We start from the raw sequence: 60,948 nt of genomic DNA on the forward strand, positions 1-60,948 counted from the left end.
TTTCATTTCTTTAAAAAAAGAAAATATATTTTTCTAATATTAATAAATACAAAGTGTAATTTTGGTTTTTCAATGTCAAAATAAGAGTGTTTTCGAAACATTTTAGTCAAATTTAATTTTTCATCTAACATAACGGTCAACTGACGAATGTAGCTAAATAAAAACATATTTGCAGTTTTAAGGGCTACTTCATAACACTTTGTGGTACTTAATAAAAAAATAATTATTAGTTTAAGAGACTAAATAATATTTAACCTAAACATAAAAAATAAAAAAATAAAAAAATAAAAAAAATGAAAAAAGAGAAATGTAAAACTCAATTTAAGTCAAAACAAAAAAAGGAATATTTCATAAATTATTTTAAATACTCAATAAAATCTTAAAAGTGTAGGACTAAACCTAACACGAATGATGTCCATCTCTTGGGTGTTTATAGGGAGTAATGCTATATATATCTTTGTGTTTTTTTTTTGTCCCTAAAAAATTAATGTGATTTTAAAATTATCATTGAATTTATGATAGATTACTATTTGATTTTGATTCAATTATGATTTTAAGAACCACATCAATTTTAGGGTCCGTTTGGGTTTGCGATTTCAAAAAGTGCGATTTAAAATAACGATTTTAAAATGTGCGATTTGAAAAAAGTGATTTTTAAAAACGCAGTTAAGCGTTTGGCAAAATCGCAGTTTAGCCTTTAAAATCGCGAATTTACCTTTAAAATTCTGCGTTTTCAAAAAAGCACCATCTTATCTGCGATTTGAAAAAGTAGATTTTCTGTGTTTTCAAATCGCAATTTTTAAAAACGCAGTTCCCAAACGATCTATGTTCTGCGATTTGGTTTAAAATCGCACTTATTGTCTACGAAATCGCAATCCCAAACGCACCCTTAGAGGGATAAAAAGAAGACACATGAGTAATATGTGGCATTACTCGTATATGTGTCAGGATAGCGTGAATAAACAATGATATTTCTATATTTTGCTTAGAAAAAAATATTCATATTCATATATCTATATCGTTGTTGGAATAGGTAATTGAAATCTAATTTTGGGTCAATTTATACAACAACACGTGAACAATGTTGCGAAATTGTTCTTTGGATTCCCCTAGTTTGTTTTTTTTCGTGTCTTGTTAGGGGAATCTTTTAGTGCTAGTTCTTATACCGATGGCCCATTTCTATATGAACTTTAGTGTTCAAAATCCCAACTTTCATAAAGCCCATCCATGATCGATCAATTTTAGAGGGTTTAAAAAGTTTTATTTCTCTTTATATCTGTTTTCATCGCGATCTATGAAATGAAGGTTTGTCAGATGTGAAAGGTTATCTTTTAGTTCGGTGTGAGAAGTAATCTCTTACAGCCGGTTTAAATAAATTTTTTTAGGATATTTGGCTATCATTGTCTTAGATCTAGTCTGCTCAGAACAGATCTGTTCTTTTAACTATTTTTGTACATGGGTTAGCGAAAAATAAAAGTCATAGATATAACTTTATTATAAAAAAATTATTTGTATCTATGACTAATGACTATATAACCTCATAACATGTGACTATGATTTTTCAGAACTTTATGTTTTGTGATTTAAGAGCTTTATGCTCGTGATCTTCAATCAATAAAATATTCAAATCTTTCGTTAAAAAAAAAAAAAAAAAAAAAACTACATCCTCGTGAATTACCTTTAAAAACAAGGAGAGAGTAAATGGAATTTGCTTATTTTTAGACGGCTAAGAATATATTTGAGATTACGTTAAAAATTTTAAAAAAGTACTTTTTTTTTTTTTTTTTGAGAAGTGATATTTCTTTTATTCATACAACGAACCTCAAAGGTCCAATTACACCATTTAAGGAATACATGACTCCCTAAATAGAAAACTAGAACTAAATTCTGATTTAGGAGCAAACTACCTAAAAAACACCCAAATATTACAAAAACATACATTGGAAGCCCCTCTAAACAAATAAGCACCACTACTAAAAATAATAAAGGGCTGATCTACGCTATAAAGCGAAGAAGAACAAGTCCAATAATATCCAAGCATCTACAAGGCATTCTGCAGATCTTAACTGACAAAGAAACAGAAAAATTACATCTAAAGAACAAAACCAAAAAAACCAACTGAAAAACCACCAAACAGAGACCTAGTGAGGGGAGGGGGAGCCGCCAGCCGGAAACACCAGATTCTTCGAAAAATCGCCGTCAGACGTGGGAGAGGGAGGCGGGAGAGTGGCTCGTGGCCATCACGCACCGGGGAGAACCCAGGCACGTGAACGCCACACGCCGATGAAGAGGAGGCGATGAGAGACACGCCGAACGTCGGAGGACTCGGAGAACGCCGGTGAAACCAATGGTGAGGCCTGTTCTGTGCAATAATAGCGAGAGAAACGTAGATCTAAATCCAAAAATTTCGACCCAAAATCGTTCCAAACATCAAACAAAACACGATGAAATCAGCCCCAAAACCAAAAGAACTCTGCCTGCACAAAGAGAACAACTGAAAAAAAAAAAAAAAAAAAAAAAAAAAAAAAAAAAAAAACAAACAAACAAACAAACCAACAACCTCCACCGGCTCAAAAAACCAGGAAGAACAAAACCTCCAAAAGCCCAAAAAGCTTGGAGAAAACGACCATTCACCCCTGGAAACAAGCCTACGGGAGAACAAAAGCCACCCTAGCCTTAAAGACTAAGGGGAGTCACGAGCACCCAGAGAGGAAGAAAAGAAACCTCCCCCTCCGGGCGAAACAACACTCACCGGAGGGTCTCTCTCTTTGTTGGGGAGTTGGGGGAGAGAGAATATTATAAAAAGATAATCATTTAAAAAAAAAAAAAAAAAAAAAAGAAGCACTTTTAATACTTAAAAAAATCTACGCCAAAAAAAAAATGGTATATTTGGTAAAAAACATTAAAAATTACTTCTTTAAATTTTATACTCTAAAAATGGCAAAAATAAACTTTTAAAAAAGGTTTAAAACTTTTTCTAAAAATATCTTTTTGGCTTTAAAATTTTTATGAGAGGCCATAAAATAAGACAACCACCAACTCAATTTGGGTTGTCATAATTTCGGGCCTAAATATTTGATTAACACGCAAGACAACACCCTCTATCATTAGTAATTGAAAAATGATATTTGTACACACATTTACAATAAGTGATGGGTTTTACATGTATAGATCTTATGCAGCTATGCTTATTGTGAGTGTGTGTACAATATAAGTATGAGCAAATAACATAAATATTAGTAATTACCCACCAAAGATTTTTTTGCCTCGAGGTAATGGATACTGTATATGAAAATTAATAATTTTTTTTTTTTAAAAAATAAATATTAGAACGTAATACCTTGAAAATTATAAGGAAAAAATTAAAACTAGTTCCCAAGTTTTCTTGTAATTTTAATTTAGTCCACAAATTTTTAATTTTGATAATTAACTCTTTAAATTTTATCTTTATTTTAATTTGATCATTATGTCAATCTGCCATTCAAATTATTAATTATCAATATATCACGTTCAAAATTCACCACATCACAGCCGCCAATACAATGCTATGTCATGCATGTTTGCCACATGTACACCATGTCATCCACAAAAAAAAAAAAAAAAAACTAGGAGGGTGGACAGCTGACCACTTCCTCCCCTCCATCCCTAACCACCCTCTTACATGAGGTAGTACTCGAACCAACCTCTATTTTAGGAGATAGAAAAAGCTACCAAAAAGACATTTTGGGTGGCATGATCACTTCAAAATCAGCATATCCAAAGACTCTAGCTGTGCTGTTCCACATTGTCTGAAAATGTGGATGTGCTTATATGTATAAAAATATCATTTTTAAAGCCATGATATCCATTAACCTATCAGAACTTTGCAGTTAAGCGTGCTTCTGCAAAGTAGTACCAGGATGAGTGACCTCCTAGAAAGTCTGATTTGGGGGAGTAAAAAACAGACAATATTGTGTCATTGATGGTGGGTTGTTACAAATGGTATCAAAGCCATTGCCCAGCCTGAGACAGGGGAGCGTGTACAAGCCCATAATGGTCACCAACGGGGACGCTGGGTCCTAAGAGGGAGTGATTGTGACGTCCCACATCGCTTGAAAATAGGGATGTGCTTATATGTATAAACACACCCTTCTTAACACAATGCGTTTTAAAACCGTAATGATTATGAACCTATTAGAATTCTGCAATTAAGCATGTTTATGTGAGAGTAGTACTAGGATGAGCGACCTACTGGAAAGTCTGGTTTGAGAGAGTTAAAAGTGAACAACATTATGTCATTGGGGGTGAGTCGTTACACCAGCCACTATCCCTATCCCCCAAACTGGACCAGTCTCACCTTATTGTTATGATTATTATTATTACTAAAGATTATGTGATGTATATGTGGTAGATCCGTAGATAGGCATGATTAGGGGCGGAGGTTGCAAGGGGTTTGGGAGGCTTGGTGCGTTTGGGTATTGAATTTTTAGAATTAGAATTGAATTCTAATTCTATTTACAAATATCGAGGTAAAAAATTGTGTTTGGGTGTTGAATTTTGAGATTGAAAAATATTATATTTTAATAGTAAGAAATGATTGGAAGTTTAAAAAGTTGTGTATAATGATTGGTATTTTGAAAAGTTGTGTGAAATAATAATAATTTATTATATATTGATTATTTAATTTAAAAAATAATTGAAATCAAAAAAAAAAAAAATGAAGGAAGGGGTGGCTGCCGGTTGGCAGCCACCCTTTTGGGGGTGGCCCGGCCACCCCCATGGAGGTCGGGGTGGCCGCGCGGCCAGCCCCAGTGGTCGGGGGAGGCCGCGCGGCCACCCCCAGTACTCGGGGGAGGCCGCGCGGCCTCCCCAGCCAGCAGCCACCCCTCTGTTTTTTTTTTTTTTTTTTTAATTTTTAATTTTTTTTTAATTTAAATTATTAATATTTTATTATTTAAATGTGGGACCCACGCGTTTTTTTAGTCAACTTTTCCAGCGCATGGGTCCCACCATTAATCTGAAAAACAGCATTGAATTTTCTCAAAACTCGGGTCAAAATCCGGGTTTTATGCGGGTGGGTGGGTTTTAGAAAAAACCCGAGTGGAATAATTATTCCACTCGGTTGCCAAACAGTTCAGTAACCCAACCCCAAAGATTTTTTTTAAATAAATAAATAAAATTTTATCTATAATTTTTTTATTTTTTTAGTTTTGCCCCTTTTTTTATTTTTTTTTTCTTTTTAATTTTGGTCCTTCTAATTTGCAAAAGTTGGCTTCGCTCCTAGGCATGATGTGGCATAGTGTCGGTGCTATTTGATGTGCTAAATTGTCCACGTAATACATGTTATTAACTGGAGAGTGATCCTTACACTCACACAACACAACAATGACACAAAACCAAGGCACAATGAAGTAGAGTCTATGTGTGGGCCCTACTTCATTGTGCCTTGGTATTGTATCATTGTTATATAATGTAAGTGTTTTAATCATTTCTCTTATTAACTAGTTATTGATTTGAAACACTTATTTAAAACATTCTAAATTAAAAATTTAGGGATTAATTTAAACTGTGGATAGAAGTGAACCAAGAATTAATTTTGATTAGTTCTATTATAAGAAGATATGGACGACGACAGACAAAAGCTCTATCCATTTTGCTTACGTGGCAGATCGAACTTCTATCATTGATAGTGTACGGAAACTGACTGCAGTTCCATCCAAAGTTATTATGCCATATCCTCACAATTAAATAATATATATTTATTATGTGAAAAAATATTATATATTATATATTTATTTTATTATGATTTCAAAATATTTATTGAGTTGACAGTTCAATTAATTAATTAATTATTTATATATTTATTTTTATAAAATATTAACTCAATAATTAGTTAAAATTGTCACGTCAACATTATAAAATTTGTAAATCCAAAATATTTTTCTGTATGTATTGAGGGATCTCTATATTGACATTTATGATTACTATACAACCTTACAACTTCTATATTAATAATGAGATACTAAGCTCATTCATCTCCTATCTAAATATATATATTTGAAAATATGAATTAATGAGAAATTACAATTTATCTTCTATTTAACATACATTTTTTAACATATAAATTAATGAGATGGGTCCGATGGGAGATCTCTTCAACTATTTAGTCATTATCTTCAACTTTACAAATTCTATGAATGATTTTTTATTGTTTTCATTGGGATATTTGTCATTAATAGTGTGAGTTAAAACTTTAATAGTCTTTAATATAGAACTTTGCTTCAAGTGAAGTTGTGCTTGAATAGGTATTGTATGATAATTGTAAGATAAAAATACAATTTCTAATATATAGATACATATAAATAGATTAAAAAGAATTGTTGCTGATTTTTTTTTTTTTTAATTATGTTTATAAAATTTGATATGTACCCTTATATGTATCTTTAGCATGTAAAAAATATATTCTTTTCAAATAAAATCCCTTCTCAAATATATATATATATATATATATTTTTTTAAACTATGCAAACATAATTTTTTTTTTTCAATTTAAAAAACGAAGGTTACTTAACATTGAAGAAACCCATAATAATTTTAATAATTTTGTAAATTCCTAAAATACAGTTGGAAAGAAATGGCCTTCCCAAACCGACGCATCCGACGCATCCTTGTACGATAACGATTGACCTCGTGGGCCCATTATAGGGAAATGCTAAAATTACAAGAAATGTGAGTTCCACCGATGCGCCTTGGATCTGTGCACCGATAGTGCGTGTATCACAACCTTTTCCTATATATGGTTATCCTACACTCATTTCTACGGATCAGTGCCAAGTCCAAAACACAGAGAGAGACCAAAGAGAGGGAGAGATTTTTCCGGAAGAATTTCTAGGGTTAGGGTTTACAAAGCCATGGGAGGAGGAGCCGTGAGAGCGGTGGCGAAGGTGACCGGATTCGGAGTCACGAGCGGCGGCATCCGAGGCGTGCCCGCCATGCCGCCTGCCGAGCAGTCTGTGCGCAACGCCTCCCGTCCAGTCTCGGCTATCCTGTCGACTTCGTCATCGGAGCCGGTCAAGGCCGGCTCCGTTGACGCGTCGGCGGCACATATTTCAGCGGCGTGGGACGACTGGGAGTTCGCCGGGGAAGAGCTGTCGATGGCGTCGGAGGAGCCGAAGCCAAGGGTAGTCTTCGGAGGCGCGCCGAGCTTCCAGGAGGCGAAGGAGGCAACCACTGAATTGAAAGACGCTCTTGAAAAGTATAATTTCGATAAAAAGTTTTGGTTTTCGATCCAATTTTTGGGTTTCTCATTGTGTTTGTTTTTTATTTCGACTAATTATTTTCGGTATCTCATTTGGTTTACTTATAGTTTAGGATTTCATTTAATGTTCTTGGTCTTAGAGTCTCTCAAGTGTGGTTTTTGTTTGAGTTTATGCTTTCATGATAATCTTGGTGTGTAAGTTATTTAATTGGGAAATTGGATGAATTGTATGTTAAGGAAAAAAGGCACACTTCTCTCCACATTTTTCGTTACAAACTTAAAAATCTGTGTTTAGTTGGGGTCTGTTACGATTCTAAGTATCCTATATCAGTTAATTGCAATCTTATGATTAGTATGGAAGCTCTTGGGCACTCTCTACTTGCAAGCTGATTTTCAAGGGTGAGATGGACGTTTGTATGATACCAAAGTCACCACGTTGAGTATGCGAAGGGGTTGTGGCTTTGTGCCAAGTCATGGAAGCAGAAGGGGGTGACCTGGGAGGGTTTCTACATGTAGAAGACAGGGTTTGCGGGTTATCAGAGCGTGGTGGTAGGGTACAATCTCAAGTGTCCCACATCAGTTCAATTTAATTTTAACCATTGTTTGCCTCAACTGAGTCAGAAATGTTGGATTAACCTCCGACTTCCTTCTGCTGGAGGTCATTTCCACCTGTTTCCATAGGAAGACGGAGACCTCGTCTTTGCCCAAGAACGTGGCAAAGTGTAACCTTAGGCGTAGGAGAAATCAAACTACTAGTAGATTGAAGATGAAACAGAGTGAAGAGCGAAGGACAAAGGAAGCCGGGGGTGGGTTGTAGGGTTGCTGAAAATGTGAGAGAGTGTTTTATCGGTTTCGAAATGGTGCCGTTTGGTTTGTAAAATCTTGTCGGTTTGATTCAGAAATTCCTACTCTATTCGAAATTCCAACCAAACTTCATCAGAAATTTAAAAAATCTTCCAACATCTGACCTCCCCGTCAAAATCCGACCCATGCGGGTTGGAACCAGGTTGGATGTTGGTTGGGCAGGTATTTGCGCACCCCTAATTTTTCTAGCCTGAAAATTTCTTAAGAAATTCAATTTTGTTTCTCATCATAGCAACTGTCTCGCTCAGACTTTATTTGCCTATCCTTTACTGATGATGGAAACAATCTGATATACAAAGTTTCCAATTTTTGCCTCTATTATCTTCTCATGGTTTGTCCCATGAACTGAGCAGTTATATTTGTCATTGGGATTTAAAATGTATTCATTTTGTTGCTGGGCATCTTGGACTATAACTTCTTCATATGCTTAAGTTTTTTATTTTCTTTTTTTATATTATGATGTGCTGTTTTGTTCAATTCCTATATCGGGGATTGAAATTTATTTGCTTGCTAATTCTTTGCTTTCAATATGAGGAACACCTTTTTTAAAAATATGCTTAAATGTGTTTGTTTGCATTTCCTTCACATTATTACAATTCTTGATAATGTGAGTTTTAATTTGAAGACAGTTAACGGTTACTACGGCTACTATGCTTGCTGTTGATTGAAAACACATGGATGTATTTAATTGGGGTTTGGTTAGAATTTTTGCTTGTCTTTATTTACAAATGTCTTATCTCATGTTCGAATTTTGTTCTCATTATATTAAATATATTATATTTTAGGGTATATCTGTCATCACCTAAATCCACTGGATTTGGTGATCCATTTACTGCTGATGATGTTTCTGGCCTGGCACTACTTTCAAACCCTGAATTAGAGACTAAATCATGCGTCACCCTTGAGGCTACACCAACTCCTCCTCCAAAACCCGTCCTTCAGGCATTCAAGTTACTCAGTGGAAGCACTGAAGTTCAGGTAATGATTGCTTCTCTCCCAGACACGGCTCCTCTTAAGTCAAATTTCTTGTGCAAGATTCAACTGAGAATTCAAAGTAAAGGGTTGTTGAGATTTTCACTATTTTACATTTTGTTCTATTAGAGTTGATAGTTCTTAGTTCGTTTCAGACATTTAATATTTTTCCAGCTTTCATTAATCTGGGTATTTACGATGACTTACCAATCGATTCTTCCTGGCAACTATTTTTGTTTTTAATTTTCTACCCAGAGTGTTGTTGCTTCCATTGCCAGTGACCCAAATGTCTGGAATGCTATGTTTGATAATCCTGTGCTTAAGGATTTCATGCAGTCACAGCAGAGAAGTAAGTGTTTTTTTTCAGTTCTCTTTGTTGCTAGTTAATCAACTTTCTTTAGCATCTTTTATAAGTAGGTGCTCGTTTGGCATGGTTGGTAACCTAAAAAAATCGGTTGCAGATGATGAGATTCAGGAGATTGAAGAGATTCAGGAGATTGAAGAATTATTTGAATCAAGGGAAACTGGGAAGTCAAAGAATGTGTCTTTTGATATTATGGATACGATGCAGAACATTAAAGTTACAGTTGTTGAGATGGTGAGCAACGTGTCCAATTACCTTCAGAACATCTTTGGATTTTCAAAAGCAGATGACAATTCTTCCGAGGCCAATGGAAACAACACCAGCGCGACCTTCATGGATAGGACCCTAGGTGCGTCCTTCATGGGGTTGGTGGCGATGGTTGTTATGGTGGTTGTGTTGAAGCGTGTCTAGACTTTATAGGCATATCCCTTACTGTGAATTTGTCGAACTTACAAATGTAACGTGGTTTTTCTACCAGGATGCCATAAATATAATAATATACATAAATAAGGATTGTGTCTGATGCCAAAATTTTATCGGTTGGTCACTGCAATAGAGTAGTTCGATAGTAGTCGAATTGCTTACCAGGAGTTTCTATGTTCAATTGATAAAATGGGGAGGTTTTGAACTGTTGGTTAATTATATTGGATTTTGCCATGAAATTTGCTCAATGAGTGGGCAGTAAGGTTTAGTCTTATTATAATTACACGGCTTTTTGACACAGGATCCTCAAATTCACTGTGGAAAATATATCCAATATCTCATCACATTACCATGTCCTTTCAGCTTTTTGTATTTTAAAACTCGAATTTCCAAATTCAAAAACGTTGTTAATATTTCTATACATTTTTAGACGATTTTTTTCTTTCTTTTTATTTATACTCTCTGATTTCTACTTCCTTTTCTCTCTCAGCCAAGCAACATGGCTATAGAGGTGGCGGCCTTGGAGGTCAACCTCAATGGCCATGGTTGCGTGATTGAGAGAGAAGACGACATAAAGGTGACGAAAACATTTTTCTGTTAAAAAATAAATAAAAATACTACCAAAAATCTTTGGTCCCCTTTTTTTCAACGTATAATATATATATATATATATATATGTTTCAATTTAGAGCGAGTGCGTAAAATATTTGTCAACCCAAAAATGTTCTCTTTATTATGAAAAATAACTTTTGTCTGGCATAAAATAGTTCATACTTTTTATCTGCGTAAACTATTTTTTCGCCGCTTTTCTACATTGAGAAGACCCCACCCGAGCAAGTTTTAAACTTTGCCTAAACATCTGCTCAAGTAGGTAAACCCACAACAATCTTCTCACAATTGCACTGAATCTCAATCTCTCACCACTGAAAATACCTCTTTTCCCGCAATCTCTTTATTTCTTATGCAGCCCTAGATTGTATTGTTTAATTGGCAAAGATATGATCTACAATGCAAGAAGTCTATAGCAATAACCACAATATCTAGCACATCCAAAGAGTGGTAAATTCATCAATAGCATCAAGAATAACATCAATTTCATGATGTATTTATATTGAAGACAGTTACATCAAGTTATATATGACGTTACAATTAACCAAGAGTTTTCCGGGTAAACAATCCTCATCTTGAGGAAAACTATAAACTTTTATCTTCTAAGGAGCAGCAACACAGATTAATACTATCATTATTATTGTGGATCTACAAAATTGAATAGTTATAGTCTCTCATCGTATAACTTTGAGATAGAGCACTTTGGACACTCAACCACTCCATGAGCCTCCATGCCCTAACAACCTATTGTTGTTATCCTGATTGAAAAGAACAATGGCATTTGGTTGCCTGATTAATCGCCACTAATGGACATAATGTCCTCCTTTGATATTTGCATTTGCCCCCTATCTTTTCTGCTGTTTGCTTGTGTCCGGTCCGGTTGGCCTCGCTGAAAAGAATACCAAATATGCCTTAGTTTCAACTAAGTTATAACATAATATCAACATGATTGTTCACATACACGCTCTCTTTTTTATTTCTCACTCCCTGCATGTGATGCTCACCTTCTTCAAGACAAATGCCAAATATAAATGAGCTACTTCCCATTCATCCTCTGAGAGTGTACCTGCATATCACAAATATAAATAAGCTACTTCACTACTAGGGCAGGTCCAAAGCAGTGTGATGACAGAAATATATGGTAACTGAATGAATGAAATGAAAAATACTTGGCAAATAAGAAGAACAATTGGGGAGGGGGAGGGGGAGGGGGGAAATTAAGTTAAACATAAGAATGAACCAAAGAACAAAAAGGCAAGGTCAAACAATCCTCAACTAAAATAACAATAGGTCTCTCAAATTAAAAAAAAAAAAAGAAAAAAAAGAAAAAAGAAACTTACTCTGATCTTGGTTACCATCACCCAAGGCACCAAGCCTCCGCATGAGCTCTATGTATTCTGGTTTTTTCAAATACTCATGCACAAATTCATGTGAGTTCTTCGCAAAAACTAGCTCCAAATCATACTGAAAAATATGAAAACAAATTAAGTTGTATGGACAGAAATAAGTTTAGTACACAGTGCCTAAAATGTCAACTACATATTTAACCGCAAGAAAAGTTGTAAAAGAAGCAAAAACATTTTGATTAAGGCTTCCATGAAAGTAAGAACGGAGTTTGGCAGGCGTATTATAAAAGTTAGTAACCAGAAAACGAAGTTATACCTCTTCTGCTAATGACTTGAAGACATGAAAGGGGACGATCCATTCAGGGCAATCAACAGCATCCTGCAACAAAGGGTTTTAATTTAAATAAGGCTGTATGTTATCAATTCTATAAACTATGCAATCTGAGCTAGCTCACTCAAAATAATTACAATTGGTAATCAAATGAAAATAGTCCTTAGATACTGCAAAAATTTAATCAATCATGAATGAGATATTATTGTAGTTGACCAAAATAACAAACTGGCAGCTATAGAAGACACACGTGCTGAGATGCAAATCCTTTCACACTAATGCACTAAACTTGCATAGTAGCACATTACCTTGACATGGAGACCTATTATTCAATGTAGAGAAACTACAGCCACTATTGACAATAGACATGATAAAGCAATTGGATAATTAAAGGTACCTCTAGGTGAAACTTGTACTTGATGCCAAAAGGGTTGGAAGATTTGAATTTCTGCACCATATAATGAAGTTTTTGTCAAGTCAGAACTTAGAAGTAATCTCTAGTAGTTAAATAAAGATGTCATCTTCAAGGATCATTCGAGAAAAACAACCAAAAATAAAAACAAACACCATGTAGTTGCAAGAAGTGAAAGTTCTACCTTTTCAGAAAATTCTTCATCAAAACGTATCCAGTAGACACTATTACCAAAGGCCAATCCTTCAGCTGCATATGCACAGTGAAAATAACATCTCCAATCAAGAATGAGAAAATCAACTGCCATACTGAGGAATCTTAATAATGCTTATATAAGCCAGGAAAAGTTTTCAAGCTTCATATCACTATGTCATCTGCTCTAGTTTAGAACTGGTTAATGATGATTTAACTAGAATTAAAACTAATTCAACAGAACTTTTTTGTGATTTAAACATCTACTGTTCTCCAAATCACAACAGGTCTCTTCATCGGTGCCCCATTGCATTTTGCCCTTCTCCTTACCTCTGTAGCCACCATTAACTTTGTCCAGCTTGACGGTTTATTTAGTTGTAAACAAAAAAAAACTGTAGTTCTCATAGAAAGTGAAGTGAAAAGAAACCTTTTTCCCTCCAGTATTTGATTTGTATGGAAAGTTATGGGTAAAACAGTCTCAAATTTCTCATAATGCCCTAATCCAGTTTAAATTCAAGATGAAATTTGTGAGGAAAAACTTCTTGTGTGAAAATAATTAGTTTACTGGTGCCACAACTTTTCTTGATAATAAAATGCACAAAAGTGAGAAAAAAAAACTTCTGTAATTTCCTTATAATAAAATGGGGAAACTTTACTTACCCCCTTGATGATTGAGCATTTTTGCGATCACAGCTCCAAAGTTTAAAAATTTGCGATGTCAGGTAGTCAAGTTTAAAAACTTTGCAATGTCACCCCCCGCTAAGTTTTAACAGAAATTCCTAACACGTAGAAATTATCAAAATACCCGTTCTTTTTTTAAAAAAAATTAATTAACATATGCAACAATGAACCATAAGCAATCATCACCGGGAACTGGCACTTCTCATCAGACGGATCCTCATCAGTCAGCATACCCAAACCAGAAAAATCAGAGTCCCAACTCTGCTGGTTATGGACTTGATAATACATGTTAAAAGCATAAGAAGCATTCCCTCGGACGCTCATATGATTACAAGAAGATCCATAACCCAAAGGAGTGCAATCTGATAGGCTATAGGCATAGTCAATATTTTCTGGCAGGTGCCTTTCAAAGCTCCCAGGAGCAATGCTTTTAGCATTCTCATCGATGAGACTGCACAGATATATGTCAATCGTACCTTTCCTAAGTGGTGTTCCATTTCCGCTCAAACCATGTTGGAAAATAAACGAATCCCAATGACATATCGTTCTGTGACCCATGGCCAAGCCATGGGTAAAGTTTTTTCTTTTTTTAAAAAAAATTAATTAATAATTTAACTGAGGTAATTTTGTAATTTTAAAAAATTTACATAAGGGACATTTTACCCCTTTACTGTCTGATTTAACCCCAAACCTAACGGGAGGAGTGACATTACAAATTTTTAAACTTTGGAGGTGTGATTGGAGAAACTCTGAAACATTAGGGAGGGCAAGAGAAATTTACCCTAATAAAATAAATAGATCATAATTGCAAAAAACTTAAGACCTTAAGGGTGGGGTAAAGGTATAAACCAGTGGTCATTGCACTGCTAATTGGTATAAAGGAAGCAACAAAACCGAGTCTTCTAAAGATCAGGAGGGAAACAAACACTACGAGATGTTTAACACAGAGTTAAGCTAATCAAGACTTCGCTCATTTTTTCTACATCTAGGCCTTGTGGATACCTTGGATGGGGCTTTGCTCATTTTTTCTAGATATAGACGTTGTTGCTACCTAGAATGGTTCTCCTTGACTGTTTACTGCTAAAAATCCAAAGTTTGAACAAGTATCACCACATAGGTGCTTATGCACTCCTTTTACTCTCCATACTCACTCTATAAAATTATTAGTTCCCATACTGAACTCAAAAAAGAAGAAAATTAAGGGAAGAAAGAAAGGACAAAACAATGCAAGGAAAGGAGGACATTGTTAGAATCAAGATTTCAATTTCTTCACATTCCTGTTGAAAAAAGAAAAGATACACATGATGAGGTTCAAGATAATACCATTTCTAAGTTTTTTAATAATCACATTGGCATCTGGCATTGTTCCAATCAAGGTGCCTCCTGGGCGAAGTAAAGCTGATATGTTTGCCAAGGCTCGCCGTGCACGTGCCTCAGTAGACCAGGAGTAATGCAAGGCAAACTGCAAAAATTAGTGTATTCTGAAGGTTCAGAATCTGCAAAGCTAAGCCTTGAATAAAGCTAGAATAAATCCATATACAAGATTTTATAATATACTGGAAAAGCAGCATAAACAATACTATCAGCAGAGAAAAAAATGCTGTGAATTGGGACTCTCTCTCTTGGTCAAGAATTGATAGGTTTTTTGTTTCTTCAGAATGGGGAGCTAAGGTTTCCCCATTTATTTCGAAAAAGGATGCATAGATTGTCCTCAGATTACTTTCCCATTCTTCTGGATTGTGATGGTTTCCAAGGAAGTAAAAAAAGTCATTTAAGTTTGAGAAAATGTGGCTTAAGGCGGAAGGCTTTGTCGACATTGGACAGGGTAAGGCGGTGGTGGTCTTCTTACCAGTGTCAAGGCTCTCCTAGCTTCATTTTGGCTAGAAACTTAAGACATTGAAAAATTATTTAACAACCTAGAATGAGCAAGTGTTTAGCAGCGTGGAGTCCCATAAAAAAATTCTTATGGAGGAGTTGTGTGTTCTCGATGGGTTGGAGGAAGTGAGAGCTTTAATTGTGGAAGAGAAGTTGAGGAAATCCTTGGTTATCAGTGAATTGGAAAAAGTCACCTTAATGGAGGAGATTAGTTGGAGGCAAAAGTCTATGGCTCTTTGGCTCAAAGAGGGTGATAAATGCACAAAGTTCTTCCATCGAGTAGCCAACTCGAATAGGAGAAACAACTCCATTGAAGCTTCGTCTACAAATGGATCAATCTCTTCTGAGCAATCTACTATCAGTGAATACATAGTGCAATATTATGATAGTTTGTTTTCAAACGAGTTCAATTGGTGGCCTAACCTGGATGGCCTTGCTTTTGACTTCATAGATGCGGTGGAAGCCTCTAGGCTAGAGAGCTCGTTTAAGGAGTGTGAGGTTCTTGAGGTGGTGAAAGGTATGAATAGTGACAAGGCGCCTGGGCTTGATGGTTTTTCTATGGCTTTTTTTCAAGCTTCCCTGGATGTATTCAACGCAAACATTATGGGGGTGTTTCGTGAGTTTCACACTTGTAGTAAGTTTGAAAAAAGCCTCCATGCCACCCTCATTGCTCTCGTTCCGAAGAAATACGAGGCTATTGATCTTGAGGACTTTCGGCCTACTAGTCTTGTGAGTGGATTTTATAAAATTATTGCCATAGTCCTTGCCAATAAATTGAGAATGGTTGTGGAGAAGATTATTTCGAAGCCTTAGAATGCGTTTGTCCAAGGTAGCCAAATCCTTGACCCCATTCTCATTGCTAACGAATGCCTGAATAGTAGAATCATATCTAGTTGGTGATTTGCAAATTGGATATTGAGAAGGCTTATGATCATGTGAATGGGTATTTCTTACTTTACTTGTTGAGGAGGTGTGGTTTTAGGGAGAAATGGTGCTCTTAGATAGCACATTGTATATCTTTGGTGTGCTTTTCCGTTTTGGTGAATAGCAATCCGTCTGGTTTCTTCAGTAGCTCTCGCAAATTGAGACAGGGAGATCCTTTGTTGCCTTTTCTCTTTGTTATTGTAATGGAGGCCTTAAGTAGAATCCTTTCTACAGCTGTTAATGGGGGCTTTCTCTCAGGCCTTTCTGTGGGGTGCATTTGGGTGTGGTTAACAATTCACATATGTTGTTTGCGGATAATTCTTTGATTTCCTGTGGGGCTAAGCCTGACCACCTTCGCTACCTACATGCTTTATTTTTATGCTTTGAAACTGCCTCTGACTTGAAGATTAACCTCGCCAAGTAAAAAATGCTCCATGTGGGTAATGTTGAGAATGTGGATGGGTTGGTTGGCATTTTCGGTTGCGGGGTTTCTTCCTTACCTTTGAAATATCTTGGTCTTAAGTTGGAGGCCTCCTTTAAGGCCTAGTCTATTTGGGACGCTGTTATTGAAAAGATAGAACATCGATTGGCTAGTTGAAAAATGATGTATTTGTTTAAGGGTGGTAGGGTTACCCTTATAAAGAGCACACTTTCCAATTTGCCTACTTATCTCTTGTCCCTCCCCCTACGGGTGTTGCAAACCGCATAGAGAAGTTTCATTGTGATTTCTTATGGGGTGGGCTGAAAGATTTTGAACTTCAATGATTTTCATTGATGTATAGAATGGTATAAATAGAGGACTAGATTACATGTAATCCTATCTAAAGTTTGAATTACAAAAACAGAATTCTAATCTATCTAAATTCAAATTCAAAAATATAGAATCCTATCTCTAGATGTTATCCATTAGTTAGAGATCGTTTGAATGAGTCTTCAACTGAATCTGGACGTGATGATAAATCTGGACATGATGACTCTGCACGTGTATTAGATGAGGTGGCAGAGATATTGTTTACATGGGCTAGATGAAAAGTTAAAATTTCACTTGGTAAGCAGGTCCAAGGTTTGCTCTTCGATCTCTGAGGGTTGGGTATTCGGAACGTGTTGAACTTCAATCGTGCACTTTTGGGATAATGACTTCGGTGCTATATGCATGAGAGAGAGGCGTGGTGGAGGACTCTAAATTTTGCAGTTTGTGGGGTGGGTGGTGTTCTAATGAGCATCTTGGTTTGTATGGGGTGGGGGTTTGGAAGAAAATCAGGTGGGGGTTTGGAAGAAAATCAGGTGGGGTTGGGAAATGTTTTCAAGTCATACTAAGTTTGAGGTGGGAGATGGCATCAAGGTTAGATTTTGTGATGATCTGTGGTGTGGGTACAAGGTCCTAAAGGAAGCTTTTCCAAATTTATATGTTATTGCCTATGCAAAGGATGCTTTAGTAGCAGCTCATTTGGAGTTCTTTTGGAGACTCCAATATGTGGAATCTAAGCTTTGTTAGAGCGGCTCATGATTGAGAGGTAGATGTATTTGCCTTGTTCTTCAATTTGTTGTACTCAGAGTGAGACGGGATGGTCAAAACAAGCTGTGGTGGTCCCCCTCCAGAAAAGGGTTGTTCGTTGTTAGCTCCTACAGTGTCCTTGCTTGTAATGATGACACTCCTTTCCCTTGGAAGAGTATTGGGCAGACTAAGGTTCCTTTGAGGGCGGACTATATTGCTTGGTCAACGACTCTAGGAAAGATCTTTATTATGGACAACCTTAGGAAGCGAAATGTCATTATGGTTGACAGGTGTTGGATGTGCGAGAGGAAAAGGGAGTCGGTGGACCATCTTCTCCTCCATTGTGTGGTCGCTTGCGCCTTACAAAATGCCTCTTTAGTCGTGTTCTTGGGTGATGCCTAGTAGAGAAGCTAACTTGTTTGCTTGTTAGTGGGTTGGTGGTAGCACTTGGAGTGCTACTGTGTGAAAGATGATGCCTTCTTGCCTCTTATGGTGTCTTTAGAGTGAAAGAAATGACAAAAGTTTTGAAGACCGTGAAAGGACGTTGGCAGAACTCGAGTCCTTTTTCTTTTTTAACTCTTTATACTTGGACAGCTGCATTTGTGGCTCCCTGGGTGCTTAGTTTTCATAATTTTCTTGTTCTTTTTTCTCCTCCTAGCTAGGTGTTTCTCCTGTATACTCCGTGTGTACCTGAGTAGTGCTTTTCGCTTTTAATGATATTTCGATTACTTACAATAATAAAGAAAAATGTGATTTCATGGCCTGTAGAACTATCAGAGTATGACAACTTTATACATACACTTCGGGAAAAGGACGGTGCCTAGAGATTGTGATTTTACTTTTATAGTTCTACAGACAATGAAATCACAACATAATATGAAATGTGATATCCTGAAAAACAGTCATAGTATACCACTCACCTGGCAACTGCAAATATCAAAAGGTGCATCAGCTGCAAGAACTTTGTCCAAGCGAGTCTGAGTACATAACACAGAAAACAAATCAAAATTATTTATGCTGATGTCTTAACAAAGTACATACACTGCTACTGAAGAAGCTGGTCATAAAGCCATAAGCTAAAAGGCAAATTCAGTTTCGGTGTTCCTCATTTACTGAGTACACCAACTATTTAGTATTGTTCGTGTCAACATCTGCCACTTAAACACAATACTTGTCTGCTCAAGTGATACAAAGACTAAATAAGCCGGATATGAAAGGAGATACATTTTTTGAGTTGACCAGCTAGAGAAATGCAATTACCTCAAAACAGTCTCCACATAAGAGGCGGGCAGGAAATGTGAATTTTTTACGACGCTGATGATGATCAGCATCACCATTATAACGTGTGCGACAGTCTTCTATCTGCAAATAAATGCTGAAAGCAATGATAAGATGGTTGATGACATGATACACAACAATAAGTGGCATTAAAAAGCAGATAACAGAAATACACCATGTATTAATAAGAACTTAAGCATCAACAAATAGCTGATTCATCATCAGGAAGGAGATGACATCTATTTCTTAAGAACAGATAATGGATAACCCCCACGATGTGTTAATCAGAACTTAAGCATACATATAACCGATTCATCATCAGGAAGGAAAAATACATATATGTATAAACTTAAATATTACAAAATAGTGAGGATGGTGTTAAGATGAATAATTAGTTGTTGCATAAGACTTGCTAGTCGCTAGTGTTAAAAAAAAAAAATTGCATTTCAGAAGAACATACTGTGACCACAAATAAAATAATTTTGGCCACGACATAAAACATGAACTGTTTTTTTTTCTTGATAAGTAAGTTATTTTTTACCCCAAGGGAGGAGGAAGTGATGATTCGAACTAGTGACTTTCGCTTCATGAGGCATGGTCCTCAACCGATTGAGCTAACCCTTAGGGTCTAAAACATGCACAGTTACCAGCTATTTTACAAGTCTGTTTCCTTTGAAAGGGAGTTGATATTTGCACAAAAATATCAAGAAAGACAATTTCTGGACAAATCAATTTTGGTCTCTCACCAAGAGATTAGCTACCATGATGAGTCATGAGGCAACCTCACTCGACCACAATTAACCATAACTCAACCTATAACTCCAAAAAAAAAAAAGTGAACAAATGAACTGTAACATGGTGATCTTAAGCACTTACTGAGCCTTCTGCTATATCAACACCAACATAATATCCAATTTTTGCCTTATCCCATTTGATGAGATCCCCGCCCTGGTGAACATTAAGGAAACATAAGTTACTATTTAGTTTGTGTTCGACATTTTTTATTTTGGGGGGGGGGGGGGGGGGTGGTGTTGGGGGGCACAAATGCAAATGCAACAGAATAGAGAACCTATAATACCTTCCCACAGGCAAGATCAAGAGCAGCATCTCCTCGGCGAGCATGGAGCTGAATTAGTACACTTTTTATCTGTTCAATCAAAGAAAGGACTACAGCAAATCAAAACAATTCATACACAACCTGATCACAAACTTATAAAATAATTCATGAGATTACAAAACAAACCCAATTGTTCAGTTTCTTTAAATGAATGATTGGGCTAGCTTCTCTTTCTTCCAAAGTCTGATTTGTCCTTGCACTATAATGGTCGGCCACTTTCCGCGCAAAAATCTTGGTGCTTTCATCCTCTAAAAAGTGTGCATCACCTAACACCACAAAGCAAAACACTTAAAAAATCAAAACAAGAATTTCAACAAAGCTTTCATAACAGTTCAAGAGGAAGGAAAAACTCAAATCAATCTTAAAATTTTCAGTATCTGGGAGGGGGAGTAGAGAAGAAGCAAGCTTAAACAAGACAAACTTTGTCACAACTGTTGAAGTTGATGTGAGCTTTTTATATAAAAAGAAATTGTTTCGCTGAATTGGTCTCGAAACCAAAATAACATGTAATAGAAAGATCCAAATTTTAATTTCGTCCCCTTTCCTCTACTTTGTCAACCAAACAAATGATAAAGCTTTGGAACTACAACCACCCCAGGTCCCAGAATTAACACATTAAGCAAGCAATTAACAAACGTTCCATAAAAGAACCAATCAATATCACGAAACTAAAACACAATATATTCGAACTCTCATTTCTCTGCCTTTCCACCACTTTCCCAGCAACCAAACTAAACCACAAAACCCAGATCCATAAGTTCCCATATTAACCTCAAAACCCATCAACAGCATCACAAACCACAAATCAAAATAAACGGAAAGCACAAAACTTTACCTTCAGGGTTATGCTTGAATCTGGACTGGGGTGGTCCCACAGAGGCGGATGGAGATTCTGAGTACCCTCGTTTCATGGCCAAACGATCTAACACGACAAGGCTGTTTCTATTGCTGGTTGAGAACAAGTCGTGGGTTTTTTTGTGTTGGATGAGGATGGAATGTGGGTTCGCTCCAATAACTGACTGGCTTAAGTTTTCCGAGAACAAAGAAATTGTTTTCCTTTTGTGTTCGGTTTGATCAGAGGGACAAAAGGTTCTTCCTTTTGTGCTTTGGTTTTAGGTGGATATGGTCGGAGGTATATAGTTTGCAGGCTGGATCAAACACCGCCTGATGGGGCGGATTCATACACCACTTTTGCCGTGGGCAGGGAATTTATATACTTCGTAAACAGGAGTTTAGCTTAAATTGAAAACTATTCATACATATCTGTTCATGTTACAGCCTTATAGAGGTTAGTTTTAATTCCATTCATTTAATTAAATAATTAAATTGACATTTGCGTAAATAGCTTCTTCTTTTTTTCTTTTGTTTTTTTAATAGGTCTATTTGCAACTTGAGAAATGCTACAACTACTTAAACTTTTACAAAGAGAGCTTTATAAACTAACATGGAGTCCCATATGAAATAAACACTAAAATAATTCAAAACAAACTCCAATAGATAGAGACAAAAATGTCATTCACCATCTTTGGTTGAACACCAATGAAAGAGAAAAATTCAGTCTTACTCTTCACCATCTTAAGCAGATTCACTGGCAAAGCACTGGGAACCCACGTACGCCGGAAACCCATGCACACCGACCAATCACCTCGTCGCGATGTGGTACCCCGACCCCGACCTCGACCTCGAGCTTTGTTGGTGAATTTGTCGAACAGGAAAGCCTGCCAGAAACTCACGCACACCGGTGCAACCCAGGTGGAAGCCCTACCGACCTGGCTCCCTTCTGCACTCTCTCTCTAGTAGATCTCTTTGGCCGTCCATCTCTCTCTCTCGTTGGCCATCACTTTCTCCCCTCTTGTCAGCCGTCCAATTAGTCCGGCACTATCTCTCCAGTAGACCTCGTGGAGCTTGGCAATCCACCGGATGTGGGGCTTCGGATTCGAGGTGAGGAATAAGCAAGTGTCGCCGGGTAGGTTCGTCTCGTCCAGGGCTCCCTGGAACTCGTTGTGCCAGACGTCGAGCGAGAGCGAGTGAATGGCCGGGTACATTCCCGAAGACCATTTACGGCCGACGACTGAAGCTTGAGAGAGATGGACAGCTGGTGAGAGGGGAGAGAGAGAGAGAGAGAGCGCTAGAGATGAAGATAGAGACAAAGGGGGCCGTAGATGTTTCTTGGGGCTAGTGAAGGGCATTTTCGTCTCTATCTACTAGAGTTTGTTTTGAATTATTTTAGCATTTATTCCATACGGACTCCACTTCAGTTTGTAAGTCTCACTTTGTAAAAGTTTAAATAAATATATCATTTCTCCTGCAACTTATATTAATATATGATTACGAAAAACTAATAGTGGGCCAAAATTAAATAGATTTACATTTAGACATTAATGCAATTGAAATTTAAGCATTTAACTTGAAAGTTGAAACTATGACCAACCTTTGAGATTTGTTAATCTGCGTTATGTTGTTAAATGTTAATTCGATGGGTTTTTTATTTGTCATTTTTGTTTATTTAAGTGGACAAATAAAATATCTATCTTCAAGTGATACCAAATAGCCACTTTCATACAACATACCATACCAAACCCTATTTTTCATAATTCATATCATTTTTATTTTACAACTACTTAAACTTTTACAAAGAGAGCCTTATAAACTAACATGGAGTCCCATATGAAATAAATGCTAAAATAATTCAAAACAAACTCCAATAGATAGAGACAAAAATGCCATTCACCATCTCCGGTTGAACACCAATGAAAGAGAAAAATGCAGTCTTGCTCTTCACCATCTTAAGCAGATTCATCGGCGAAGCACTGGGAACCCACGCACGCTGGAAACCCATGCACACCGACCGACCACCTCGTCGCGATGTGGTACCCCGGCCCCGACCTCGACCTCGAGCTTTGTTGGTGAATCTGTCGAATAGGAAAGCCTGCCAGAAACTCACGCACACCGGTGCAACCCAAGTGGAAGCCCTACCGACCTGGCTCCCTTCTGCACTCTCTCTCTAGTAGATCTCTTTGGCCGTCCATCTCTCCCTCTCGTTGGCCATCACTTTCTCCCCTCTCGTCAGCCGTCCAACTAGTCCGGCACTTTTTCTCCAGTAGATCTCGTGGAGCTTGGCAATCCACTGGATGTGGGGCTTTGGATTCGAGGTGAGGAATAAGCAAGTGTCGTCGGGTAGGTTCGTCCCGTCCAGGGCTCCCTGGAACTCGTTGTGCTAGACGTCGAGCGAGAGCGAGTGAATGGCCGGGTACATTCCCGAAGACCATTTACGGCCGACGACTGAAGCTTGAGAGAGATGGACAGCTGGAGAGAGAGAGAGAGAGAGAGAGAGAGAGAGAGAGAGAGAGAGAGAGAGAGAGAGAGAGAGAGAGAGAGAGAGAGAGAGAGAGAGAGAGAGAGCGCTAGAGATGGAGATAGAGACAAAGGGGGCCGTAGATGTTTCTTGGGGCTGGTGAAGGGCATTTTCGTCTCTATCTACTAGAGTTTGTTTTGAATTATTTTAGCATTTATTCCATATAGACTCCACTTCAGTTTGTAAGTCTCACTTTGTAAAAGTTTAAATACATATATCATTTCTCCTGCAACTTATATTAATATATGATTACGAAAAACTAATTGTGGGCCAAAATTAAATAGATTTACATTTAGACATTAATGCAATTGAAATTTAAGCATTTAAATTGAAAGTTGAAACTATGACCAACCTTTGAGATTTGTTAATCTGCGTTATGTTGTTAAATGTTAATTCGATGGGTTTTTTATTTGTCAATTTTGTTTATTTAAGTGGCCAAATAAAATATCTATCTTCAAGTGATACCAAATAGCCACTTTCATACAACATACCATACCAAACCCTTTTTTTCATAATTCATATCATTTTTCTTTGTGTGAATGACAAGTGTGTATTTTTTATTTTTCCAACGACCCAGTTGAATTTACGAACACCGTTATCAAAAAAAAACTTTTCTTGGTAAAAAAACTGATACAACACAAAAATTTAAGAAGACAACTCTGCAGAGAAAACAAGGATGAGAAAAAGCCCTAAGGTAAATCCAGTGAAACCCTGTTGAGAAAATAAGGATGTGAGAAAACCCTAAGACAAATCTAATGAGAACCATATAGAGAAAACAAGGAAGGGAAACAACCCTCGATTTTCAGGTAACTCTCAATTTTTAGGTAACTCCTAGTTAGCAAGTTTTCAGAAGGTATGGAGCCATCCTGCCCCATGGTCGAAGATATGGAGAAAACCCTAAGAAAAAACAAGAAGGCACGAGAGGTCGGATTTGACCCTCAGGTTTGCAGGTTTGTATCATGTTGGCAGAAACAACAAAGATATCATACAATTCCGTAAGATATTCCCAACAAAACTTACTAAGGCGCATCACCATCGGAACTCGAAAGCAGAGGGTAGGATGATATCTACTAGGACAAAAAGACATGTCTCGAGTGTGATTGCACACCTGGCATCCCTTGAAGGTGCAACAGTTAAACTCAAGACTTTAAAGGATTAGGAGCTAAGGATTGTTCAAACCTCAGAAGAAGCTAAGGTTTGGATTTTTCGAGACACAAAATTCCTATTATCCGAGTATGCTTCAGATAAGGGAATTTTTATTTTATTATTATTATTATTTTTTTTTTTGGGGGGGTGGGGGGGAGGTTAATTGTTGGGAATAAATCCATTTAAATTGACCCAAGGAGAATTGGTGGCCCTAAATCCAAGACATCAAGACTTCTAGGTAGGCATATGCCGAGAAATAGACACCCAAACTAGACATCCCGGCACAAGAGGTATATTTAGATTGAGTCCCGAAAATGCAGACATCCCAGAACAGAGAGTTAACTCATCTAGCCAAGGCTCGGGACAAGAAAGTTCCGAGAACTCAGATATCAGTCTTATCCTAGGAAATCTGGGTTAGGACTCATAATTTGGGTCCAATTACAACCCCTTGAAGAATTCGGTAATAGTCCAACTATAAGTTAAATTAGGATAGGACTCCTGGTTCAAGTCTAATACCTGAAAATCCCGGATTAGAATCATACTTCAAAACGAATTGGGGAAGAATCATAATTCAGGTTTGGTAATGAATCTAAGTCCAAATCAGAATTTGACGGCACATTTAGGTCAAGAAGGTGCAGGAAACCTAATTTAGGTTGACCTCTACCTCTTAGCCTTTAAATAGACCCCTATACTAGATATAAACACAAACATAATATTTTATGCATAGATCATATTTTTCTCTCAGATATTGACTTAGGCATCAAAGTGAGATCCCCGGGGAAGGGTCTCTTGATTTTAGTTGTTTTATAGTGTTCTTAAGAAGCGTGAAGAACATCGAAGAACGTATCATTCATACCATACCGAAAACTGTTCTAACATGGCTCATTATCATAGTTAAGCATGCTCATAATATAATGCAATATGTAAAACATTTGAATGCTAGGTCAGTAAGTTTATACTTATAACTTGGGTTTATTCTCCTAAACTAACCGCTCGTGGTTTGATTCGTACATCCTCTATGTTCACATTGCGTCTATTTATTAGGTTCAAACATCGATAAAATTATAGGACTTCTAACAAAATCTAGTAGCCTCAAAAACCATGAAAATATATGGTAAAGACCATATATAAATGCATTTTCAATATTGGCTGAGCCCAGTCAACTGGGGATCGATCGAGGGTCACTGAAACCTTTCTGCCACAGGCGTGGTTGACCAAGCATCGACTGAGGCATCGACTGAGGCATCTACCAAGACATTCTGGACCTACTGAGCTTATATCTCGGTTGACAAGGGGGGTAATTAATGGTAGCATTTGGGATTTTCCAAACATGTTTAAGATGTGGATTTAGTGAATTAAGTTCCGTCTAATCACACTTTTTCCCATTGACCACTGTTTTGTTCTCGTCGAAAATGGAAGATGGATGGTGCTCCAAAGTCCAAACGATGTTGCCAGATCTCCAACTTATCGATGCACGGCATCGGCCAACTGGAGACGTACGTGGAAAATTGATCCGTAAATTCAGAAATGCCATTGCATTCATCTCTCCATTCTTTTAGGTCCATTTAACATGCGCCATACATTGATTACAATAAATCATTATAGCATAAGTGATAAGCCTAATGAAGTTCATTTCCTAAGACCCCATAACTTCATTTCTATAATTTTATTATCTTATTGGGCTCTATTTGCTACAATTTAATTCTTCCCATGCCTGCGTGTGCATGGACAAAATTTAGATTACATTTAGTCCACTAGAACGAAGATTCTCTTAATTACTAGAAATACAAGAAGCTGAAATAAAATGACAATTTTTATTTGTTCAATCGGGCATACATCACTCGACCGAGCGTGTTGCAAAAAACCCTAAATTTATCGTTTTGGTTCCATTTTTTTTATTCGCTTCATCAAATCTTTCTCGAGGAGGTGATTTGAGCGTAACTCGAGTTACGAGTGTCGGAATCGCGCATAAGACCCAAATTTGGAAAGTTCTTTTACATGCACATGCCTTGGTCAACCGAACATAGCTCTGTGATTGCATTTTCGAGCTCAAAGTTCATCTTTTTTCTCTTTTAAAAACCCCTATTTAAGTTATCCTCAACTATTCTTAAGAAATGTGCTTACGTCTTTTTAGGGGCGGCTAGGATTTCTTGTTTCCTTATTCATGATGAAAATTAATATCTGACCTTTTTAATCTTCCTTCAGGTGACTTTGTCAGAATGGGATCTGTTAGTTAGTTATAAGTTATACTTGAAAGAATAAAATAAGAAATGTGTTTGGTTGCCTTAACCAAACAGACTGTATTGCATTAGAACTTATAGATGATTACAAGTGGTCCTTGACCAGTGTACAAGAGATAGAACCGTAGGCTAATTACAATGCTTAAGAGAGTGAACTAAGTAATCCTAGTCTTATACACTAAGCAGTTTGCAGACTGTTATGGCAGTGAAATAGAAGTATGCTTTGGGGGTTGATGGCTTGCTGCAACACGGTTTGCAGATTGGACAGTTGACATGCTTTTCTGTGTATGGAGCTTCTGCAATGTTGGTATGCTGTACAAACGTGTTGGCAACTGATTACTTGAGAAGGCAGAATGCTTGTGATAACCGAAGGCTTGAACTGAGTGTACTGAGCATGTTCCTCAGCCAACGGCTAGTAGCCGTTAGTATGCTGATTTAGTTTTGAGGTTGCTGTATCCTCTGCATTCTCTGTTTTATCCTTAACACCCCCTTGCAAACTGATGGGTGGACAAACCATCAGTTTGGTACGCAACAAGCAGAATCTATTGGCGGTAAGGCCTTTAGTAAATATGTCAGCTAGTTGGTCCAAGGTGGGCAGGTGTCTGAGAGTGATGTCCTTGTTGGTGACCTTCTCTCGAATGAAGTGGAAGTCCACTTCGATATGTTTAGTCCGGGCATGGAACACTGGATTGGAAGCTAAGGCAAGGGCTCCGGAGTTATCACACCAAAGAGTTGGACAGGATAAGAGTGGTAGGTGTAACTCTCGAAGGAGCATACGGATCCAGTACATTTCAGCGGTGGTGAGGCACATGGAGCGGTATTCTGCTTCGGTACTGGAGCGGGAGACCACACTTTGTTTCTTGGCTGACCAGGATAGAAGATTAGAGCCAAGAAAAATTCCATATCCAGTTGTGGATCGCCTGTCATCCGGGTTGCCTGCCCAATCAGCATCACAAAAGGCATTAAGGAGAAGAGGACTTTTGCAATAATAGAGTCCATAGTCGACTGATCCCTTGAGATATCGGAGTACCCTCTTAGCTGCTGTGAAATGGACGGAAGTGGGGCTGTGCATGTGTTGGCAGAGTTGATTCACTGAGTAGATAATGTCAGGTCTTGTAAGAGTTACATATTGGAGAGCTCCAACAATATGCCGAAATTCAGTTGGATCAGGGAGGACCGTGCCTTCAAATTTAGACATTTTGGTTCCTGCAAGGCATGGAGTTCGATATGGTTTGGAGTCAGCCATATGAACCCGGTTGAGGAGATCTTGAATGTATTTGGACTGTCTGAGATGAAGACCAGTAGGATCACGAAGAACTTGAATACCAAGAAAGTAGCTTAAGGCACCAAGGTCTTTCATTGCAAAGTCCAGCTGCAAAGTGGCTATGAGATGATTAATGGTGTCATGATGGTTTCCTGTAATGATGATATCATCAACATATACTAAGATAAAAATATGAATGCTGTTTTGATGATAGATGAATAGAGAGGTGTCTACTTGAGAAGCAAGGAAACCAAGATTCAAAAGTGCTTGTGCAAGTCGGGTGAACCAAGCCCGGGGGGCTTGTTTGAGTCCATAAATGGACTTGTGCAAACGACATACAAAATTAGGACAAGAAGGATCAATGAACCCAGGGGGTTGTTCCATGTAGACCTCTTCATCTAGGACACCATGAAGAAACGCATTAGACACATCAAGTTGCCGAAGTTCCCAATTGAATTGGACAGCCAGGATGAGAAGCAAGCGAATGGTGGCTGGTTTAATAACTGGACTAAATGTCTCATGATAGTCAATCCCACATTTTTGGTCAAAGCCCTTAGCAACAAGACGAGCTTTGAATCTGTCTACACTCCCATCAGATTTTTGCTTGATTTTGAACACTCACTTGTTCCTTACAACATTGTGATGGAGGGGCCTAGGACATAGAGTCCATGTATGATTGGATATTAAGGCTTGGTATTCATGAGTCATGGCTGCAATCCATTCTGGATGAGCAACAGCCTGTTTGTAGGTGGATGGAGTAGGAGGTAGATCAATGGTGTGAAGACAGAGGAGAGGATATCTTGTGGAGGAGAGCATTTTGAAGCCTGGAAACTGTTTGGGTTTGAGATGACCAGTTTGGGATCTAGTGACCATGCGAGTTGGGGCTGGAGAGGGGGAGCTTGCAGTAATGGAAGAGGGGACAGTGGGAAGTGAAATAGGAGGAATGGTAGGTGAGGATTGGTCCATAAGAGCAGGAGAAGGATTGTGAGCAGGAGAAGTATTGTCAGTGTTACTGGGGAACAAGTCAGTAAGGGGAACTAAAGGGAGGGGCCTGTGCCTAGGTGAGTTGGGGCAATGAGAGGTTGATGGAGACTCAGCTGGAGTAGTAGAGCTCGTGGCCGTGTGTGAAGGGAGAGAAATAGCAATTGTGCTGGGAGCTGGTGATGTTGAGGTAAGTGAGGGAAGAGTGAGGGAATTACCTGGGATAGCCGTGACAGTGCAGGAGCCTTGAGAGAGATTTGTACCCTTGGCTGGAAAATGAGACTCATCAAACACCACATGCCTGGAGATGTAGACTTTCTGAGTTTTAGGATCCAAACATCGATATCCACGGTGGCTGGCTGCATATCCTATGAAAATGCAAGGTCTGCTGCGAAAGGAAAGTTTGTTTTGAGCATAAGGTCGCAGCAAGGGGTAACATAGGCATCCAAAGGATCTGAGTGAAGTGTAATCAGGTGGTTTGGAAAACAATTTGAAGAAAGGTGATTTGTTGTTTAGAACTGGGGTAGGTAACCTGTTTATTAGGAAGATGGCTGTTAAAAAGGATTCAACCCAGAATTTGGAAGGTAATCCGGATTGAGCCAAGAGAGTAAGGCCAAGTTCTACAATGTGTCTATGTTTTCTCTCAGCCACTCCATTTTGCTGAGATGTGTGAGGGCAGGTGAGTCGGTGTAAGATGCCATTTTGAGAGAGAAAATCTTTGAATTGATTGGAGGTGTATTCTCCTCCATTGTCACTTTGAAATTGTTTAATGAGAGTAGAGAATTGTTTTTCAGCCAGCAGTTTGAATTTGACAAAACAGTTGAAAACATCACTTTTATTGATAATAGGATACAACCAGGAGTACCTGCTGTAATCATCGACAAAAACCACATAGAACCGACATCCACTCAGTGAGGAAACAGGGGAAGTCCAAACATCTGAGTGGATGAGTTCTAAGGGTGACTTGGTACATCTAGAAGAGGGAGAAAAGGGTAGTTGCTTGGATTTCCCAAGCTGACATGACTCACATACACTAGGACTCTTAACAGAATTAAACATGGGAAGCTGTTGGATAAGCTTGACTTGATGGAAGACATTGTTGGAGGGATGGCCGAGCCGTTGGTGCCACACCATATCGGTGGTTTTGACTCCAACAGACGCAACAAAGCTCTTCAACTTATTGGATTGTAGACGATGCAGAGGGATAGGGTACAAACCATTCTCACTGGGCCCCTGGAGCAGCACGGTCCCTGTCAGATTGTCCTTCACAGTGTAATGAGATCCGGTTAGTTCAAAAGAGCAATGGTTGTCAAGACAAAATTTATTGATGGAGAGTAAATTTGCAGAAGCAGAAGGGCAGTACAAAATATCTTTGAGAAGAAATCTAGAAGGCTTAGAGAGAGAGGTAGATTGAACCACAGATGAACCAAAGCTTTTGATATCCAAACCTGTTCCATTTCCAACCCCTACTGTTTCTGCTCCTTCAAACGGTTGTGGATTGTTGATGGTTGTGGGATCTGCTGCAACATGAGTGTTGGCGCCAGAATCTGCCAGCCAGTCATGGTTGTCAATGTCAGTGCTGTGAGCAATCATGGCTGTGAGTTGTGATGGGGGGTGCCGACCTTGATATGTGTAATCCATCCTATGATAACAGTCTAAGGCTGTGTGGTTATGTTTCCCACAGATCTGGCAGGTAGGCAGAGGGTTATGATGGTTGTTGTGAGGAGGTCTTGTTGGGAAGGAAGGTAGAAAATTTCTGGCGGGAAAGTGAGGTGGGGGTGGTCTTCTTGGAGGAGCAGAAAACCGAGGAGTTGCAGGTGAGTATCTTGGAGAAGGAGTTGAGAAACGTGGTGGCATTCTGGATGGGAATCTTGGTTTCTTGTTTGAGGGATGAAAGGTGGAAGGATTGGCTTTGTTGGAATAAAAGGCAAAGGTGGCATTTTCGGGTGATTGGAGTTGCTGTTTCTGGTTTTCCAGCAGCATTTCATGACTCAACAGTTCAGTTTGAAAGTCTGCAAAGGTCATTTCAGTGTTGCGAATGGCAAAGGAAAAGGCTGTGATGAAAGAGTTGAAAATAGGATTCAAACCACTTATGAGGTAAGAGATCAAATCATCTTCTGCAACTGGCTTTCCGGCAGCAGCTAGTTGGTTAGCCCATTGTTTGGCTTGACGGATATAGTCTGTGCAAGACTTGCTCCCTTGTTGCAACGTTTGGAGCTGTCTTTTGAGGTAAGAGATGTGAGATCTTGACTGGCTTACAAATTTTTCAGCCAAGGCACTCCACGCTTGGTGTGAAGTGTTCAATCCATACATGGATGAAATCAGTGCTGGTTCTAAGGAACACAGAATCCAGCTAAGCAAGTGTTGGTCTCTCTTCTGCCATAGAACATATGCAGGGTTGAGGACTTCTTCATTGGTTTCAGGTGTTGTGATAAATTTGGGAGGGCAGGGTTCAGACCCGTCTGCTAATCCCATGAGTTCATGACTTCGCAGGATTGGCAGGAATTGTGAGACCCAAGCAAGGTAGTTTGGGCCATCAAGTTTGACAAGAGTAAATTGTGTGATGTTGGGCAGGTTTGCTGAGGAGATGTTGTTTGAGGAATGGACTTGAGTTGAGGATGAGGAGGAAGCAAAGTTTGATTCGGCCATGGATGAAGCGTTGGCTTGTTATGGCTCTGATACCATGAAAGAATAAAATAAGAAATGTGTTTGGTTGCCTTAACCAAACAGACTGTATTGCATTAGAACTTATAGATGATTACAAGTGGTCCTTGACCAGTGTACAAGAGATAGAACCGTAGGCTAATTACAATGCTTAAGAGAGTGAACTAAGTAATCCTAGTCTTATACACTAAGCAGTTTGCAGACTGTTATGGCAGTGAAATAGAAGTATGCTTTGGGGGTTGATGGCTTGCTGCAACACGGTTTGCAGATTGGACAGTTGACATGCTTTTCTGTGTATGGAGCTTCTGCAATGTTGGTATGCTGTACAAACGTGTTGGCAACTGATTACTTGAGAAGGCAGAATGCTTGTGATAACCAAAGGCTTGAACTGAGTGTACTGAGCATGTTCCTCAGCCAACGGCTAGTAGCCGTTAGTATGCTGATTTAGTTTTGAGGTTGCTGTATCCTCTGCATTCTCTGTTTTATCCTTAACAATACTATGGTGTGTTACTATATATGCTGAGTTGGGTGGTGGATTAAGCATGATATTTCTGCTTAATTATAATTGAAATCCAATACTGGGTTCTCTTATGATGAATTGAACTGGTACCACGGTAGATAAAATTGAGGAATGATTCACTGGTCCATGTCTTGATGTAACTTCTTCTTCTTTATTCATTGATTTTTTCTTTTTACTTTTCAATGCATGGTACAACTTGTGTTTCAGACTGCATGTATATATAACAACAATGATTTGAATCACCCTTTGACTCTGAGAATACTTTTAAACCAATGAGCGGAATGTTTGGGAATCCTTGTAAGGTTATTCTTGTAATCCACATAGTAGAGTCCAAACCGGACGCTATATCCTAAGTTCCATTCCCAGTTGTCAAGCAACGCCCACACAAAATAACCTCGTACATTACAGTCATCTTGTCTGCATTTGTTCAAGTTTCTGAGCTCAGCAATTCATAAACTGAAGGATTAACCCAATGAAGTTGTTATTACCTTATAGCAGCAGACAGGTTTGAGAGATAGTCCGTGTGGAATCTTATCCTTTTCTCATCTTGTAAAGCCTTGTCTAAAGATATAGAAGATTTATTTGGATCATCCATACCTGTTGTCATGATGATCAACTTGATTAATTTCATCAAAGTGTAAGTTTAGCTTTTCAATATGAAAACACTCACCATTTTCTGTTATAATCACTGGGGGGTTCCCATACTTATCTTTCACATATCTTGCCAGCTTTCGGATCCCCCATGGGACTATGTGTATCCAACGGGAAGCTGCCTGGAGGAGGAACAAGTCATGAGCTCACTCTAATTTGAAAGCTATGAATCCTAGGCGTTAGAGAGTCATAGAAACTTACTCTTTCTCCAATAGCAACTCCACCTCGGTATGCTACAACAGAGGATATCTAGATTATTAGTCAAAATCTACATCCAACTTTCTCTGATCTCGCTCTCTATATATAAAAATGTGTGTGTGTATTACATATACATGGTTTTAAGATTGTTCTTTGACATCTTACGGGTTCCAATGACAGCGGAATCAGATGAAGCATCCTGCAATATCAATTTTCGAATATGAGTCCTGTCGTTCCGGGCATACAATGTGGTATAGTGGTTTATGCCAACAAAATCGAATGATCCTGCCAGGAATTTTGAGATTGTGGACGAAATCTCTGGTAATCTGTCACCAACAAGCTTCTTCATTGAATGAGGGTATTCGCCAAAGATAAGTGGATCAAGGAACCTGATTCGCCAAAGATATGTGAAAGTTGATCTCTTGGCAAATGTTATGAATTTATTTTTACTAAGGAAATTACCATCCAAGTCCAAAATCTATTGCTCTATGTGCAGCATCTTTATCCTCATCACTATCAGATATGGGTTCATACCATTTGGCATCTAGTGCTATTCCTATTTGACCTCCTTGTCTTTCCTGTATGAACCGATGAGGAAAAGAAGAAGTTATGCTTGATTTTCTGATTTCTTTTCACATTGCAGAAGGATGAATACTATGTGTTTGAAGGATCATGTATGCAAATTAGAGTACCTTGAAATGCAGCCGGTAACTATGATAAGCGGCAGCATGAGCCAAGAGGATATTGTGAGCGACAATGTATGGTTCAGTGGATGATTTTCCCATTTTACAAAATAAATGACCAAGAAGAGAACATCTTCCAGGAGCTTGAACGCCCAAGTCATAACCTTGGATCGCAAAACCATGAGGTTCATTGAAGGTGATCCAGTGCTTTACTCTATCTCCAAAAGCTTGGAAGCAGGTAAAGGCATAATTTTGGAAGTCCTCTCTGTAAGTGAATGGAGGCTATTGTGAAGTTTGATTGGTATTCTCAAAGATGTTGCATATCATTTTGTTTTACTTACACTATCTGTGTGCTCAGCCATCCACCATATTTATCTTCAAGTATCTGTGGAAGATCCCAGTGAAATAGAGTTCCAAAAGGCTGGATTCCTGATTGAAAGAACAGCTTAACCTTTAAGAATATTATACCACATAGAAAATCAATTTCTAACTGATGTTTCTCGAGTGACCTTTTTCCAGTAAAGAATCTATCAGACAGTTGTAGTAGTTTATTCCTTCTGGATTAGGCTCCCCTGTTCCATCTGCAAAAGGTTAATCGAAAAGTAGTTAGAGATAACCAGATGACAATGAAATATGGATAGAAGTAAATTTTGGTCAGAATTGTATCTTACTTGGAAAGATTCTTGACCATGATATTGAGAATCTGTAGGCATCCATTCCCAAATCCTTCATCAAGTCTATATCACTCTGTAATTATTAAGTTTTTATATGATCAATTTCAGTTAAAGATTCTTGACCATGATATTGAGAATCTGTAGGCATCCATTCCCAAATCCTTCATCAAGTCTATATCACTCTGTAATTATTAAGTTTTTATATGATCAATTTCAGTTAGTAAGAGACAAACTGCAATCTTGTATTGACTTACAATTTTTAAAACTCTATGCCAATTGTCTGCTTTGAATACTTATTCTCACATATAAAAGTGCTATGACATCATCATCACCACCACCATCTGAATATTCTGTTTTTTATTTTATATAGATTCATGATTGATATAAATCGATTACATTGGCTACTTTTATCTAAATAATTTCTCTCAATTTTGGTCATATTCTATATCACTATGTAATTTTGAGCTTTTATCTCAGTTTTGGTCAGCAAGAGACGTTCTACAAGACTACAATCTTGTGCCTATTGTCGTGTTGACTGAAATATTAAGTATTTTATTCCAATTGCTATTTTTAAAAGAAAAGAAAAAAGAAAAATAACTTGTATGCCAAATGTCTTGTTCGAACTTTTGTCCTTGCGTATTATTAAAGTTGGTGACACATCATTGTCTGCACTATCCCAATAATCTTATTTTTACATGATTATCATGATTGATTGTATCACAAATTCTTATCCCAACGATGGCTTTCTCTTGTGGACAAATTTTGTTTCTAATAATACATGAATTGAGAACTTGTTGCCTATTCAAGGATAAACTTGAATGAGAAGAAAAGGAAGGAAAACTTGAAGTAATCAACTTCTTCTTTTACTTTAAAAATGCAATTTGGAATAGTTCACCTTAAATCTGTGATACTGATCGACAGCCATGTCTGCATTGCTGAAATCTAAAATTCTTCCTGTTGTAGTGTATCATAAAAGAAGTGTGACAAATTTAATGCACAAGTTAAAGATCATTGGTTTTTGTGTATATATATAATAAGCTTTTGTAGATTATTAGAATTCTTACCTGGTTGCCTTGCAAAAGTATCCCATATGCTAGTTCCCTTGTTTCCTTCATTCACAGCCCCCTCAAACTACCACAGAGGATCACCTGATTGTTAAGCTGCTCCTGTGTAAGCTGTAATATGTGGTTGAAATGAGTAGTGAAGAAAAATGTAAAAGACTACCTGGTAAGCCGAAGAAGCGGTTCCAAAGACGAACCCATCTGGGAAATCAACTCTGCTAATCGATTCTGAATTCACAAAGAGACGGGTTAGAAGAAAGAAAAGTAGACTGACTGCCATGGCGGATGGGTTTAGACAGAATATGAATTGCCAATTGGGTGTTATATGGAGGCAACCATTGCTGGTTATCTTGGTTGTAAAGGTGAAGAATATGATCGAAGCAGAGATGGGGAAAAGCGACTGTGGGAACTCTTGTACAGGAAGGAGGGTTTTCTTGGATGGGTTGGGTAGGGTGGCTTGGGGGAGGGTTGCTGAAAAAAAACTTCCTTTGCCCTTTGTGTGCACGTTATGCAATATATGCAGGATGGGAGAAAAGGAAGGGAAGAATGGATTGGAGATGATACAATTTATATGGAAAATACAGATGCCCATTACAGAGGATGAGTTCAGATTTCAAATAACATCTTTTTTCTTTTCTTTTTTCTTTTTTGGTGCTGATTTCAAAGAACATATTGATAAGCATACTATACAAGTATATATATATATATTTCCTTTTGTTTTTTTCGGTGGGTGGGGTTGGGGGGGCAGAGGCCGTCTGAGAGGGAATACCGGAATACGCGGAAGTCCAAACAAAGAAGCAACTCAAAGGGGCACCCTCCACGTCAACTACAGTATTGTGGAGGAACTATCTAATAACTACCAACTACTAAGTGTAGTATGGAAGACTTTGAACTCTTTTTTGTGGTAATTGGTAGAAAAATATGGTTCCAACACTGTCATTCATGGTGGGAATTTTTTAGATCCAAATCTATTGGTTAGAAGGGAGATGGAGTCATGTGAAGAATATACCAAGATTATGACACATGAGGTGGTGGAAAGGCGTAGAAGTAGAACAAAACAAATGGATAAATTTTAAGCTTTCTGTATTTATATATTTTATGTGGTTGGGAATTGGTCTCTTTAGGAGACCCATTCACTAGTGATTTTGATTTGATATTTGTTGTGTCGGCTCCTCTTCAACCCCTACAAAGGTGTTGTTATTTCCTTACCCAAATCAGCGCCCACCCAACCCTTATAAATGGGTTGTTTCTTTGGACAGGGTTGGGGTGCTCAGCCCTCTGCTTTCATGTTTGTAACCATTTTCTTTGTTGAATGAATTGTACTTAAAAAAGAAAAAAAAAAAAATTGACAGCCCCAAGAGAAAATAAATATAAAGTTAATTAGGATGTCGCAATTGATAAATCAAATGGAATTTTCGGTTTGGGAGCTAAAGTGACGGACTGGAAGGGCAATGTAGTAGCGAATTAAAGTATGAATTTCTAATATAAAGGTTTGAGTTTTGGCATTGTGACAAATAAGTTCGTCTACTATTTTTCGTCTAGCTTTTAACAGAAAAGTAACTAGTTTTCATCTTCTCCATGTTAGACTAATAAATTGAAAAACAAAAAGAAGAGAAAATGATGGAAATGGGTGGTGAAAATCCACTCTCACGTAGGCTTAGCAATTTTTGACACGACCCGCAAACCCGGCACGAACACGACACGAAAAAATCAGGTTTAGGTTTGTTATAATCGGGTCGGGTCTAGCGGGTCAACTGGCAGGTTGACTCGCTAACACGATTAAAAAAAAAAATTTCTCCAAAAGAGCAAAACCTTAGCTGCAGCCCACACATGCCCGCATCACTTTTCTTTTCTCTTCACCTTCTTCACACGGCACGCCTCCAAGAGACTGTCCAGTGTCCTCTGTTCAGACTCCTTCTTCACTTCACTTCACTTCACGTTCACGATTTATCTTGCGCCGAGGATCTGAGCTTCGGGATCTTGCAGTCTTGCTATTGGAGATTGTCAGCTTCAGGCACGCCATTGACGTGAACTACGGCCCACCCTCGGTGCTCGACTGGGCGGTATCGTTGATCAAGCACGGCGAGTTCGCAGAAATCTGCGACCACTGGATCCGTTCTCAGATCCAACTGTCGAAGCCTAGTCGAATTTGCTCTACCTCATGTCCTTCGTCCTCGTGGCCTGTGGGGTGAGGCGGTGCCGGTGAGCCAATGAGCACGCGTTAACAAAACGTGTTCGTCGGGTTCATGTCGTGTAACCTGGTTTATTATTGGGCTGTGTTCGGGTTTGAAGTTATTACCCGATTAATCATCGAGTCGGGTTCGTGTTGAACCTGATTAGGTAATCGGGTCGACAGGAACCCGACTCACTGACCCGAATTGCCAAGCCTACTCTCACGGCTAGCCTCAACACTTTCTACCCCTAAGGGTGTGGAGAGTGGCAATGGAGGCAGGGGTGAAGATTCACCCTCGTAAAGGGGGTGGTAAGGATGGCATCACCCTTGCCCACCTCTACAGGGGTGGAGATCAACCACAAACACCTTTGCAGTGGGACACTTCTTTCTACTTCTTGGCAATCATCTCGAGAGTTCTCCCTTTTGAGTGCCTCCTCTCTCATATATTGACGTAGGCCTTGACTGAAGGGTCCAATGTCTTCTCCCTAATGGTGAAGGCATTGTGCCACTTAAGAGAGATCACACGGTTGAGTCTCCTCTAGTAGTAATCGTCCTCATGGTCGATGATGCATTATGGCTATCACCGTGGTAGTCGTCGACTCCTCCTCGATGCCTCTTAAGAGAGATCACACGGTTGAGTCTCCTCTAGTAGTAATTGTCCTCATGGTCGATGATGCATTATGGCTATCATCGTGGTAGTCCTCGACTCGTCCTCGATGCATTTCCTTGAAGAGAGACTTAAGGGTAGTGTAGGAGGGGAGCTAGCGGGTGACCTCAACATTGTCCTCATTGATGGGAATGTATGTGATGTAGGTGTTGCAGTAGTTACTGCCATAGGGGTCGATGTTGAAAGTGACAGGTCATGGACGCTAATCGCTGCTACATTTGCCTCCGCTCTTCCTGAGTCTTTGAGATCTTCGAGTCCATGGACACGTTCGATTCCTGCAAGCCCTAGACAAAAAATGGCAAGATTTAAACTTGGTAATGGAGATTAAGGTGGAGATCTCCACCCCCGCCCCCGTTCCCGGCCTCCATAGTGAATAGGCGTGAATGCAGAGGTGGGGCTGGGGGAGCCACCCCACCATCCCATTTAAGGGTGTTTGTGTAACACTTCGCTCAAACACGTGGCAAATATTTTTTTAAATAATCACCGGTTTACACAACAAGAGATTTTTTAAATATTTTAAACAATTTAAATATAAAAACTTCTCTAAAATATGCATACATATGTACAAGTGTTCCTTGACTTGTGTTTAAAAATTATTTTAAAAATTATTATTTTAGGAATTTTGCGACCATTTATCAATCGATGCACATGGCACCCATCGAACGATCAATCATTAACTTGATCGAACGATCAACGCCCCACATGTATGTTCTTTTAGGGCTTTCCAGCATTTTGTATGTGAGAAAGGTCCTATTTAAGGACTTAAGATAAACCCTAGGTCTCATTTCCGCCATATTTCAATAACCTAACCCTAGAGAGCAGGGATGGAGCCAGAAGCTCTTGTGGAAATGGGCTAAGGGCCAAAAAAATTTGTTGGTAGAGGCTAGCAGGCTAATTTTATTTTATTTTTTTACCTGGCAATTTTTTTTAACCTAATATATTTTTTTTTTTTTTTTTTGGAATTGAGGGGTGGCCATGGCCCTTGCCAGTCCTCCCTTAGATCCGTCCCTGAGAGAGAGAGAGAGAGAGAGAGAGAGAGAGAGAGAGAGAGAGAGAGAGAGAGAGAGAGAGAGAGAGAGAGAGAGAGAGAGAGAGAGAGTCATTAAAGGTCTTGCTTTTGAAGGCTTAGAGAAGCTTATACCTTGTGGAAAGAAGGCTTAACCCAACCTTCAATCTTTAGTTTTCATACATGTTTATTACTGTAATTTTCATACTTAATCATAATTAGTTGTTTTCACATCATATGAGCTAAAAGTTGGCATTTTTATACAAGGAAAGCTTGATTCTTGCATGAAAAATATGAACTTTAACGGTAGATTTCAATTTTATTCCAATACAGTATCAAAGCAATCATTTTTCAACACTTCAAAACACTTTTCTTTGGTTGATTAACAATGGATGGTGATTATGAGAACAAATTCAAGACCTTTAATGTTTTTAAGCAATGTATGAGTACATGCTTGATTGAAAACATGCATACATGATGTATGATGTTTATTAAGACTTTTGAGATCATTAGGAGTCTTGTTTGAACTTGAGATTAAAGTTTTGGTAGATGATGCTAAATAAATTTAGCTGCTGACAGAGCATCGAACGATTGATCCTTGAGGATCGATTGATGAAGGCATAATGTGTTAATTAGGGTTAAGTGCATGATTAAGGTTTCTAGACGCATGACTAAGGTTTCACGTGTAAGATTATGGTTTTTAGTATGTAATATATTTAATATTAGAGTATGACTTCCAGAGACGTGAAGTTAATTTTTTGAGATATTCGGGGTTGAGAACAAGCGATCGAGGTAAGTAAAAACTTACGGAACGATTAATCGCTTTTATAATGCAAATATGTTATTTTTCTTTATAAAACTGAGCAATCTTTTTATGCATGCTTACTACGAACATTTGTGTTGTAAGCCTAATGATTTCAAAAAATGATTATAAGTGCATTGAGACTAATGTTTATTTGTTAAATGAACTATGATAATTGAACATGTATTATGTGGATCGTCATGTACGAATGACGAGCACTTGTTTATAAAGACTTGACCCTATGGTCCGTAGTTTATAGTTATATTATTTGGCCTTGGATCTAATAGTTTTATATATAGGTGATCTGTGCAACCATATACAGGTGATAATCACAATAGATGATACTGCTAGTAAAGTGGTTCACTCGGGGTTGGACCAGGTCGCATTACTAATTGGTAATGATATACGTGCTTCATCGGAGCACCAGTGTCATACTACAAGTCCCACGGAACATCACAAACCCTATCGAGAATGGGTTAAGGACTCGAGTAGACTATATGGAATAAAGTTTTGGATTATGAGTAATTATGCATACTACTTAAAATACTTTATTCCGCATGTTTTCACTGCATTAAAATAATATATGAATTGTCCTTGGAACTATGTATTTTCAATTTCCAAACAAAACAATTTTTTAGACTAGCATACTAATATAAGCAACACTTAATCAAATTTTACAAAAGCCCATGAGATTCTCCGTTACTAAAGTCACTTGTTATTTTCATGAGATAATGCTCACTATATGACAAGTTTCGTGATAATTTATTTATGAAGTTGTGATTTTTTCATCTGTAAAACATATCGGTGTTTTACGGTCTAACAAACTATCAAAGAGGCAAATTTGAGCGATTTGCAAGGTTACAGATGCTAAGTGAAGAGGCAAATTATCTTTTTAACTTAAAAAAGTTGTATGGAAGTTTCCATGTTTTTTCTCTGATCAAATGTGTGGGAGCCTCGGCCAAAAAGAAAAGAGAAAAAGGGAAAGTGTCGGTGATAGATAGATATAAATATGGTGACGAGTGATGACATGTGAAGATCGTCAACCTTTGGTGGCCTCTTCTATTTATCTAGTTTTATAATTAAGACGTTACTTTCTTCGTTTGGCTGTCATAGGGAGCTAGATGCCAAGGTAATGCTAATTCCAATAATTGTATTTTTAATTTCAGGAACAAACGTGGATAATCTTAAATCTCATTTATAGACTATAATCATGGGTTGTTTTGAAGTGATGCTCTATATATATATATATATATGTTCTAGGCCATGCGTGCACGTATGTGGTATGCTTAAGTGTAATGAAAGTAGGATTCTATAGCGTCTACGTTAAGTAGGTATGGCTTACAAGCACGTATTTAATAAAATTCTTAAAATTATTTTTGTTGTAGCTTATTTTAGAGTAGTCGTAGTTTCATCAAATAATGATAGTTATAGTTATCATTCTAAGTTAGAGTCATTGTTGGAGTTGATATCCAAGTCCTTGTAGGAGTTTATCTTTAAGTCTTTTAGTTTGAGTTGTGTAGTAATGTAATCCACTATTTAGGGTCCGTTTCGGTTTGTAATTTCAAAAAGTGTGATTTAAAAATACTGATTTTAAAATGTGCGATTTAAAAAAGTGATTTTTAAAAACGCAGTTAAGCATTTAGCAAAATCGTAATTTGGCCTTTAAAATAGCAGGTTAACTTTTAAAATTCTGCGTTTTCAAAAAAACACCCAATTGCCTGCGATTTGAAAAAATAGTTTTTTACGTTTCAAATCGCAGTTTTTTAAAAACGCAATTCCTAAATGATTCATTTTATGCGATTTGATTTACGACCGTATTTTTTGTTTACGAAATTATAATCCCAAACACACTTTTAATGGGTAATTGATTAATAAAGATATAAGTAAAATTAATTCCAAACCTTGTGTTAGAAAATGTTTAGGTAGAGAGCCTAACAATTTGATAAATCATTCACGTAACATTAACAAAATGATTACGGAAAGAATAATACTAAAAGGAAGACTCGCGTTCTTTTTAAATTCTTCTAAAATTTTAGGAATATTCAAAAAAAAAAAAAAAAAAAAAAAAGAAGCGTAAGTCCTCCTTCTAATATTACTCTTACCGAAAAATCCCGCAAAATTCATGAACAGTTTACCTTGAAAGTTGGAAACTTTATCTATGGATGCAAATCACCTACTACCTTCTAATATGATAATTTTGAATCCTGAGTACTCCACAATTCACACTCATTTTAATTAAATATTTCACTTATTAGACATTATTAAAGTATTTATTAAATTTACATCATTTACATCATTTACATCATCTTCCTAACATAATAGAGTATTTATATTATGGATCAACCTTTTGCATACATGTGCATACATTTTTTGTGTTAGTAGTAATCCCTCAATTATGTGTACAATTTGAACACGCTAAGTGTATCAACCTTGACTGCATTATAAAACTGGTTAATTTTACTTCTTTCTTCTTCTTTTATTTATTTATTTATTTTTTATTATTTTTAATGAGCAATGTAATAAACGTGTGTAATTTTATTTTGGGAAAAGTACACATAACCCCCTCAAACTACCACATCATTGTCAATGTACCCCCCAAACTACCAATTGTGTCAATCTCCCCCCTTAAACTACCAGAAAATGTCAATGTCCCCCTAATGACAAAAATGCCCTTCATAAAATTATTAAAATAAAATAAAAACTAAAAAAAATTATTAAAAAAATATAAAATAACAAAAAATTATTCCAAAAAAAATAAAAATTAAAACTGTTTTTTATTATTTTTTTTAAATAATAATTTTCATTTTTTTTTTAAAAAAAAATGTTCTTTTTCGTTTTTTTAATTTAATAAAAACTGTTTCTTTTTTCATTTGTTTTATTTTTTTTAAAAAATAAATAAATAAATTTCAGTTATTTTTTTTTCGTTTTTTTTCCTTTAAAAAAATATTTTTTTTTTCGTTTTTTAATTTAATAAAAACTGGTTTTTTTTTTTTCATTTGTTTTATTTTTAAAAAAAAAATAAATAAATTTCAGTTATTTTTTGTTTTTTCGTTTTTTTTTTCTTTAAATTTATTTTTTATTTTTCGTTTTTTAATTTAATAAAAACTGGCTTTTCTTTTTTATTTTTTCATTTGTTTTTTTTTTTTTTAAAAAAAAATTCAGTTATTTTTTGTTTACTTTAAAAAAAAAAATTAAAAAATTTGTTCTTTTTTTTTTAATTTTTTTTTTCGTTTTTTATTTAAATTTTTTTAATTTTTTTTTAAAGTTTTTTAGTTTTAGTTTTATTTTTTTTTGAATTTATGAGGACATTTTTGTCTTATTCAAAAAAAATTAAGGTCATTTTTGTCTTTTTGTTGGTCTTAGGGGGGACATTGACATTTTTTAGTAGTTTAAGGGGGGAGATTGACACAATTGGTAGTTTAGGGGGTACATTGACAATTGAGTGGTAGTTTGAGGGGGTTATGTGTACTTTTCCCTTTTATTTTATTTTTTTTCTTAGCAAACGTGCTTAATTTTAGCTAAAGCTTAACTTGAGCTTGCACATATAATATATTCAAGCTTGAGTCAGAACTTTTCCACAAGCTCAAATCTTAGCCAAACTTCTTAAATCAGGATTCTCTACTATTATTTGTTTGAATTTGGACAAATGGTTATGAAAAACCACTTATAAACACACATAAACAGATAAGTAGTTAGGTAGTCCAATTTTTATTTGGTTAGGTGGGTCTCATATAGGGGCGGAGCTACCCCAGGCCTTCGGGGGCCTGGCCCTCAAGGCCAGGGGTTTCCCCCCCAAAATAATAATAATAATTTTACTCCCAAATTTCTTTATTTTTTTTAGTTTTGGCCCCCTAATTTTTTATTTATTTATTTTTTTTTTCAATTTGCCTCTCTAAATCCCAAATCCTAGCTCCGCCCCCAATCTCATAAGTGGGGATTATGACCCTTTCAAATTATCTGTCCGAATTCTTTTAAATTTGGGTAAATAATTATAAAGAATCTAATCCAAACTTCCTAGAGATATAGTTGGAAGTGGGCTCAGGCATTCGGCGGGTGTAATTGCACCATATTAATGCATTCAATAAAATTGTACCAGAGTCCCCTGACATTCTCTTCTGATCATACTAATCTACTTATATATATATATATATATATATATATATATATATATATATATATATATATATATATATATATATATATATAGTAATGATTCACTACCACCTAAATATACAATTTTTCACCACCTTGTCTATGTGGCAAAGTGGTCCCCCACTTTAATTTATTTTTAAAAAATAAAAAAACTTAAAAAGTAGTGGGGGGCCACCTTGCCACATAGGCAATGTGGTAAAAAGTTGTATATTTAGGTGGCATTGAATCATTATTTATATATATATATATATATATAAGGTTTGGCTTAGTCCAGTAAAAAAAAAGGGGGGGGGGGGGGTGGGGAATTCAGATTTAAAAGCTGTCTTTAATAATAATAGAGAAATGATCCCTACACTCATTTTTTACAACAGCCCCACAACAAGCTGACGTGGCTGATAATATTTTATTATTTTTTTACAAAAAGAAAAGAAAACAAAACAAAAAAAGTAATAAAATATTACCAGCCACATCAGCTTGTTGTGGGGCTGTTGTGAAAAATGAGTGTAGGGAAGATATCACTTTTAGATATCTGCATTCACATCATGTTTTTATTAACCATATCCACGCGGTTATTATCCGCTATTTGCATATTAGGTAATGAACATTTTGGGCATTCTTTGGGTCTCTATTAGGGCCTATTTTAAACGATGTTTAAAATAATTTAGGCAAACTTTTAGTATTTTGAGCTTGTTTTAAGTCCTAATCTTTCACATTACTTTTGCATTTTTGCTCAAGTGTTACACAAAAAAGCAACACAGCCAATTAAACTAATGTAAACATAACGTATACCTAATCCAAAACAACATCATTTTGGTAATACACACCAAACCAACGTCGTTTTGGTGAATTTATACATACATACATACATATATGAGGCGTATGGACCACATCCGCACATCCTAAAACCGCTATCCGTGTATGCGGACAATGATTTTTGTTAACCGCATTCGCACGTACGAATAGCGAATGCTGACAGTTAATATCCCTCCACATATACGCCCCTAGTTTCAAGAGAAGGAAAAAACGCCTCGGGGTTTGGTAACTTCTTCTCCAGCTTTGATGCCTTTGCTTGTAGGGCTAGAAGCCTCAAAATATTCTTCAACTTTTTTTTTTTTAAAAAATTCCTATAATTCTTTACAATCAAGATTTTTACCCTCCTAATTATTTTTTTTTGGCGCCCCCCCCAATTTAAAATCCTAATTTCGCCCGTTTGCAGGCATCGGGTCCTCTTAGTATGCCTTGTGTCTTCTATATTATTTTTCATTACTAATTGAAGTTGGTGTTTGGGAGTTTTGTTAATTAATTATTCAAAGCTTTGATGCTTGTACTCAAATGAGTCAAATCCAAGACGTAAAACTCCCCTAGCTTTTTGCAAGAGGGACGATCTGTGATCTACGCTTCCAAATTCCTAGTGTCTCTCATTTATACCATTGGAGAAGCCTACACTTAGTGTACGTCTTACAAATTCAATGATTAATTTTTTTTTAAAATTATATAAGAGAAAGTCAAGAGAAAGACGTTAAAGACTTTCTCAATTAGGAAATTGGGTCCAAGAAAGTACCAGCCTAGCACCATTGGAGTTGGGCTGAGAAGAAATGGACCCTATCCTTCTCCATTTGTAAACCAAGTTAGCATACATTATTCTTAATTGCCCAATTGATCTATCAAAATGGAGGCCCATTGGGTAATCACAAAGTACCCTCCATTTCTCTTCTCTACTCTAATTTATTTATATAGCCCACTTCTTTGGCTCTCTCTCTCCCCCTCTCGTTCTAGAAAAACCCCTTCTTTCGTCTTAGAGCTTAGAAGGGTTCTACGCAAAACCCATGGCCATGGCTTTGAGAACCGCGGCGGCGGCGGCGCCTCGCGGCTTGAGGCGTTTGTTCTCGACGATTTCAAATCCAGCCATCAACTTTCCTCCGTCGGCTGCCACGTCTGCTCAGCAGCGCGAAACGCGCGAGCCCAGCACCAACCTATTCGTCTCCGGTACGTTCCTTGTTCTCTCTCTGTCTTTCTATTATACCCTTCGTATCTATTATATCTTTCTTTTGCTCTTCTGGGTTTTCTGTAATTCTTTTCAAGGTATTACATTTTTCTGGGATGTGTTAGTAGTTTGAGGATGATGAGTTTTGGGATTCACTTCTTGTGGAGTATTTCCCTGCTGTGTTTTGATGCTGAGAAAATTAAGGAAAAGAAAGAAAATGATGCATTTGGTGTGTTTTGCTTCCCATAATTTCGTGTCACCGTTACTTGGGTACTTAAGAAAATAAGAGCCCCTAGAGATTAAACCAACTAAATGGTTTTGTTATTTTTTTTTTTAATTCATTATCTTGGGTTCAGTGATTCTTATAGTATAAATCAGTAGAGGGTACGATTTTTCGCCCTTGGTGAAATGAAGCGCGCGCGCACATACACATGTATTTGGAGATATATTTTGTATTAGTCTAACTGTATCTGTAATTGTTTAGGATGATTTACTCACTGTGGTTTTGGTTTCTTTATCAGAAGGATTAGAATGTGCGGTAAACTAGAAGCAATACATACTTTCATTGGTGGTTGTATGACACATGTAGAGAGGTACCTGATATGAGTAAAAGAATGATTTTTTTTTGGGTCAGGAATGGAATTTGTGAGAAGTTCTATTGACCCATGTGTTTGGCAAGCATTTCTCCCATCTTTTTTTTTTCTTCATTTTTCCCAAAAAGTTCGAACTCCTTTCTTCACATTAACAAACAACTTTCTTCACTTTTCTTTCACAAAAAATTCAAAACTCCTTTCACCTTTATATCGCATCAATCAATTCTTATGACTATTCCAGGAAAAATAAAATGGCAAAAGGCTTTGCCAAACATACCTAGGCAACTAGACAAGCATTGTTTCCAGATGGTAGCTAAGCAATGTAGAAAATACTATAGGTGACACTCAATCAATGAGAGGTTAAGTATTTGTTGATGGCACGGGTCCTTAACTACTGTATTTGGATGTTGGGGAAACCTGCAATTTTATTTTGTTCCAGACTATGAGATATTGTTGGCTAAAAGTGAACCTCGCTTAATACTTGGACCATTGAGTTTGGTGATTGAATTCCTGATTGAAATTGATCGAGCTCATAGTTATAGGTCATCATTCTGGAAAGAATTCCTGGGATAGGAATCAACATTACTGGATGATCTTAGAAAGAGTCAGATTTGGTCGTGGGCCATCCATAGTTGGCTTATTTTAGTTGAAATGGGATGAGTTTTTTATTTTATTTTTCTAAATTTGGTAGGAAGTAAATATATTCTATCTGAAAAGTTACTTTTCTAGGGTTACAAAGAGGGTGATAACAATTTAAGCTTGATTGGTTATGACTTGCAAAAATAGATTGTTTCTAATTGTTGTTGATCTTATTTAGCTTTTCTCTCCTGTTGTTTTCACCCTCTCAGTATATTTGGTCCTCATTCATAAAGTTTAGTGTTATAAACTTATGCGCACATGCATACAGGGAGGGTAAATGCAGGTCTGTGAAGAAGTGAAAGAATGGGTTGCGATTCTTATAAAAGAGGAGCAAGATCTATAAAGTTACATCAATCTAATTTAACACTGTATGAAGTGCACCCTTTTTTCACTTATCAAAAAAAAAAAAAAAAAGAACTGCACCCTTTTTTCTTTCTAGCTCTTTGTTTCTGTCTACTATCTTTCTTTAAAGTGTTCTGTATTCATGGTGTCTTGATTTACTTCTTTTATTTTATATTGTATTTAAATTCTGTCAATGGTTTATTCATGTAATTTTTTCTTTTTACTCTTTTTTATGATATACTTACCTGTAATCCTTTTGCTTCTTACAAGAGCTGGAGATACCTAGCTTCATTGAATCTCTTTGTATTACATTTAACCTCTTATAATCTTAAGCAGACTTGTCATTTCATATTTCTTTTTTGGGTCTGCACTTAAGATCATGAGATCATATAATGTTTTGTCATCAGTTGAATCAAATCAATTAGTTTATGGTGTTAATATATGTTCATTTTATACTTATGAAAATGTTCTGTCCAGTAGCAGGATATATTCACTGGCCCAATCTGGCACTTGGTTTTGTTCAAGTCGCAATTTTTTTTTTTTAATATCTTGTGTTTTTTGTGATGATTGGAAGTTTGCTGTTAAAACTTGGAATCTTGGTCATCTTGCACTCCACTCTGTATTTTTGGTATTTATTTTTGTGTTGCTGGGGTGATCTATGTATGATGATAGTTCATTGATGTAGCTTTTGATATTATGTGCATGCTTGGGATGATTGAGTTGCCTTTTGTGGCGACCGTGAGACTGATGAGGCTCTATGTCTACTCTATTTTCAGGGCTTAGTAAGCGTACTACTACAGAAAAACTTCAGGAAGCCTTTTCCCAGTTTGGTGAAGTAGTTAATGGTGTGTTATCCTCTTATTTTATTTTTATTTTTTGTAATCACCACCAGACTATCAATCATTAATCTTTTGCTATTTACAGCTAGGGTGGTGACTGATAGAGTGTCGGGATATTCTAAGGGCTTTGGTTTTGTGAAGTATGCTACTCTAGATGACGCTGCAAAAGGTATAAAGGGCATGGATGGACAGGTGAGTTGACATGTTCACGTTGCTTTCATCCCCTTGAGAAGATAGAAGATGTTTGTGTGACATTTCATGCTTGAAATTAGGATAGCACAAAGTTTTTTTTTTTTCAATTACTAATACCAACAAACACACACAAAATAAACACCCGATGAAAAAGGGAAGTCCTTTGTTATGTTGAAGTATAAACTCCTTAACAAATGTTTCCATCTTCGACTACAACTTACTATTGAATTGGCGATAAACAATGTAAGGTCGTGACTCATGGGATCTTTTAGTTAACTTGTCGATCGAGGATGAACTATATTTAAAGGTGCAGCATGCCTTCAAATATCTAAAAGCTTTATACAGAACAAACCTTGTTTTACTCTCTCTCTCTCTCTCTCTCTCTCTCTGAATGTCCATGCCACCATGGTTATTCAACCTTGTTTTCTTTCTTTTTTTTCTCCCTATTTACTTCATTTAGTAACTGAATGTGTTATTTTTGTTTGTGCTGTATAGTTTCTGGACGGTTGGGTTATATTTGCAGAATATGCAAGACCCAGGCCACCGCCTGGCCAACCTGAGAACAATGTGGCTACTCCATATAGCCGTCAGTGACTCCTTTGTTAAAGGGAACAAGTTTGTCAACCATTGAAGTGGCTTGGCCTGCGAACAGCATTTATGGATACCAAGGTTCTGTCTTTTTAAAGTGACAGCATGGTTGTCTTCTATTGCGGAGGAGTTTTTATATTGTGGGAGGTTAACCTTATATGCGAACTGAGAAGATTGAACTGAGACATATATGGATTCTTAATTGTTGTATGTTGTGACTATCATGTACCAGATTATAGTTTGCTATATTTATAAACATTTTGCCCATCTTCATGGTTAATAATCTAGTGAAATCTATTATCATGTTTGCATCATAAATGAAATTGTTGTGGTGGGAAGTCCCCTTTGTTTGGATTTATGTTTTAATAAATTTGTATATATCTTCGTTTTACCATTAGCTAATGTATTAAAAGTTTAACAGTGTCTGAGCAAATTTTTGTCACTTCTATCTCTTTTTATTGTCAACTTACTTTGTATTTGATCCTGTTCTGTCCTTTCCATCAACTAAGTTTCCGTTTGATTTGATGTGAAGACTTTTTTGGAAAATTTTTTTTTTCAATTTTGTCAAACCCAAAACATTTATCAGTTGACCAATAAAACTTCATTTAAGTTGCGAAAAATGTTTTTTTTTTTTTTTTGGTAAACAATTTTTTGAATTTGAGCTTCTCCTTTGAGTATGCACTCTCTTGCAGTTCATTCTTCACCACTGTAGGAGGTTGCTTATGTCACCACCTGTTAGAGGTCATTGGAATTGGCCATCGTAGGTCCTTAGATTGTCGGAATTCACTACTCGAGTTTGTCCGAAGTTGTTGGCCATTGCCATCGGAGCTTGCTAGAAGTCGCTAGTCATTTCGGCTGTCGCTTGGCATCGCTAATTTTCATACGAGTCAAATGCCGAAAAATGATTCTACTGATATTTTTTTTTTCGACAGAAAACATTTTAGGTCGAAACAAAACAGAGCTAAAATAAAGAAGAGTTTACTTTTGGCTCCTTTCTTACGTTTATTATTTTTAGATTGAATATCCCATCTTCTCATGACTTCACTCCCTCTTCTTAATTATTATTATTATTATTATTATTATTATTTTTTTCCTCTCATTCCCTTCAATCTCCTCAACTTTGTACTAATGTTTCCACTGATGGTGTGGTCCACCGGTAGGTTGTCTTAACGGGGGCTAGGTCTCAAGGTCAGATTTAGCGCTTGAGACTATTGAGTTGGGTCGTGTTAAAGTTAAACTATGACTTAATCGGTATTGAGAGAGTGTCTATGATATGCACCGTTTAGGCTTCTTCAAAGCAATGCCCAGCAAGTAAGGGCTATTGTGGTCACACTAAGGTAGAGTTGTCAATTTCATCACCGACTCATGCCATTTTAATTATTAAAGAAAAAAAGAAAAAAGAAAAATAGGTGCATCTTAGTGTGTCTTAGGATGGTCCTCGAATGGGCCATATCCCAACTGCCCTGACCACAACCTAAAGAATCTGAAAAACCCTATGTATTGGGTTTGGATGGAGTTACCCAAAAAGAAGGTTTAGGTGGAGCCTAATTACACAACTCGTGTCACACTTGTCAATCGGTGATTGCAAGATGTAAATAATTCTCCACCATCTCAGCCTTACAATGGGTATTTCTTTTACTTCATTTTTTTATTTTTTATTTTTACTTCATATTTTGGGTCGAGCAATGTTAGACCTCTTGCGTCTCTTTTACAACTTCCTATACTTTACGATATAATATCTCATAATTAGAGTAGCGTCAGCCATTTATAAAAAATGTTTAATACCCTCAAATTACATGCTAAGATGTGTCACCAAATTATAAAAAAATTGTAAAGGAGTTGTACTTTTAAGGAAATGTATTTTAAGTAACGTATTTTAATCATATCTTAAATATGAGTAATGTTGCCCTTCACACGGACTAATGTGACATATTTTAAGTGATTTTTTGTGTCACTTTTTTTTTTTTTAATCATATCAATCGATACAAAATGAGTATAATAAACAAGTCTAAAGAGTAGATAAGAATTCTCTCATATAACTTTCATTTCATAGCCAGAATTTAGAACCGTTGCCCTCGACCCCTTTGTTTCATTATTAATGAAAAATCCTTCGCTATTTAAAATATATATATAAAATATGTACATTTATTGTGAAAAAAACATTACCCACCCGGCAACCTATCACACCTCTGACATTAATTGGTGTTTACAAGTGGCGCAAGACCATGAAATACCGTGCTTATTATGTTTCCAACGGGCCAATGGGGAAAGGGCACTTTGCCTTCCTTTGAAGCAAACAAAAAAACCCATCCCTACAATATTAATGAAAGAAACTAAACAGTACTGGATATTTTAAATTCAAAGTGGGACAAATAAATCATTTTAGTTAGATGGATTGAAGTCCATCAAATTAAATGCATCCACATTTCTGGACAGCTCAGGCATTCTGACTAGACACTAATCATTTTGGTCCTGCCAAATTAATTGGGTCATTGTATTTGAGTAGTTGGATTTTTATTTATTTATTTATTTATTTATTTTTTTAAAAAATTATGCATTCTTATAATAGGTCATAAAAGACTTTAAAATATATTCAGCTAAGAAATTAAAGAAAAGTTTGTATCACTAGACTAGAGAGTAGATCAGAGTATTCTAAAAGGAACAAAATTTAAGTCAGGTAGGTTCATTAGGGTAAGAAAAATACAAGTTCAAAGGTTAGAGCTTGCTAAGAAATATGAATTTGTGGTCTAACCTTGTAAACATGGATATTAATTTGCCTTTAAAATGTTGAAGTTTCTTGTTTTCTATTCTCAAAATAAATACGATTACGAATTATTCAAGGCAAAAAATATTACTTAAAAACACGAAAAAAAAAAAAAAACCCCAAAAAAACTCAAACAAATATACCAATCTAGGTCTCATTTTCACCGTACATGTCTAGACAGTTAAGTTTTGGTTGAATTTTAGCATGATTAGGTTTGGCAATTGGACTTTTATGGGCAATTCTTTTATGAAATAACATAAATTCATTTAGCATGTGGGATGATAATTAATAAGGGACTACTTGTGGCAAAGTCTCATTTGTAATTGAATATTGAGTAAATAGTGTATGAGAATCACAAATTGTGCTGATGGGATTGAGATCCACAACAATTACTTGCTCTTAACATTTTGGGCAGACGATGTAAGAGAGTTTATATAAAATCTATTTGTCAGAATAAATTTTAAGCTGCTCGGTCACCTATCCAAATAGGTGAGTCACATATAAATTCTCTCATATCATTTGTCTAAATTTCTAACTATTCGAGTAGAAAAATTGCTAGGGATCTTGCGAGTTTCCAAGACTCAAATGATATTATTCAAGTCTCCATCCATGTAACGGACCAACGGTGCATCTTTGCATGCCTCTTAAAAATCAAGTTCCATACGGTTTTGGAAAAAAATGAAAATCACCTGTTAATTTGTTTGAATCTTGCTAATATCATTCTTATTTTCTTTTTCTTTTTCACAAATGCATGTATGCACTCTCAAGAACAACATCGTCTGGTGGTTTAATCACCCAAGAAAATTTTGAAAGTGGTCAAGTACACACTAAGACATGGGTTGTTTGAATCCCACAGTGAGAATCTCTATGCCTGATTAGTGTAAACTACCTTGATTCTCATTGATGTTCTGGTAGAGTTAGGTTAAGCTATGGCTCAAGTTAGACTTGAGGGAGTACCGTCTAGGCCCCTCCTGTGTGGCTCCTAACGGGTAGGTGCTACTATGGTTATGCCTAAATGAAATAGTCATAATTAATCTCTTCGGCCTGCCCTTTTTAATTAGAAAAAAAAAAAGAGAGAGAAAGAAACACCGTCCATTACCAAATTAAGGGTCAAAAAGTTTGTCATAAATCCCATATATATAATCAACTTTATTATGTGAGTGTTACATAAAAGTCCATCCAAGGAATCAATGATTGAGCCAATGAGCAAGAGACCGGCAAATGACTCATTGTCCGTCGTTGAATATGAAAGATCATTTTGTAAGTATTATAATATTTTTAAAAAAGATAATAGATTTTAAAACTGATGACGTGAGTGAAAGGAGCTGACCTTGCAATACACATGGAGATTAACGTGGCATAGTACTGATGGGTGTGATATAAGGATTAAGTATTTGCAATTTGGATATATTTGAAGTACGTGGTTGAGTAGATTGCCCATCACCAAAACAAAAAGGTCACCCAAATTAATTTGGTTAAACTTGACAAAACACCTCATCTAAGTTGCTTATTATAGCACCTATAACTTTAACCACACTTGCAAGTTATCTAACTTATCTCTACACACACATATACACAGGTAAAGAGCCAATAATGGAGTCAAAATATAATAAGATAGAGTTTGCTTTAGTCGGCAAGCTTTATATTTAGAAAATTTGAATAAAAAAAGATATTTCTTTCGTGGAGCGTTTGCAAGGGTAAGGAGTGGGGATCACGATCCTCTCCAGTTGAGAGAAACTGGACAAAAATACCCCTGTATATAAAGGACCGACTTTTCTCCAGTTGATTTATCCTGATGAGAGACCGGGAGAGTGGTGCACTGGTGTGGAGGAAGGAAGCTGAAAAAAGAGATTTTTTTTTTTATGGTTGAGATAAGAACATTTATTTATTATTATTTTTTTTAATAGAGTTGAAAGAAAAGTTTTTTAGTTGAGCCCCTACCTAACCAATAAGAATTTTTCGACAAAAAAAAAAAAAAAAAAAAAAAAAAAATCCAAAAGAAATCACGTAGACAAACTTGTTGGACTTACACATGGCAAAGACCGATAGACGTAATTATAATTATCTTTTTTTCCCAAATGCATTTTCATTTTCTTTTATTGCAAATGTTGGAATATGAAACTAATTTCAAGGGATCCGGAATACGGGCCATCATAATGGAATTGCATTTTTCAATCCATAAACTCTTTCTTAAATACTGGAAATTTTCTTTTATTTTAATTTTAGGTAAGTAAGTAATATACATGAAGAGAATTTCATAATCACAGAGCATATTGAAAATTCTTGCTTTTCTATTTGATTTTTTTTTTTTTTTTTAGTGAATTTTTATTGCTTTCAAGTGAGACTTGAGAGCTGCTTAAGGTCATTTAGTATATAATTCAATAATATTGAGATATGATACGTTTATAACTTCTGTACAATTTTAATAATTTTTTTTTTTAAAAAAAATTTACCATTAAATATATAGAATCAATATATAAGAAAACAAATTAGATGGTTAGTTTGAAAAAAAAAAATTAAGATTATAAACGTATCATATCTCCGATAAAGGTAAAGTATTTGGGACCAATTCAATCCATAAATTTCATTTATATATCTTTAAAAAGAAAATTATAAAACTAAAAAAATAAAAAAAATAAAAAAAAAAAGGAAAAATTGAAATATACGTCAATAAAAAAAAAGAAAAAGAAAAAAAAAAGGAACAAATACGTGTACCTAACAAAATGGGATCGGAGCTGTGACCCTATAAAGCCGCCGGGCCCGCCGCCAATCCATTCATTGAATCCAGGGTACTCTCGTAGTAAACCCGGAAAACCATGGGCAATCTTGTTCCTTTTGGATAAAAACAAAACTCCTCCCAGTTATTCACCTCTATAAAATTGCTACTTCGTCTTTCCCACAGCAGCGGAAAAAGAAGAAAAGAAAAATTATTATTATGAGGGAACTTCAACTTCTACTCCGCCAATGGCACCACCCGTGATTTCCCGCGGCTCCTAGCCCAGTTTCCAAACTCCTATTACAAGCTAAATACCGCAACACACATATATACAATTAATCCGCACCATGAAGTTCTTCTTGGAATTCGTCTCGTGCTGTGGGTCCCCAGGCTGTTGCTCGCGCCCGGGAGCGGCGGCGGCGGAGGAGGATGAGACGAAGTGGCTGGAGCCGTCGAGGCCGGCTCGTAGGAACCGGCGGAGGCGGCGGGGGCGGATGGGCCCCACAGAGGCCGAGCCGGAGTGGAAGCCTTCGCTGTGCGCGATCTCCGAGGACAGCGCGGTATTGGTGGTGATGGAGAAAGAGAAAGCCGCCGATAGTCGGACGGTGGGATCTGAGGAGCGTCCGAGGATTGTCAATAGGAAGGGTGGGTCCCATGTCCGGGTTCAAGTCCGTACTAGCTACAGCGACGATTACGGGTAACCACTGCCGCCTGCCGATTTCTGTTTTCTTTCTTTCTTTCTTTTTTTTAAAAGGGAATATATGGCGTATTGTGATTGGTTGGATGGGTTGTAATATCTGTTTGTGGTGGATTTGGCAGGCGAGCTCACGTTCCGGCGGTTATTCCGTCATTTTCTCCGACTCCATTCATGTTCTGATGGGCGTGTACAGAATTTTATCATTTTTATGGATGTAAGTGTAAATTTTGGAAATGAAATTATGTAAAGCTTCTTGTGGTTTTAATTATACTAACCATATGTCTCTGAAAAAAAGAAGCTCCCATTGATTATGTGTTAATATTACCTACTTCTATGATAATTTTTCTTGATTCGTTTGTCTTACCAAGTTTTAGATCGAGACGATACAATCTGAATCATTAAAGTAAAAATACTAATAGGCTAGATTTTAACAGTTTTACCACCGGAGAGTTGTTAGAATATTACCTAGCTATAATTGAAATTTATCATCTAGTCGTAATTGAAGTCTATTTTTATTATTCAAACAAAAGAAAATGAACTAATGTGTTGTAGCAACGAAGCTATGATTCTCTCCGATCACCTCCGATGCCTTTAGGGGTGGTTCAGCCTTCTTAAAAGTCTATTTTATGGCGGTCGAGTCACTCCAAAGTTGCTTGTTAGTGTGACGAAACTATTTTATGACCATGGAGAGGTTCAGTCATATACCCATAACCATGGAGTGATTAGGCGGCGACTCATAATTGGTTAAAAGTGTTTCTCAAAAAAAAAAAAAAAAAAAAATTGGTTAAAAGTGGTGATGAGTGAAAATGTTTGATGAATTTGTAAGAAAATTATAGAAAGAATTATAATAATTAATGTTACACTAAGTGTTGTACTCTCAGCAGTAGCTATTGGAACAACCCTCCTCCGAATAACAAAGAGAGAGAGATATATATATATAAATAATGTGATCATATAAGCTCCGAATCACGATATATTTATTTATATTTTTTAACAATTGTTGTGTTGCTCGGCCTTGGCCCAGTGGGAAAAGAAATGTTTCGGTGTTTTCTCCACCATTGACCTGCAGTGGGTATTGAATCACGTGTTTTACTATTATAATTTTTCCTGGTAAGCCCACTGCGATGATGATGGAAGCACATACAGAGCCAGAGCAGGTAATGGCCGGCTAACATTTGGGTCTATATATATATATATATATATATATATATAATTCTATGGAATATAATTTGTTTCACTTTGATATTCGATTAATGCATAGCTTTCTAATTAATTAGTTATTATTATTATTAATTGAAATAATGACAAAAAAAATTAATGCATTTTAAGTAGTTTTAGGAATCTGATTAAATGATTTTAAATTTGTGCATCTTTTTCCAGAATAAACGCTTCAAGGAGTGTGGCTATTATGAATGCTAAAATGAACTGGTATCCTCATAATTCATATCTCCATGGAAATGCATTGGATTTGGGTCGTCACCTGCATGAGCTTCCACTGGTGACCGGAGCTCTGATTTCTGAAGAGGGTGATGACAGAGCAGTAAATAAGAGTTTGAGAAAGTGAGTTAATCCTGCCAACAAAAATAATGTCCGTTGGTCTGTACTAGCCTGGTTCTCATGTTATTACCGTTTGAATTTGAAAAATAGAACATAGATTTAATATGATTTGTGAATTTAACATAGATTTAATATGAAATTAACGAATTAAGATTGACCCATATGATCTTATACGCGTATATCAATAAAACTCAAATCGATACTCAAACAAGATTTGCAACCCATAATTATATTGCTTCCTCTGCTTTTGGATGTTTGCTGGCACGGTGCTATCATTGCTGAGGCCCAATCAGTGCTCGATAGTTGGGTTTGGGAAACACATGATATTACACACACACAAACCAAGAAGATAAACATGTAGTTATGAGAGGCTTATATTGCTTAATTAGTCATCTTTGTAAAAGCAGAGAAGGAAAAGAAAAAATGTATGAACACCATCAAACACTAGTGCAATTGCCACTTTCCTTATCCTCCATTCCTGCCATAGTGTCATACAGGGGTTTATTTAATGTCTCCGGCAGGTAAAAAGCAAGTATCCCTCCCACGGTACCACACACTCCGAACACCAGAAACGGCAAGCCACCACCCAAAACCACCACAAACGGTGCTGTTATCGCTCCCATTTGAGCAGCCTGTGTTGCACATCCTAGCGCTGCGTTTCTAACCACCGTCGGAAACAGTTCGGCGGCATAAATAAACAGCAAGTTGTAAGTCCCGGCCATCCCAAAGATCCCCAATACCCCACAAACCATCCTCACTACCTTCCACATCCCAACGCTGCTCACTAAGCTCCCCAAGAGGCAGAAAACCCCACTAAACCATAACGTCCCTATTGCCAACGGCTTCCTTCCAAACCTGTCCAGCAAAACTGCCGTGATTGTAAAAGCTGGCATTTCCGCCACTGCGTTAAGGAGCACGTTGAGGTAGAGATTTGTTTCAAGGTTGACAACGTTAAGGCTAAGACCGTAGTACACAACAGAGCACAAGAAATTAATGGCGACGATGAGAAATAGACGGATGCGAGTGATTTTTAAGCGAACCACATCTACTAGAGACCCGCTTATTGCTTCTTTGGTTTCTAATTGCTCATAGCTTGAACAGTTATTCACTTCTTCGTCCAGCGCCAACATAACCCCATCAGGAAGGTGTTTTCCGTTGGATTTAGCAATGGAGTGCATGAGTTTCATGGCCTCCTTCACTTTTCCTCGAACGAGGTACCATCTCGGAGACTCAGAGATGAAAGGAAGGACGGTGACGAGGAAGAGAAGGGAGGGGATGGAGGAAGCAATATATAGAGTACGCCATGATCGGAAAACGTAGGCTATGCCGGAGAGTAACCCAATTCCGGTTGAGAAGAAGTAGAATGTGGACATCCCGGCAGCCCCGCGCTTCGTGGGGCCGACAGGTTCGGTGGCTAGGACGTAAGCACAAAGGCCAACACCGCCTGTGCTGAAACCAGTTAGGAGCCGAAGACAGACATAGGTCCAGTAGTCTGGGGAAAAGGCTGTCAAGCAACCGAAGACAGCGTTTAGGATACAAACTACTGTTAGGGAGCCTTTTCTTCCTAGGAAGGAGTCTGAAAGATGGCCAAATATCCCAGCACCTGAAAATCGAAGACAAAATATAAAATGTTAGTGATCGATCATGATGTAAGCTGATCGAATTATCTTACACAAATTCAAGCACTAATCAGAAATCCCGTGCTATAACATTTCTTGGGATTAAGTCAGCTTTATTTTTCAATCGGGACAAATGAATAAGCTAGAGTAATGCTTGTTGTACACTAAAGGGGTAAATCGCACTATTTAAGTGGATAATATCCACAATCCGAGAAGAAATTCGAGGTATCTGACATCGATCTATCCTAGCTCTACCGGTAGGCGGTAGTTTTGGTGATACCTCGGCTTCAGGAAAAGGACAATTCCAATTAAAGACAACCGACAACAAAAATATTGAAAAAAATGTATCCTTTTAAACTTCTATCTTTATCCGAAAGCATGCACCGCGATTTTGTTTTTCTTCAGTCACGCTTATCACTTTCCGTAGCCTCCGTCACACCCATTTGTTCTCTTTTGCTTTTGTTGTTATCGTTATTAATTATTGCTATTGCTATTGCTATTGCTATTGCTATTGTACGTTCAGCAACTCTTTTAAATAGCATTAACTCTATACGGCACAGAAATTAATAACCGATAGTGTTGCGGAAGGCTTATGTTGTCCTTGACCACACACTCCATAAAAGCTTAACAAGTTTCCAGCTTTAGGGAAGAAAGTAAAAGAAACAAATGGTGAGCATCTTATGCTTAAAAATTAAAGGACGTTTTCTAACGATGATAACAATATCGAAAGGCCGCCGGGAATTGACGCAAATGAAAAGAATTTTTATTTGATCCCCTTAAGTTTTATTTGATATTTTGTTTTGCACAAACATGTCATAGAGACATAGAGAAAACGACAACCTATACTCTTTCGGGCATGTCCTTCTTTATGTTTTCTTTTTCCATTAACATTAACACTAAAACGACAAGTATTAATTAGTTCCTCAAATCCTACACTTATAACATCTCACAAAAGACACATTCGTTAATCGTTATCACACTTGTTGGTCCAAAAACGGAACCTCTCCAAGATAAGCCAGTAATAAATTAATCAAGAAAAACCCATAAAAAAAAAATTATTAAACTTTAATTGTATGAGAGAGAGAAACTGACCTATCATGCAGCCGCCAAAGAACAAGGCCTGAACCAACCCAACCTTGTACTTGTCTCCACAAACCAACCCCCACTCCGCCACCGTCGAGCTTCCCGAGCCGCCGGCCCACTCCCACGAGCCCGGGTCGAGCCCACAGACGCTGCTCGCAGAGGCGTCGCAGCCGGACACGGCGGTGCACCTCCAAGCCGGTTCGCGGTCGGCGAAGATCATGACCATGGTGTGGAAGGCCTCCAGCGCCCAAGCCAGGCTCGTTAGCACGAAGTGCTTCAGCTGCCACGGCCCGAACTCGCCGCAGTGCCTCAGCAGCATGTCGTCGATGCAGATCTTCTCGGATTCCGATTTGGGTTGGGCTTCCTTTCCTGGTTCTATCAGCGGTGACCGGAGATCGGAACTCCGGTCACCGTAATCTGATGCTAACGTGGCGGGCATATCTGGGAATCTTTTTTGGGGTTATTAAGAGGAGGCCAGTTCTCTATGTCGCGCTTCGTAGGGAGAAGTGAAGCTGTTTGTGTATATCCTTGTGGAATAGAGAGTTGCTTTTTGGTTCATGGACACGTGGAGGGCGATGAGGCCCATGATTTGCTTGGAGATTAGGAGTGGACACGTAGAGTATGTTAGATCCGTTGGATTTGAGGTAATGTTGGCCGGTATGCGTAAAGGTCTTTGGCACCTGTGAAGATAGGAATGTTCCTGGGATCTATCATGGTTAGGGGCCTACATGGCACTTTGTGAAGATACGAAACCAAACTTTAAACGATTCGTTTGGTTGTTTGTATTGTACGTTTTTAAAATTGTGAATATTAAAAAAATAATTTTAAGAAATTATATTTCCATGATTTAGGGTGCGTTTGGGATTGCGATTTCGTATAGAAAAAATGTGATTTTAAATCAAATAGCAGAAAATGAACCGTTTGAAAACTGCGTTTTTAAAAAATTGCGATTTGAAAACGCAGAAAAATGCTTATTCA

General features: G+C 37.2%; 6 protein-coding genes across 12 annotated transcripts; 3 read left to right on the forward strand and 3 right to left on the reverse strand.

The window, feature by feature from the left end:
- Positions 1-6,736: 6,736 nt before the first annotated feature.
- LOC133875287 (uncharacterized) lies at positions 6,737-9,960 on the forward strand. Its single transcript, XM_062313372.1, has 4 exons — positions 6,737-7,234; positions 8,887-9,079; positions 9,329-9,422; positions 9,535-9,960. Exons 1-4 carry the CDS (start codon positions 6,891-6,893, stop codon positions 9,846-9,848), a joined length of 945 nt encoding a protein of 314 aa, XP_062169356.1. The 5' UTR covers positions 6,737-6,890; the 3' UTR covers positions 9,849-9,960.
- A 977-nt stretch (positions 9,961-10,937) lies between these two features.
- Positions 10,938-21,383, reverse strand: LOC133875378 (mRNA cap guanine-N7 methyltransferase 1). The gene is made up of 13 exons (XM_062313496.1): positions 20,956-21,383; positions 20,247-20,386; positions 20,082-20,150; positions 19,880-19,951; positions 18,986-19,087; positions 18,646-18,702; positions 14,755-14,893; positions 12,743-12,807; positions 12,544-12,594; positions 12,132-12,194; positions 11,810-11,933; positions 11,474-11,535; positions 10,938-11,358 (listed from the first exon to the last, which is right to left on the reverse strand). The coding sequence occupies exons 1-13, from the start codon at positions 21,029-21,031 to the stop codon at positions 11,263-11,265; spliced, it is 1,116 nt and encodes a 371-aa protein (XP_062169480.1). The 5' UTR covers positions 21,032-21,383; the 3' UTR covers positions 10,938-11,262.
- Positions 21,384-32,421: 11,038 nt separating this feature from the next.
- Positions 32,422-36,231, reverse strand: LOC133875257 (putative beta-glucosidase 41). Of its 7 annotated transcripts, none has more exons than XM_062313315.1 (13): positions 35,721-36,228; positions 35,561-35,627; positions 35,392-35,450; positions 34,494-34,569; positions 34,332-34,403; positions 34,164-34,251; positions 33,832-34,087; positions 33,602-33,717; positions 33,305-33,528; positions 33,143-33,174; positions 32,961-33,063; positions 32,779-32,887; positions 32,422-32,707 (listed from the first exon to the last, which is right to left on the reverse strand). In XM_062313315.1, the coding sequence occupies exons 1-13, from the start codon at positions 36,147-36,149 to the stop codon at positions 32,530-32,532; spliced, it is 1,809 nt and encodes a 602-aa protein (XP_062169299.1). In that variant the 5' UTR covers positions 36,150-36,228; the 3' UTR covers positions 32,422-32,529. The 7 variants fall into 7 exon arrangements, with proteins under 7 accessions (XP_062169299.1, XP_062169304.1, XP_062169305.1 ...); XM_062313320.1 differs by having other exon boundaries at positions 35,561-35,644; XM_062313321.1 differs by having other exon boundaries at positions 35,561-35,656.
- Positions 36,232-46,113: 9,882 nt separating this feature from the next.
- LOC133875309 (organelle RRM domain-containing protein 2, mitochondrial) lies at positions 46,114-49,817 on the forward strand. The gene is made up of 4 exons (XM_062313401.1): positions 46,114-46,343; positions 48,692-48,760; positions 48,840-48,946; positions 49,442-49,817. The coding sequence occupies exons 1-4, from the start codon at positions 46,184-46,186 to the stop codon at positions 49,538-49,540; spliced, it is 435 nt and encodes a 144-aa protein (XP_062169385.1). The 5' UTR covers positions 46,114-46,183; the 3' UTR covers positions 49,541-49,817.
- Positions 49,818-55,183: 5,366 nt separating this feature from the next.
- LOC133874791 (uncharacterized) lies at positions 55,184-57,431 on the forward strand. The gene is made up of 3 exons (XM_062312651.1): positions 55,184-55,711; positions 55,834-55,925; positions 57,092-57,431. Exons 1-2 carry the CDS (start codon positions 55,362-55,364, stop codon positions 55,889-55,891), a joined length of 408 nt encoding a protein of 135 aa, XP_062168635.1. The 5' UTR covers positions 55,184-55,361; the 3' UTR covers positions 55,892-55,925; positions 57,092-57,431.
- Positions 57,432-57,612: 181 nt separating this feature from the next.
- Positions 57,613-60,490, reverse strand: LOC133874790 (organic cation/carnitine transporter 4). The gene is made up of 2 exons (XM_062312650.1): positions 59,980-60,490; positions 57,613-58,871 (listed from the first exon to the last, which is right to left on the reverse strand). The coding sequence occupies exons 1-2, from the start codon at positions 60,407-60,409 to the stop codon at positions 57,706-57,708; spliced, it is 1,596 nt and encodes a 531-aa protein (XP_062168634.1). The 5' UTR covers positions 60,410-60,490; the 3' UTR covers positions 57,613-57,705.
- Positions 60,491-60,948: the final 458 nt, after the last annotated feature.

This window comes from Alnus glutinosa, chromosome 8, assembly GCF_958979055.1.
Source record: "Alnus glutinosa chromosome 8, dhAlnGlut1.1, whole genome shotgun sequence".
Lineage (NCBI taxonomy): Eukaryota > Viridiplantae > Streptophyta > Magnoliopsida > Fagales > Betulaceae > Alnus > Alnus glutinosa.

What these genes read in the sequence shown, in the direction of transcription:
- LOC133875378 (XM_062313496.1), bottom strand. Translation starts at nt 21,031, where the DNA reads ATGAAACGAGGGTACTCAGAATCTCCATCCGCCTCTGTGGGACCACCC. An exon ending in TTGATATAGCAGAAGGCTCA is followed by an intron (nt 19,088 to 19,879) that starts GTAAGTGCTTAA and finishes ATTTATTTGCAG; the next exon opens with ATAGAAGACTGTCGCACACG. An exon ending in TATTAAAAAACTTAGAAATG is followed by an intron (nt 12,808 to 14,754) that starts GTATTATCTTGA and finishes GTGCATATGCAG; the next exon opens with CTGAAGGATTGGCCTTTGGT.
- LOC133875257 (XM_062313315.1), bottom strand. Translation starts at nt 36,149, where the DNA reads ATGGGCATCTGTATTTTCCATATAAATTGTATCATCTCCAATCCATTC. An exon ending in ATAGATTTTGGACTTGGATG is followed by an intron (nt 33,529 to 33,601) that starts GTAATTTCCTTA and finishes TTGGCGAATCAG; the next exon opens with GTTCCTTGATCCACTTATCT. An exon ending in GAGTTGCTATTGGAGAAAGA is followed by an intron (nt 33,064 to 33,142) that starts GTAAGTTTCTAT and finishes TTCCTCCTCCAG; the next exon opens with GCAGCTTCCCGTTGGATACA.
- LOC133875287 (XM_062313372.1), top strand. Translation starts at nt 6,891, where the DNA reads ATGGGAGGAGGAGCCGTGAGAGCGGTGGCGAAGGTGACCGGATTCGGA. An exon ending in TTGAAAGACGCTCTTGAAAA is followed by an intron (nt 7,235 to 8,886) that starts GTATAATTTCGA and finishes ATTATATTTTAG; the next exon opens with GGTATATCTGTCATCACCTA. An exon ending in GTGGAAGCACTGAAGTTCAG is followed by an intron (nt 9,080 to 9,328) that starts GTAATGATTGCT and finishes TTTTCTACCCAG; the next exon opens with AGTGTTGTTGCTTCCATTGC.
- LOC133875309 (XM_062313401.1), top strand. Translation starts at nt 46,184, where the DNA reads ATGGCCATGGCTTTGAGAACCGCGGCGGCGGCGGCGCCTCGCGGCTTG. An exon ending in GTTTGGTGAAGTAGTTAATG is followed by an intron (nt 48,761 to 48,839) that starts GTGTGTTATCCT and finishes TGCTATTTACAG; the next exon opens with CTAGGGTGGTGACTGATAGA. An exon ending in TAAAGGGCATGGATGGACAG is followed by an intron (nt 48,947 to 49,441) that starts GTGAGTTGACAT and finishes TGTGCTGTATAG; the next exon opens with TTTCTGGACGGTTGGGTTAT.
- LOC133874791 (XM_062312651.1), top strand. Translation starts at nt 55,362, where the DNA reads ATGAAGTTCTTCTTGGAATTCGTCTCGTGCTGTGGGTCCCCAGGCTGT. An exon ending in AGCTACAGCGACGATTACGG is followed by an intron (nt 55,712 to 55,833) that starts GTAACCACTGCC and finishes TGGATTTGGCAG; the next exon opens with GCGAGCTCACGTTCCGGCGG.
- LOC133874790 (XM_062312650.1), bottom strand. Translation starts at nt 60,409, where the DNA reads ATGCCCGCCACGTTAGCATCAGATTACGGTGACCGGAGTTCCGATCTC. An exon ending in CTTTGGCGGCTGCATGATAG is followed by an intron (nt 58,872 to 59,979) that starts GTCAGTTTCTCT and finishes TTCGATTTTCAG; the next exon opens with GTGCTGGGATATTTGGCCAT.